Source organism: Vigna unguiculata, chromosome 8 (genome assembly GCF_037176805.1).
Source record: "Vigna unguiculata cultivar grain cowpea cultivar isolate G323 ecotype 2 chromosome 8, ASM3717680v1, whole genome shotgun sequence".
In the NCBI taxonomy this organism is placed as follows: Eukaryota; Viridiplantae; Streptophyta; class Magnoliopsida; order Fabales; family Fabaceae; genus Vigna; species Vigna unguiculata.
The window spans coordinates 3,276,192-3,348,280 of record NC_140799.1 but is presented as its reverse complement, the minus strand read 5'-3'; the positions used below and the strand labels follow the sequence as shown (position 1 = coordinate 3,348,280).

The following is a 72,089-nucleotide window of genomic DNA, read 5'->3' as shown; positions in this document are numbered from 1 at the left end:
GAATATTCTTTAAACTAAATTTGTTTAAAATAAACCTGTTTAAAATTTGACATTAAACTAAATGGAGGGTCACTAAAAATGACGTTTTAATTAAATTAAAGTCATTCTGGAGATAAGATTAACATAGAAGGTAAAATTAATTAGATTTGTTATATTTAGAGTTATAAAAGATATTTTTTTATATAGTTTTCTACAAAATTTCTCATAGAACTTTATATTATATTTTAAAACCAAAATAAGTAACTTTCTTGTTGTTTAAATTGTATTAAATTTTAATTTAATTCCCCAAGGTTTTTTTTTAACCATTTTCCTTATAATAATTCTACTCATATTTAATCCTTTGGAATTTCAACTTTATTTAAACAGTTGAGGTTTGATTTTTTTTTCAAACAGTTCAAGATTTAAAATGAATAGAAATTTAAAGGATTCAACAGAACGTAAGATACACTAGAGTTTGAAGAGGAAAATGAGTACTTTTATTGAATCAATTTAATATGTAGAATAAACTATAACAGTCTTCTCTGTGATTTTTTTTAATTATATTTATTTTTGTAATTATTATAATAACAAATTTTAAGTGTAGTATTTTAAAACTTAAAAACAAGGGACGTGTAATGTAAAAAAGTAACACTTTAGCGTTTTAAAACAAATAAGTTATAAAAAACTAAGTCTCAGTGTATAATTTAAGTTAATTTTACTCTAATATGTTTTTAGTAAATTTTGAAATATAAAAATTTGGAATATAAATTTCTTTGAACAAAAAAAAAAAAAGAATAACTTGTGGAATTTTAGTTGAATGGTATATTTAATTTAATCTTATTTTGTCACAACTATAATTTTTCAAAAATATTTTATATAACCAATCAAACTAGAGTCAATCTCTATACTCTTATCCTAGTGTTGAGTTAGATTAAAGCAATTTATATACTATTCCAATTGAATTTATAATGTGAGATTCCATCTTGAAGTACTTTTGAAGCTACTTATATATTTATTTTAGGGTATAAATTTTCAATGGAGAGATCCAATACATGATGTAGTGGTTGAATGCCACCCTACAATGATCCACTTACTAAGATGCCACTTGTACCATCACCAAAGACAATCAATGACATTTAAACATTATGTTATTATTAGTATATATTCATGTTTTAGGTTTATTTACGTGTATTTTATATGATTAGTTGTGTGTATATATAACATATTTTATAACATTTTACACAAATTTAATAATATACAATCAATTTTTTATATATTTTTTTGTTTTCTATATTTATATTACTACACATGTTTCATAGAGTTAGAGACACCCACCACATAACCTTATTATAAAAGTCACACTAGGTAATAACATATTCTAACAATCGTAGTGTTACTTAATTTTTTTCTTACCTTGAAAAGAACTTTTTTAACAATCAAATGTGGTTGTTTTTCCTTCATTTTTCTTCCTTTTTATTCTTTTTTCTTTGTCTCTTTATATAGTCACACTAAGTTTCTTTTAAAGGTGTTGTATAAAAAAGATTAATTATGAAAATGATTAAATTAAGACTCACATGAGAAATTAAATACCGGCAAAGAATTGCTATTACAATCTAAATTATTTATAATTTAATTGTAAATTTCTTTTTTAAATCCAAATTAGTTTGTATTCGGATTGACATTTCTTTCTCCAAAAAAGTACGAGAACTTGAAATCTTCTAGATACGATAATATCCATGCATTTATTTCATTTGTGTCATAAAATTTAGGGAATCACACTTTCTATTTAAAAAGCCTCTAGAGTCCACCAAAGTTTTTCTCAATTTATTTGAAAAGTGTGTTTGAATCACAAACATAATAACTATCTACAAGAAAAGCAAGAACAACTATAATTACTACAAGAAAATAAATAAATAAAAGTTAACAAATAATAAATTAAATAAATATAAATATTAAAAAAATAAAATTAGGCTAATGTTAACATTATTTATTTTTATTATTTATTTAGTTCATATCAACTAAATCTACCCTAATCAGACACAAACATAAATATTTCTAGTTATTAAAAATAATTAGCGTCAACCAATACAATAATTATTAGTTAACTAAGATTCACAAATATAATATAATATAATAGTATATAATCGTATGGTATAGTTATATATAGCTAACATATATCATGCGGGCATAGATTAAGATGTAGAATCCACTGTGAATGTGATTTTGTTTTATAATGGTTATATAATTGTTGACATGAGAATATGTAAAATGGTGGAGAGAGAGAGAGATGATGGGATACCACTTGAAAAGAAACAAAAGGAGTTGAGAGACAGCCCCACAAAGGGAGCAAGTCAGAATGAAAACTCCATATCCACACACAACCAAACATGTTTCTCAACCTTTCACATAACATTTTTCTAATCTTTCCTTTCTAAATTATCAGATTTCACTATTTTGCTCATAAACCCTAATATATATATGTATTATCTTTCGAGGCCACCAAGTTCTTTTTGTGATCTTTGAAGTTGATTTTGAAATGATGTTGTTATGGCAATCTAACACATAACAAACAATAGTTGATGGGTGATTCGAAAATGATTGGATAATACACTTAACAAACAACAAACTTTATTAGAATAAACTTTAATAGAATACATCAACGGTCAGTCAAAACATCATAATTTTGATCATTAATGTGAACATATAATAAAAATTGCTAAGACATTAGTGTTTTTGTTATTCAAGTTTAGACTTGTTTCTATGACATTAGAACTTGTTACATAAAGTGTGAATCCTAGAGTCGGAATTACAAGAATATTGTTTATTCGGTGTTTTTTACTTTGAATTGGATCATGAAACTCAATTTTAGTGAATTCTTTATCATATATTATTGCACATCATATGTTTAATAAAGTACAAAAAAGAGTTTTATTTTTATTTTTTTAGACTTTTATGCCGTCAACCCATATTTAACGGAAAGGGTAAACTTGAGACTTTTAAACTAAAAAAGGGACCAATTTGAGATTTTAAAAAATTTGGATACCAATTTGAGATTTCGAGTCCAAAATAGGGACTAAAGACATAATTAAACCTTTAATAAAGTAAAAAAAAGAGTTTTATTTTTATTTTTTTGAGATTTGTTATCTAATTTAGTTATATAAATTACAAAGAGTTGTAAAGTGTTTACAAATCCCTATTGAACTTTTAATTTTATTACTGATATAATTTGGTACATTGATCAATCTCGTAACAAAAACAAACACAAAAATGATGTATTTTGATAAAAATAATTAGAGTTGAAAAAATATTTTTTCATCATCAAGTTGATAGTGATTTACTTGAAACTGCAAAATCAAATGGTCACATAATTCCCATTGATGAGATAAACTCAATTGAATAATATAAATATTTTAAATATTCAATAAAACAAAATATTTTAATTAAAAATATTTAAATTTACGAAAAAAATTAAAAATCAATTCAATTTAATTTTTATTTTTATTATGATGACAAGAACTCAATTAAAAAATATAAAAATAAAATTATTTAATAAAAACTCAACTGAAAACTTTTAAGCAAGAAACTTAAAATTTAATTAAATATTTTTTTATTCTTCATATGAAAATATGTAAGCTATGATAATAAAGAGAGAATAATGTTCCTTAAAGATAAAATAACCACCAGAAACTTAATAAAAAAAATACAAATTTTGAATACTTAATATACGAAATAAAATTTCTCTAAACTTTATCAAATATCATTTCTCTTTAATATATTACAAGTTTATAATATCAATTTAATTAAAGATATCAAATATGAAGTTAAAATCTAATCAACCTTAAAGTTAGTAATTACACACAAAACAGTTAATGTAACATTCAAAACATAAATATATATATTTTTCATTTATTTTGGAAAAAAAAAAAGTCGCAATCCTAAGATGAGGATGCACTTGAACTATGAGGTAAATTCAGTGTGAAGCAAATTCTTTATCCTCTTATTATTTTGGAATATCTTGACATTAGTAGTGCGAATAAGGGAACTTGATTCTCTATTTTTGGGTGTAAAGAATATCAAATCATTGCTACTCTACGAATTACATCAACTTTTCCATCATTAGCTTTGCTTCTATATCCATGTATAAACCTAACATGAATAATAATTAATAGTAGAAAAAGTAAAAATAAAAATAAAAATCAAGTCATGCCATTGAATAGCTAAAAGTATTTTCCCTTATTTATGATATAAAAGTTATTGAGAAAAAAAATAGTTAAATCATACAAAAAGAAAAACACCTACCACTATGATTTCAAATGAATATTATTAGAATATATGACAAGTAGGTCCTACTTTATTTTTTGTACCTATTTTCAGCAATTATATCAAAACAAATTCACGGTTAGTATTAGTTTGGATCAATAATAAAGTGTGAAGCAACAAAAAGTGGTTTAGTTTTATTTTTTATTTTTCATTTTTTATTTTCTAGGACCAACAAAAAGTAGTAATGTAGCATAGTTAAAAAAACAAACCATTTAGGTGGAAAAAAAAATATACATGTTAGGACATGATTGATAAGCAAATCACCGACGAATCAATTGATTCAATGTATCATGATTGAGAAATTGAAATTGATGTGACGGATAACATCAAATTACATGAAGAAAAATTCCCCCTACTCAAGCATGGTTAAAAGTTTTACTTCAATATGTTCCATACCAATGGTTTTAGTATAGTGGTATCAAATAAGAATGTAATATGAAGGAATATTACAATTTGACGAAGGAAGTAAACCGAAAAAGAGTAAAAAAAATTGTTCTAAATCATTTTTTCAAGTCAATTCTGATTCTGAAATCTAATTGTAATTTTACAATAGTAGTGCTACAAAGTATGTGGGAGAAAAGCGTGGATTCATACTTGTGTTTTTTAGTAAGAATTTTAATATATTTTATCTTGTTCATGTATTTGTAAATGGATGGGAACAATCGATATCCAAGAAGAACGTTAGGAATTTTATTTAGGTAAGCGTGTCCTGTTAAGAATAACGGTGGTATAGAAAAGGTAGAAAAAGAAGTAATTGTGGTTGGGAATATTTTTGTTGGAAGGGGAATGTACTAATGTAGTTGAAGAGACTCACACTTAAAGAAGAAATTATTAGGAATTCAAGTGTAAGTTTAAGTCTCACATTGGCTAGAAATAAGAAAGTAGATCACTATATAAGAATAAAGACTCATAAACTCATTATCTTAATGTTTTGGGTTGAGAGTGTGGTCAATGCCTTATATGGTTAAGCTCAGATCTCATTGGTATTGTTCTCCCCAGTGAAACCCCCTCTATAAAACCTAATAACCTAACATTTGTTAGGTCATTATGTCATCCATTATCGAACACCATCTATTAATGTCCAGTCTTGTGCAAAATTGTGTTATAATTTCTCATCTTATAAACCAGTCTTATAAAATTGTGTTAAACTTAAAATCTATTTTTTAAAATTTGTTATGAATAAGAAAAAAAAAACATAAGCACTAACAAGTGATTCAGTGAAATTGAACTTTCAGCAACTACTGGTTTGTTGCACAATTAAATAGCATCTTGACTTTGTCACAGTGAACAATATTAAAGCATTGTTTAAACCAAAGGATGATTGGGAATAATTAGGATTAGACAACACAAGACTCTCTTGCACGAATACTAAATAAGACCAAGAAAGAAAGTAAGAAGATAGAAACTAAAGAAAGACGAAAAATAAGGTTAAAAGTTAATGGATGTCCCTTTCCATGACATATGCTACTTCACCAATTAGTTTTGATGTTTAGCCTCATTCCAATTAATCATATCAAATATAAAATGGTTTAGAGATAATCACATTATTAGGGTTATGATATAATAGTTTGCTTACTAAGTTTCTTATGAAATAATATACGTTGAAAAAGTTGTAAATTTTAGTATATTATTTTAGTATTTCTTTTAGAAGTTTTAGATCACACTTGATCTTTAGCATATTTTTCAAACCAAACATATGTTAAAGATAAAATTTGCATGACTAAAAACATTCCTACATGATTGGACAGTGGATGATTGATAAATCTTTCCAATAAACTTTAATATCATTAATCAGTGTAAGATTTCTATTGCAATTGATAAATCTTTCTATTAAACTTTAATATCATTAATTAGTGTAAGGTTTCTATTACAAGTAATGTCAAAAATACTTTAATATAAAATCTGTAGATCTAAAATTATATAGAGTATTCAATAATAAATTTGGTTTTTTTATCGATAAATGTTAATCGTTTAATATCGTCGTGAGGTTTTTTTAGTGGGGAGTTAAATCCACAATTTTTTCAACTTTTTTTTTTTAAATCTTTCAAACTAACATAAAATCTTTTCAATATTAATAGATAAGTTGAACCACGACCTTTTTAATCATTCTTTTTAATTTTTTTTATTAAGCCAATCTTATAACTTTATTGACAATAATAAATAAATCATATTTTAAATAATAATAAAATAAATTTTAATATTAATTTTGAGACAAATTCAACCTTATAAAACCACTTTTAAAATTTAAAATTGTAATTTTGAAAGGATTATAATGACAAGGAAAACCCCTAAATTAAAAAAAAAAAATTACAATAGGAGGTTGACAAGGGGAGACAAGAGATAGGGTTGGTGGGCCAAGAAATAATATGGCATGATTGGGCATTTGATTATTATTTTGATGAGGAATTAAAAAAAATATATATATAATTGGCATTTGATTATAAAAAAAAAGTAAGATTATGATGATAATGATGATGATGAAGATGATGAAGATAAGGTTTGAGAAGTGTTCCAGGCTTTAAGGCCACTTGGGCAGTGAGAGTTTGGGTTTGTGGTGTTTGTTTGGCCTTTCCACAACCTTTTTCTTTTCTTCTTCACCAACCATTCATGTCAACAAACAAATACACAACCTTAGTTTTTTATTGCCATCTACGTAATCATTTTACTACACTTTCACTCTTTTATAATATAAATTTTGATGTACAAGAAAAGGGTTTAGAATTTTTAGAGTTGTTCATATAGGTGTTTGTTTTATTTCAAATTAAAAAGAATATTTAGAAGTAAACCTAAAAAATAACGAAAACTTTTACATTATAACCGAAGATTGTGTTAACATTGACACGTGATATTGAGAATGATTATTTTCTTCAAGCCGTAAGCTTGACCTTTTTGTGCCTAAATAAGTTAATAAGTGAGAAAAATCATAACTTTTTGTTAAAAGAATATTAATCATAGTTTTAAGTTTGTATATACTATAAATATTCTTTTTATTTTAATGACTTTTGGATATTAACAAACATACAGACAAAGTCCACAATTACAACTATAGTTGGAGATTAATTGGATTAATCTTAAATAATGTTCTGTTTTGGTATTGATTGACACATAGATGAGTTTTAAGGGAAGAGATGAAAAGAAGAAGGTCTAGTCAGCAGTGCAGCAGCTGGACAAGCTCTTTATGAAAGGTAACCTTTTCTTTCTCACATACTTCACTTTATGTCTGATTAGACTAATCAATCACATTACATAATCACATTTCACATGCACTTTATATATACCATGTTTCTTTGAAAATTAAATAACACCCATTTAACATGGTTAAGTTGTGCAAATTGTGAGTTCACTATTTATACCCTATATTTGGATAAAATGAGTATCATTAGCTACAACTTTTCTTAATAATTTTATTCAAAATCAAACATTTTTATTGTGATTCCATCCGGTTAATTTACATCGTGGAATAATTGTGATCTTGACTCTAATATATATATATATATATATATATATTTATTAATTAAGATGAACGTTAAATTTAAAATTTAAAATTTAAAATCACATTTTTTACTCAAAAATATAATTATCCAAAAATCATAATTCGATTATACAATACTAAAAAAAACTCATATTTTCTATTAATTTTGTTTTGAATTTCTTTTTTTTTTTTTTCAGAAAGTGCTTACAAAAGTTGTTATGAAAAAGAATTACAAAAAATTGTTGTCAATTTTCTTTGTAAAATATTTTGTATAAAATAATTTTCGTAATAAATTTTATAAAAAATTCTTACGAATTTTATAATTTGTAGGAAATAATTATCCATAAAAAAAATATTCTTAGAAAAAATAACAGAAAAAAGTCTTGCAAATCTTTTTAACAAAATTTGTAAGAAAATAATCATGTAACATGATAATTTTTATTTTATTATAATATAGTCCTTTAAGTCTCTTATATTATATATAGTACCTTAGACAAGTGCTAATGCTATTAGTGCATATTTGATTTTATTTTGGTGACAAAACTTGAAGCGACTGGTGGTTTTGTATTGCTCTAAATTATATATAATCTTCCAACCTTTTGTTATTGATGTTTTTGACCAAGTTTTGTGTTACTTTGTTAATTAAACGGTGTATAATGAATAACCGAAAAGACAAATGGGATTATAGAAAAATGAAGACATAAATTCAATGTCCACAAAAATTTCAAATACCTGTGAGAAGCATATGCATTGCATATATGATGTTTTTAAATGTCAGTTTCTTTTTTTCTCGAACATGTAAACCTTTATGGTAAGATGATGTTCACTGTATTAAAAAAATTCAAGTTTAAGTTTTATGTGAAATATTTAAATAATATATAAAAAATTATAAATTTATTATGTTAAAATTTTAGGTCAGAAATTATGTTAATTTATATAAATTGAATTCATAGTTAAAAGTGTTGTGAATTTCCACACAAAGACATTCACTTATTGATGTATATAGTAAAATTAAAGATGTTTATGATATGCTGCGTTGCTATCAAACTTCTGCCTCATTATTGAAGGTCGGAAAATATCTTTCTAATCATTGTTATATTTCATTACCGGTGTGTGTGAAGGAGGAATTTTTTTAAAATATTATGTATTATAATTAAAAAAATGAAATAAAAATCTTGGTATTTATTTCAATCATTATGAAAATAAATTTAAGATGATAAAATAAATTAATTAATTTTTAATTGATTAATACTACCAGCATATTACATTTTTTGATGAATTTAATAAATTTAAGGGTGACAAAACAATTTATTCTGAACCGTTATGATCTAACATGTTGTTGGTCCACTCAAAAAATAATGAGATGAATTGCTCAGAAATGATAAGTGAGTGGGTTGAAAATCTTGAATTGTTTTATTAAAAGCTTAGTAACTTTTTAATGTTTCTTTCATTTTTTCTTTGTATATATAAAGAGATGGATATTTATTAAGGTATATTTAACTATATAAATATTTTCTATTTTTTAATTAATTAATATCTTTAATTAAATAAATTTAATTATTATTATTTTTACATATTAAATAAGTGTATTTAATTTATAAATATTAATGATATAAGTTATAATATTATATATTTAAATTTTTTGAATAATATAATAAAAAAAATTCTTAAACTATTTTTTATTTTAATTTATAAGAAAAAGCAAATTGAAGAGATTTAAATCAAGCTACACAAAACGAAATTTATAAATCAAGCAATGAATATATTTCTATCACACTAGCAACTTCATACCTTTGGTACAAGAATCAAGATAAAACACCAATAAAAGTTAAATTTCCTGTTATTTTTGTTTTAAAATTTGTTGGTAAAAAATATTTATAAATTTTGTTATAAAAAAATTGTAAATAATTACTATCAATTTTTTTATAAAAATATTTTGTATAAATACTTTTCACAAAATAAATTATCGAAAATACTTATAAATTTATAATTTTGTAAAAAATAATTATTTACGGAGGAATTATCTATCAATTAAAATTTTTAGATAAAATGATAAAAATTATCTTTTCTTATAATTATTTGTTAATAAATTTGTAAGAAAAATCTCGTATAAACATAAAATTTATTGATGTGTCTCTTCTTATCACAATTCAATCAAATTTATCAGTTATAGTTAAACAAAGAAAAATATGTAATTAGTTTATTGACCAAGAACAATAACCATAACAATTTTATATGAATAATAAAAAGCGCAATCACATGAGAGTGAAATCAATTATCTTTAATTTTAATAAATGAGAGAATGAGTTATGTATCGTCATTTGCGGAAAGATTACTTTCATAAAGAATAATTGAAAGAAAGAATGTTGAAATATAGATATTGGTAAGAGAAAAAAAATTCCTTTTTATTATAAAGTCCATATTTCCTGTAAACTCAATAGTCACCAAAAATATAGATATTGCATACCTTACACTCAATGGTCACCAAGTTTCATTGATTCTCTCTATTTTGATATTAATAAAAAGAGTTTAACTCTCTTCCACCTTTGATCATTCAAGCAAGCCTTTATTCAAAACTTAAAACAGGTATAAGAAAAAAAAAATAGCATAATACATGTATAATAATTATTTTTAAGCTACCAAATAGCCATTTATGATATAGGAGGCAATATATTTAATGCATTTGAGGAAAATAATGTTTTCTGGAAGATGAATATGAAACTGATTGTTTACTCCTTTCGATGATTTTGAAAATGATTATTTAAAATGAAAATTGCATTGAAATTCACTTTTCTTTTTTTACCTTCAATAGAGAAAGAATGAAAATTGATAAGAATGATCTAGATAAAAATTAGAATGGAGAGTATAAAGAATAAGGTTTACATAGATACATTTGATGATAAAAAAATAAATAAAAGAAAAATCTAGTGTAAATAGCAGTTCGGGTATGCAAATAGAAGGGCCTCCGATGAATCTGGGTCTTGGCCCACTCAAAATTAATTGCTGCAGTACATAAATTTAGCGTGCACTATCATGAATTTTTTATTTGAAAATGTATAATTTAAAATATAAAAACGTTGTATTTCAAATTCTATATTTTGGATTACATAATAAAAAAAATTGCATAATACAAAATACAAGTATATTAGAGATTGTACCATCTAAAATATATTTTTTATATTTTAAAATAAAAATATATATATTCCAAATTATATATTCTGAAATATAAAATAAAAAAATTAATTTTAGATTACATATTTCAGAATGTAAAGTTATATTTTACGTTGCACAATTTGAAATACAAAAGTTTATGAGGGTGCAGGGAGAAATTTATAGCGGTGCAGAAAGAAACGGCCTGCAATATGATCTGCATTCCATACTTATCGGATCTTTTGTACAGTATTTGGGTATTTGGGTATTTGGGTCATACTGTACTTAGTAAAATACATACACTAAGGGTAGGAACCATTAAGAGAAATACATACACAAATTAAAAATCCCAATTAGAAATTCATAGAATAAATATAAGTTACTCATTTTCAAATAATAAAAGTTCAAGTAAACTTATAAAATAAAAAATAACAAAAAGTAAATAAAAAAATGAAGAGAAAATTTTATAGATAATTGTAGATAAAGTTTAACTCTAATCTTTCTTATTTCTTATATGTATAATGTTCTAAGAAGAATACGAACCTAGAAAAAAGAAAACGAGAGCTTTTTAATTTTTTTTTTCTTAATCCTGTGTTTTTTCATCATTTCATGCGTGGGTAGGATAATTAATCATACTAAGGGACTATTGGTACTTATTTCTTCACTCATAATGACTATTTTTTTTTATTATCTAAAAAATAATAAGCGCAAAATATTAAATAAATATAAATTATTCTTTTCTAATGTTTTTAAACTTATATATTTGAAGACAGAATACATTGAAATTCAAAATAAATAACTTAGTATTAAAAAATATGAGATTGTTAGTTTTGTTAATTGATTAAATTTTACAAATATAGATTAAAATATTGTCCGTATAATTCAAATCATTGGATGAAAAGTAGTTACATAAATCAATGTACGCTGAGAAATCTCTAGGATTTTCTAAATCCATAGGAAAATAAGATCGAACTTGCACCATATAATCAGAATTAAATAATATAAAATAAAATTACATATTTTTATTAGTAGTGTGTAGGAATAGCTAAAGATTTAAAATTACAATTACTTAATTAAGATGAGTCACAACGTATAAAAAGCTGAACATACTATTAAATGGTAGATTATGTATCGGTGCACTAAAGAAAATTTAAGCATTAAATAGTAATGTAGTCTTTTAACTTTTTGATACAAAATTATGGAGTTTGATTTTTCTATCGAACGTTAAAAATACATTATTTTACTATTTTAAAAGTAATTATATATATTTTAAAATTATTGATCACCAATATATTTTGATATATTTTGAATACACATCAGATGAACAATAAAGGAAAATTACTAAAGAATTCAAACTTTAAAATTATAATTTTTTAACTCCTCCAATATTAAATTCTTTTTACTAATTAAACAGTACTTTAAATTGCTATTTAATTTAAAATAATTATGTGGCTTTCAAGAATTTTGCAACAAAATATGCATGAAAAGTCAAGCATCCCTATCCTTGAATCTTTAATTTTCATACCTATTTTCAATTATAAAGAGGAAGTACTTGCTATCATTCAAATTAATCCCCACTCAATTAATCACACTATTAATTAACCTTTTACCACAACACAATGCTTCTTTCATTTCATTCAATGAATATGACTCACTCTCCATTCTACTAAATTCAACTTCAATTCAATGCTCTTTGTAGCTTTAACTCATTAACTTTGACTCTCCTTGCTACTTCTATTTCAAAAAATTATGAAGTGTTTTCTTTTTAACTATATCATTTGCACGAAATATTTACCAATTTTACTAATGATTATTATTTTTCGAAAACCCTATTTTTTTAAGTGACGATTTTATAAATAGGACTTTTCTGGTTACTAATTTTTAGTTAAATTTTCATTTCAATTATGATTGTTATATTCATATATAACACCTCAACACCTTACTTTGTTTAAGGAGATTGAATCTCATACTATTTGAATCATCGAAAAAAAAAATTATTAGACATGTAAAAGAAATATCTTATTTGAAGTCGTGTTTTTCACCCGTAACATTTTAACTTAACCATCTTACTATAAGATATTTATTTAAATCTAGTTCTACATGAATAAAAATATGTTAGGATTAAGTGATCCTTTATATTATGATTTTCATTAATTTTATATAATATATAATTAAGTATATTATTTTTAATAGATAAAACTTAAATATGTATTATAGATTAATACTTATAGCAATTTTTTCAATTTTTTATATTTAAAATGGAAGGCAATATGGTTTTGTCACACAATTAGAATGTTAATATGAGTTCTAATACGAGAGTCAATCTAATTTACTATAAGTTTGAGTTGGTTTGAATTAAAAAAAAGAAGTTTAAAACTTGTTAAACATATACTAAAAACAACTTAATTTAGTTAAATTTTGAGTTAAATGGATTCAAGTTAAATTTGTGACGAGTTGATCTAACATTAAAATTGAATTTCTAAAAATTTATCCTTGATTTTTGTTTTCCAACTTTTTTTATCATATAACAATACATTAGTTTGTATTCACTCATTGATAAAGGATATGTCGTTTTATCAGTGTTAAACCAATTTTTTGATTTTCATATGTGTTTCTCAAAATTTCATATTTTCAACACTATGAGCTCTTCATGTTTTCAATCTAAAACCAAAGGGAGGGAAGAAATTCAAATTTTCACGTTTCTGAAACTGAGTTTGTAGTCAAAAAAGGAGGGATAAAATATTTTTAATATAAAAACTTTAATTTTTAATATATTTTAGACCATATTTCTATGGATTATCTCACACTGTTTACAAGCAACATTTATATAAATGTTGCTTAGGATAATTTTTAAGCCACACCTAAAAAAGTGTTACCTTTACTATGTTTATACCACATTTTTATACCTGTGATATTGTTTAGTGTTGTCTAAAGTCGTTTTTTTTTTGTAGTGCATGTACTACTAAAATAATTTATATTTTCTGTCAATTTTGTTTTGAAAAAAATTTCGTAGGAAATACATATAATTTTTGTTATAAAAAAATTGCAAGAAATTTCTACTAATTTTTTGCAAAATATTTTGTATAAAACACTTTTTGCAAAAAAAAATTGTATAAAATATTTACAAATTTTATATGTAAAAAAAAACTATCTACAAAGGAATTACATGTCAATTAAAATTCATATAAAAAATGGAGAAAAAAAAATTCTTTCTTGCAAATTTTTTTTTATTAATTTGCAAGAAAACTTTCATATAATATAAAAATTTTAACAATGAACCGAGTTGGACACAATAGAATTTTTTTATTATTGACATATATCGTTTATAAGTGAAATAATATTTTTTTTTCAATTCGGTTTTTGAATCGATTTGTGTTAAATTGAAATTGAATTGAATCACCTAATTCTTGAAAAATAAAATCCAAATCGATAAAAAGTTCGTTATTTTAATCTAGAATTTTTGGAGCTGATTCTGTTAAATTTTTAGATCAATTCAATTTTGAACCCTCTTACTAACCTTAACTTCATGCAGCAATTATATATGCTTTAATAAACAAACTTACGAAGTTATAGTTAGGTTGAGTTATAAAATTTTGTATGTGTAACTTGTAAATTGAATTAAATTTAAATCTATTTAGAGTTGAACTTAATTTTACACCTTTAAATACAACCCATTATATGCAAGCAGGGTTACTTATTAGGGTTTCTTAAACTATAGAAACATTCCTTTTATTCTTCTCTGAAGTTTATAGTTAAAACTTTTATTTAAAAATTTATTCTTGATTTCCTAAGCTATAAAATATCAATCAAATTAGTCTTTAAAGTGTCCCAAAGTTAAGTATGTTGGTCCCTCTTTATGAGTTAATGGGCCAAATTGTAGGTTATGTTTGACCTTTTTATTTATTTAAAACTTACTTGAAAACTTGAAACAATATCTTTGAAAATGAAATAGTTGTTTCATAATTATCTCATATTTTAAAGGCTTTTAAGTTAAAATTTATTTTTAAAAAAAACATTTCTTTAACTTATTGCCTCACCCAATAGAAAAGAGAAGTACATATAAAAATAAATAAAAAAACATGCGAAAATAAGTTAGTCAACATTAATTTAGTTTATTGATAGAAAAGGTACTTTAAATATTAACATATCCAACTTAAAAAAATATAGTTCCATGAATACGATAAAATAATTGATAACAAAATTAAAGGTGATTTACAAATAAGTTATTATGAAAAAATAATTAAATAAATGTTAGTACTAATGTATAATACATATAAAGACTAAATTACATATTAATTTTCTCCAAAATTTTCAAACCCAATGGTCAAAATCGAATTATTATAAGTTGACTGTCGTACTATTAGAAGAAAGAAAAGACTTTGGTCCTTACTCTTTAATTATTCAATTATTATTGCACAACTTGCTTACTAGCTTATATATATATATATATATATATATATATATATATATATATATATATATATATATATATATATATATATATATATATATATATATATATATATATATATATATATATGCTTCACCAACCACTTTTTTCCTTGTAATAATTTGTTTTTAACATATTTATTTTACCAAATTTTTGCTTCATGTTTCAAATGATTATTAATATTAATTTTGAATAAAACTTTCATTGCAGGTGAGATATATTAATAGTCCAATAAAACACCAAACATATACATTTAATAATAATGACAATTTCAATTTCATTCAACTGAATTTAATTTTAATTAATTTAACACTCATATTACTTTTCTGTTCATTTATTGAAAAAAAAAACAATACTTATGTTGAACTAGTTAGGATCAATATTATATAACCTTCAACTTTTGATTATGTTCATTAACAATATAGGACCAACTTTTTCATACAGAGACATTGAAAAATACAAATATTTTTAATGAGTTAAAATAATTAGTCTATTTATAAATTAATTTGTAAAAACAAATTTAGTTATTTTTTATTTTTATTTTACATGTAAGTTAATTTTAATTTATATAAATAACTATTTTAAAATAACATGAAAAAAAAATAATAAGAAAGGAATAATGAGGTCAGCTATTATTTTTCGGTGCTATAAATAGGATTACATTTAAGAAAAAGCTTAGTAGGAATCTGCTTTTCTACACAAACAAACAACAAACCAAAAAGCGATTAAATTTAAGTAAAACGCAGTTGTGGATTAAAATTAATATATATATTTAGTTTAAAAATAAAATACAATTCTTATAATTAATTTAGAGATAAAAAATATATTTAACTCTAAATTTATATTTTTCATGAATGTTTACTTGCAGATAAACAGTTTAAAATATTAAAAGTATGAATTAGTTTTTTTTCACTAATATGTTTAAAGTTTTATTAATCATTAAATTTTGACTGCACGGAGTCTACAATTTTTCATACTGGAGTAGGGAACATAATGAAAGTGTGCAGTGTAAAGTAGTAAAATGTAAAGGTGAGTTGTGGTCAAATAAGCAAAGCTTAAATGAGCATTAAATATGTTAAGTTTTAAGCTAATTTCTCCCTTTTGTGGCACAACGGTGTATGATTCTTTTGACTTAAACTTTTTTTTCAATTTTGTGGGGCTATCTATGGAATGGTAAAAACCTTAATTTGACCTCTTTAAAATATTGTAACTTTAGTTTCTCATCAATTTCTATTTTTTTATTTTAGCTTTTAGATTTTTAAGAAATTATGTTGTAGTACTATGAAGAGGCAATTTGGTTAATTAAAATGTACAATAAAAAACATGAGCACAAATTTGGATTGGATTAAAATTGTGGATTTTCAAAAATTAATAGGTAAATATTCAAAATAAAATTTTAGATTATCAGTTAAAAACCAAAAAAATTATCGATAACTTAATTTAATATATTTGAGTAAATTATAACTGAACTAACTGGGTTTTTTTCCTATAAATACTTAAATTAACTTATTTTAGAAGTTTATAACTTATAAACTACTAGCTATGCTATCTTATTTGTGTGATTTTATCTTAATATATGTACATGATCGAAACTGTTTTAGTATGGAACCAAACGATCTCAAGAACATTTTTTGTGAATCTTTTCTTCGCTCATCTTCGAATCTATCGCATTATTGGGCCGGGATATACAAGGCCAAAAGGGACGAGATATACCTAGCCTTCTTGTCTTGCCAATGGTGTTTTGTTGGACTATTGTGTTTATTTGGGTTGTTGTGCTTAATTGGATCGCACAGAAGATTTCCTTCAACATTCACCACCAGGCCGAGATGAGGTCGGCCCCTGCCTGTGCCGGGATGATGTCAGCCACATATAGGGATGTCAAAAAAATCTGTACCCGCGGGTATCTACGGGTATCCACGGGTAAAACCCGCAACAGTAAGAAACAAATATTAAAAATGGATACCCGCTACTCGCGGGTACGAGTATTTTTGATACCCGCATGTTAACGGTGCAGGTACGGGTATTAAGTATCTGTACCCGTGGATACCCATACCCACTAAACTTTTGTCTTCATTCTTCCAACTTCAAGTATTGATATGTTGTCTTCTTCCAAGTACTTCCCTTGACATTCTTCTCTCTCCTTTCTTTGAAATCGGGCATCTACATCAAACCCTACATAGATAGTGACATTTATGGTATGTTTGTTTTCAAAATGATGGAATCAAAATAAGAATACTTGGCACGTGACAACAGTTCAGGTTTATTATTTTTTTTATTTTTTTTTTATTTTTCAGGAATCAATTGGAGTAAATGGGCTTGTTGATCAAAGCATTAATTAAAGAATTTTTATTGTGTTGAACATCATTTTATATTTACTTTTATAATTATTTGGACTTGTATGAAATTGAGTTTATTTGAACTTTATTTAAAATTTATGACAGTGATGTATTTTATTTTATTTGAATCTAAGATTAAATATTTATTTTTTAAATAATTTGGTAAATATTTGCAGGTACCCATGGATATCCGCGGGTACCCATGATGGATATCCGCGAATATGAAAAAAAATAGGTAGGTACCCGCATAATGAATACCCGACGGATATGGATAGGGGTACGAGGTGAATATTTATCCAACGGGTAGGGTACGGGGGAGCTACTATCTGTACCCTACCCGCTCCGATGATATCCCTAATCGCATGTGTACCTTGGTTGGGCCGGGATGATGTCGGCCTACACCTATACTATACTTTTTTATTATGTATTTTTAATTTTATTGAAAAAATTAGTTACTGTATTACTTTTAATATTTGTTGGGTTTTTTTTATAACTTTTATATAGTTTAAATTAAAAAAATGTTCGCCATTAACCATGACTATATGTGAAAATAATAAACATTGTAAAAAAACTTAATGAAAATAGATTAAATTGATAAACAAATTTAGTTTTGAAAAATAAAATATGGTTAATACTTATTAAATGAACTTGTTAGAAAAAATGACTAATTCAAATTAAAAAAAAGCTTATACAATTTTTACAAAATCAATAAAATATTAAATGTTTTAATAATATATATATATATATATATATATATATATATATATAATTACGTAATACACTAAAATAAAACTTTTAAATAGTGAAATATTTTAGTGACCAATAATAATTAGTAGCTATAGTAATCAATTTATATACTAATTTACAAATATTAAAAATTATTGGTTACTAAAATAATCACTATTATGAATAAAAAATTATAATTGGTCATTAAATTAGTCTTTAAAATTAGCTATTATGGTTTTGATTACCAAAGGAATTTTGTCACTAAAAATTAGGTACTTGAGTTTTGGCTACCAAAATGACTTAGTTTCTAAATTGGTTTCTAATTAATTAGTGACCAATTATATTTATTTATAATTGTGACTATTTTAGAAATCAATAATTTTTAATTTTGTAAATTGGTATCTAAATTGATCACTATAGTGACTAACTATTTTTAATTTCTAAAATTATTTTCTAATTGAGAATTTTCTTGTAATGATAGTATACTTTTGTATAAAAAATGAAAATTTATTTATATAATAAAATTTATAAATTGATTTTCTTTTGTGTTGTTTCATATTTATCATTGAAAGAGACTTAAATTTTCTATAACAAATTTTAGCATTTTTTTTATATAGTTTTTCTTTTCTTTTTTATCATTTTGACTTCCTTTTCTATCACCTTTGTAAAGAAATAAATATATTTATAATTTTTGAAAATTTACAATGTTGTTTTAGATAAAGAACAAAAAATATTTTCTCAAATTAAATGATCTTTTTGTGTTTTGTTGTTTGGATTTCTAAATTGGTATGTAGACTTGCTAAGTTTTAGAGTGTATGATTCATTTTAAGGATAAATTCAAATGAGTAAAGTAAAATTAATTATGGTTAAAGTAGATTATGAAAAGGCTTATGATTCACTTAAGTGAGACTATCTTATTTATATGATGGATTGATTGAGGTTCCATAATAAATGGAGATAGATAGGTATTTTGAGTTAACTACAATCTTAATTTTAGTGAATGAGAGCCTAATCAAAGAAATTCATACCTACGAAAGAACTTAGACAAGGGGACTCAAAAGGCTTATCAGGGATGCTTAAAAGGGTCTTTTAGGAAAAGATTTTACAAGGGATGAAAGTAGGTGAGAATGGGGTCGAGGTGAGTTTGATACAATTCACTAATGACACGCTCTTTATTCGTAATGAAAACCAACAAAATATCTTAGTCATTAAGAGTAGGGATAGCAACGGGGCGGGGTAGGAATGAGTTTTGCTATCTCATACCCATCTCCGTAGAAAAAATCCATCCTCATCCCCATACTTAAACCCAACGGGTATCAAACTTTTGTCTCATCCTCATTGTTAAAACATATATGTCTAATATAACTCAACCAAAAAAGGGATTTAAACTGTTTATTGAGTCTTTCACTTATTTTAATTGAATCTTGAAAGTTTCTTTAACCCTAATGACCCAATTAACCAATTTTACAGCTTTGTGTTAATGGATTGTGTAAAGCAATCAAGAAAGGTGCAAAAGAAGAGAGAAACAAAGAACACAACAATTTATACTGGTTCGATTCAATATGATTCTACGTCCAGTCTTCTCCTAAGTAACCCACTTAGGAGGATTCCACTAAAACAATAGAGATACAAGAATTACAAGAACATCTATATAATTCAAGACCCTAAAGACTAAGGAGTTGATCTACAAATCAAGAACTACCCCTAGATGCAATGCATCCACACAATTGCACCTAGACCTTCACTTCACACAGTGAATCAACTGTAAATAGAAATACAATAGAAAAGAAACAAGGAACGAATACACCTAGTGGATGTGCAGATTTATCACTTGATCATAGATCCAATCTTGACCCACAAAGGTTGAATCCACCATCAATCTTCTTGATTGTCCAATTGAATGATCTCCCAAGCAAGCACAAGAACTATATGTATCTTGATCTCATAAAAAGAAGTCTCTTAGTTCGTTTCTCTGCAATTCAATTATTTTTCTCTTTGTTTTAAAACTGATTTCAAAACTGTTTTTATACCAGAGTTCTGCTGTAGTAATTAATGGATTAGGTATTTACTTAATAGATTATTGTGAGTGTATTTTCACTACATTAGTGCAGTGCCTTCATATAATCTATTAGTTAAGTATTTAATCCATTTACGAGTTTTGCTTTTGACACATTCAAAAGTTTGATAGCTGATTTAATCCAATTCAAGCTTGTTTTACATGTAATTCTTGATCTACAACATCTAATGCACAAGCTAAAAAAACAAGACTAATCCTAAACCAGTGATGCACATGATGCATAGCCTTGGACATCATCAAAACCATCTTCACTTGAGTTGAACAAGCTCCCCCTTTCAACACCCATCCATATCGGGTAACGGATATAATCTTGTACCCATACATGTACCCATTTTCTTACCCCTTTAATATCAATTTTAATTATTTTTTATAAAATAATAAAAAATTAAGGTAACATAAACATAATATTATCAAAAATTCAATATTAGGAGGATGATTGTTTCTTCGATATCAAATACTTTGAAATAAATTATAATTGTTTACATTTTATATTAGAATACCAAATAAAATTTCATGAAAACCAAAACATTTATTAAATATGCAAACATTAATGGAACTTAGTTGATAAAATTTAAAAATATATAAAAGGAAAACAAATATTCAAATTAAAATATATTTTAAATGTTTGTTTACTTCAATTTTTTAAATTCTAATGAATATCTTTTTTATACACTAATAAAAGTTATAATACATCAATTGATGAAAATGACGGAAAGAACAAATAATAAACATAATAATAAAATTTTAACATAGATCTTATATCTTTTGAAGTTTAATATATGTTGGATAGTGATAAAAAAATATTGACGACAATTACAATAAATTTTTATACTATAGTAAATAAAAGTTATTAATACAATTATAGTGAAAAAATTACAGTATGATTGATAACGAGTTATAAAATAAAAATAATTAGATAAAATATATTGAAATAATATTCTACATGATGAAAATAAACAACAAATAAAAATATTAAAAATTAAACACATGTGTGTCTTATAAACATTTTGAGAGACTATTGAAAGAAATTGCACAAAAGAAAAACAAATGTGTAATTAAGGGTATGATAAGAAGAAAAATACCTTAGAGATCTAAGAAAACTTTTCAAATATCAACATATATACTCAATGGTTGAGAAATACCAAAAATTATTTTAGCGAAATAAAAAAGTTCTTCAAATGAAACAACAATTAATAATAATAAGTAAATAATTATTTTATATTACCTACTAAATGAAAGGTTTATCCGTGACATATTTTATCTGTGAATACTTGCTGGCAAAAGTATTTTTACCATCCTTCCCTTTTTCCTAGTTTCTTAAGCGCCAAATTGGAGAAAAAAAAAGTTTCCATTTCATTCTTCTTTCCTTCCCTTTCCATTATTAAATTTCTTTATTCACTTAAATTAGTTCTATAACGTAATTTTTTATAAAAAATCTCAAACAAACAAATATGTAATATATTAAAATCCATTCTATAATATAATAGAAAAATGACCACAACACATGCTAAGTTGTTTACTAGAAAAAAGAATTTATCAACTAACAAAATTTGTCAGCAATTATTAATCCTCGTTAGTAATTCAAAATTACACATGACTTATCGATGATAAAGAATCTATTAGTCAAATGATCATTAGTAAATTTTATTGTCGAATAAGAAAAATTGTCGATAATTACAAACGTTCAAAATTTTTCAGTAATTACCCATTGATAATTATTGATGGCCAAAACTTGTCAATAATTATCCATTGATAATCATCAATAGTCAAAGTCCATATGTAATTATTGACAGTAAAAAGCTATCAATAATTATTTGTCGGTTAATATCCATTAGTAATTACTGACAAATTTTGGCCTTGATAAAATTTGTTAGTAAATATCGTTATTTGATCCTCCTTATTTTCCCTTTTTCAATTTTTTTTCTTCTTTTTTCTCCTCTTCCTCCATTGTTGTTGTCATTACTGGATCTGCCATTATCGTCGCAACCTCTAGTACTATCATAACTGTTGCAACCTTAGCTCCTCGTCCTTTTCTTTCTCTTTTTCCTTCTCCTTCTCTTCTTCCTCCTTCTCCTCTTCTTCTTCTCTTCTTCTTTACTAATCCAACATCATTTAATTTATTAAAAATATTTCATCAAATTTGGTAAAAATGTTTAGACCCATTTTATCGACAAATTTACAGACAAATTTTAAAAAGATTCAATTACTAACAGATTTAGCAACAAATTTTTAAAAATTTATTTATCAGCAAATATTTACCAACAATTTTTCAAAAAAATCAATTACCAAGAATTTACCAATGAATTTTATTATGAAATGGGCAAAGTCCAAAATAGGAACTTTGACGCTCATTTTATTGACATAAATATCTGTCAGTAATAAACATTATAAATTACCTATGATGCACAAATACAATGTGTATCGGATATGATACGTATCTGACACGTCAATATATTTATTTTGAAAATAATAGGATACGATACGTGATATATGAATATTAAAAAATGTATATTAATTCTTAAAAACATGATAAATATATGATTGTTATTGTGTGAATCCAAATTAAAACTATATGTACTAAAGTTGTTAACATAAAAAAATAAAAATTATTGTCATTGTAAAAATACCATTATAAGGAAACTTTCAAATAATAACCAATTTTAGTAAAAAAAATATGTTAAAGACCACTTTTCTAATTAAAGACCAATTATTTTAATAGTCAAAATATTTGTAGCTAATGTTAGGGACAAATTTAGAAACCAATTCATAATAAAAACTATTTTAATTATCAATTTAGACACCAATTATAATTTTTTTGAACTATTTTAGTTGCAAATAATTTTTAGTTTTTAAATTGGTACTTAAATTGGTCACTATATAATGATTAATTATTTTTTATTACTAAAATTTGTCTTTATTCAAAGATTTCTTTGTATTGTACTATGACTTTATAAATTAGATATTTCATTACTTCTCATAAAGTATCAGATATGGATATGTGTTCGACACGAACACGTGACCTAAGAAATTATTGACAAATATTACTGACAAATATTTCATTAGTAGTAAATGCTCGAATTTACTTTAGAGATATTTTTATTAATAATTCAAAATTTAAAATCTATGGATATTTTATCGATAATTTAGCATTTTGTAGATGTGATCAATGAATTATAAACATTTTATTATAAAACTCCAAAATAATAAATATGTGATTCTCCTCTTAAAACGTATTTCTATTAAACATGAAATCAAACTCACTTAAAACCCTAATATATATATATTTAGTGTGGGGATAGTGCTTGTACACACTAGTCAGCCTACTGCCTCGGTTCTCACGGCACTCTTATTATCTAGTAAGTCATTTTGTTCACCAACCAAAAATGGAAGAAAAAAACCCTCACAACTTTTCCACATAAATTCAATGCACGCTTTTCCTCTATTTCTTTTTCTTCTAGAATCTTTGTTAACCTTTCAATTTTGGACTAAAATCAATGAGATTGATTACACCTTATAGATATCAACATCCTTCAATTTTTAATTTCATTTCTCGGATATGAAGCTTGGTTGGTGAGTTACGGACCCCATAAGATGAAATTATCTTTATTATTTCTCACACTCAAATACTCATGAGGTCAGTTTTTGAATGTCACGGTCCTATTAAGATGAATATCTTGTACATAAATTTATTTTCACTATTAAAACTTTTTATATTACATGATTTTTTTTTTTAAATTTATTAAAAAAATTTACAAGAAAAGACTTTTTTCTACTATTTCTTCTAAGAATTTTAATTGACAGGTAATTCCTTCGTAGATAATTATTTTCTACAAAATTATAAAATTCACAAATATTTTCTACGAAATTTTTTACGAAAAGTGTTTTATACAAAACTTATAAGTATTTCTTAAAAAAAATTCAAAATAAAATTAACAAATATGAGATTTTTTTAGTATTGTTTTCAATAAATGCTACTTCGAACACATGGATTATAAAAACCAAATCACATCATCAACAACATCATTATATATTGAAAATATCACAAAACCATGTGTAGTTTTTTAAATTAGAATAAAATTCATAAAAAGTTCTTTCAAAGGGCTCTCTATATTGTGTGTTTTTCTTCTCTCATTGTAATTATGAGTTTTATTAAATTCTTCTATTTTTACACATCATCCTTCTCACCTCTCACTTTCCTGATTCATGCGCATTAAAACCTATTAAAAGATTATCCTTTAGAAACTATTTTTCTAAGAAAATCTGGTTTGAAAAAAAACTCTAAACATAGATTTTTGAAAGCACATGTGTCCTTCTCGAGTATTTCAGACTCTCTGTGCCCTAAAGTGATCATAAAACTGGTCAACTTAGAAGTTGGAAAGATATTAACTTTACATTAATATAAGACAGCCTTCACAGCCAAATTTCAAAGCATTGACAAAAGCTACATCACCATTAAACAATGTCCAACATTGTTGATAACTCCTAATTAACAAAAGAAAATGTAATAAAAACTTCAATATAGTACACTTCTCATAGTTTTATTTCCATGCTACAACTTTATTAATTAATAAGGTTTGAGAAGTCATCAACCAATTCTTTAAATAAAAAAAAAGTTTAATTATCAACAAAAACAAATATATTAAATAAGGATATTTGGATTTTATCACTAAATTGTAAAAAAAAAAGGTTTAGTGACATGTTTTATCATTAAATTGTCATATTTTTTGTTGCTCATTTTATGATTAAGTTTCAATTTTTAGTATATTTTTATCGTAACATCCTTCAATTTTTATACATTTTATTAGTAATAAAACGAAGTTATTTCATAAAAATGGTCATGATTAATAGACTTGTTTTATAGCAACATGTTACACATTCAACACATCAATAAAATGAGGGAAAACTATAAAAAAATGTCGGGTGGGGGAGAACTTTAATGATAACATTTAGAAAAAAAAAAAAGGTGATGAAAATGTGTTATTAAAAGTATATAAAAAAGAAAAGAAACAATTTTTTGTAATAAGAAAAAAGTTGAAAAATGAAGAAAGAGTGTGAGATTATGTGAGATGCATGCATAGACAGTGAAGTCGGAAAAGTTGGAAGGAAAATAAAAAATGTTAGAGCCCATAGTATATACAACTTAAAATTGATTCCAGTCTAAGAAAGACAAGAAGAACAAACCTTATTCTCCTATTCTGGCAATACTAAATTTCAGGAATTTTCTATACAAATAAACACATACCTTTCTTTTCTGCCACACACACTATATAAAAATAGTGGAATGGATTGTCTTGGAATCATGTTTATCCCCTCCAAGTTTTTTTATATTAATAATTCTCATTCTCTCTCTCTCTCTCTCTCTCCTATAATTCTGACTTGGGTTTGTAATTAAAGAGTGGAAGTTGCCCAATCAATCAAAAGATCAAAAAGCTCAAAGCAGACACCAAAACCAAAAAGAAGACAACATGGGCAGAGCTCCTTGCTGCGACAAAGCAAACGTGAAGAAAGGTCCATGGTCACCAGAAGAAGATGCTAAGCTCAAATCCTACATAGAAAAACATGGCACTGGTGGTAACTGGATTGCTTTGCCTCAAAAAATAGGTATATATTTTACCACTTTTTTCTAACCCTATTTCTAAATTTTTCTTTCCTTCATCATCATTTCATTCACTATCCATCTCTATACTTCAAATTTTTAAACCACACTGTCTAAATTATTATTATAAGATTATATATATTCCAATTTGGTTTCGGTAATTCTCATTAATTTAACAGACATCATGATCAGTATCAAGATTAGGTTTTTTTTGTGTGTGTGTGTGTGTGTCTGACAGTACTTACTATCTTTAATTTTGTGATGAATTAGGCCTTAAGCGATGCGGCAAGAGTTGCCGCCTTAGGTGGCTGAACTACCTTCGCCCTAATCTCAGGCACGGTGGTTTCTCCGAGGAAGAAGACAACATTATTTGCAGCCTTTACATCAGTATCGGGAGCAGGTATGTGTGTGTGTGTGTGTGTTCATTTCACTCCCAGGTTTTGCTTGCTACAATATATGCATGCTAATAATTAATTATAATGCGTGTTTGGTTTTTGGAGATATAACTTTTACTGAGTAGATAATGGTTGTTTGTTTCGTGAAACCCTTTGGTTTGTTGATCGCAGGTGGTCGGTGATTGCAGCACAATTGCCGGGAAGAACTGATAATGACATAAAGAACTACTGGAACACGAGGCTGAAAAAGAAGCTTCTAGGGAAGCATCGAAGAGAGCCACGTAATAGAGGCAATTACAACAGTGTTAAGCAAGAAATTAGTGATGCTAATAGGAGGAGTAGCGATGGTGATTCTTCTTCCTTATCCATGGTTCAGGAAAATAGTAACACTAGTCAACAACATCAACAACATCAACAACAACATCAACAACTATGTTGGCCACAGAACATTAACATGCCAGTGCTGCCACTACCGATAGTACCCTTGCCATACACAACAAACCAAGGTCCAGGTTTCAACGACCAAGATTCCATCAAGAAACTCCTCATCAAACTCGGAGGAAGATTTTCCGGTGATTATTACCAGCCTACCCTTGATGGGTTGAATAATCTGCAATTTCCATCAGAAGGGCAACAGGTTTATCAAGAACAAGTTCATGTTGGTTCTTCTTCTTCTTCGGCCTGCATTGTTGCCAACAACAACGAGGTACAATTTGCACACACTGGTCAATACTCTGGTGTTGACGACAACATGGTGCAAGGACAAGGTGGTAATTTCACCCCATCATTTGAGGAAATGGTGCCTTCTTCTCATTATTCAGATGGGTTAGAGTTCTTGTACAATGAGGGCATGATCCACCACAAGATAACAGATTCTACTATCACTACTACTTGTGACCAAAACACCACCGCCACCACCACCGCCGCCACAAATTGGGGTGAAACCACCATTTATCACCATGATTCACTTGCTTCCCATTTTGAAGGTGAAGAATGTGGTTTGCAAGAGTTTAACTACCCAGGGGCACAATAACATGATCTTATTTGTATATTGTTATTTTACTTTCATTACTATTATTAGCCATTTGTGACAAGGGGAGGGGGTAATTGACAAATAAAATAAGTTACATATATAGATATAGTATGTATAACTATCTATGTACTGTAGCTATATGTTAATTTGTGCTTAGTTAAGCTTTAGTGTTGAATGTTGATGATATCTGCTATAGGTAGTAGCAGTGTAGTTTCTCTGACTATTGTTTTTGTGTATTGATTTGGGTATGATTTAAATATGTTTCGTGTTCTAACTGATTTGTGGTATGATTTATGATTTATTGTGTGCATAGAGAAGACCAGTCAAAGTCTATGCAATCTCAGAAAAAGGCACTGAGTAGGGTACCCTTTAGTCTGCGCCCAACACTGAACAATGTGGTTTGTGTTTACGTGTACATTTCTCTTTCATCAAAACAAATAAAGAGATACAATCAATTCTTATGCTACCTTTTCACAAACTTAAGATAAAACATTACATGCATAAACTTCTTTATAATATAATATATATATATATAACTTTAAAGAAAACTTGTCTACAAATTTTAAAAGTTCTATATTAACTATAACTTTAAAGTGTGCAAGAATATCAAATTGATCAGAAATAAAATTAATTTATAATATAAAATAAAATTAAAATTTGAAGTTTACTTTTTTAACAAGAAGTTGAATACATGCATATATCAATATATAAAAAAACATTTACAAATTAGTTTAGATATATTACAAAATAAATATGACATTACTTCCTCTTTTAGTTTTTTTTTTTTTGTTTTTATAAGCGCTTAAGAAAACTAATCGATATTGGTGTTACTTTTTCATTATAATTATTAGATGTTATTTTGATATTTTGTATAATGTTTTGCTTTATTAAACGTGATATATTATGAATGCAAAACTGAATCTAATTCGAAAACAGAACTTGTACTATTCATTTATTATAGTGTTGTATCTAGGAAAATTTCTTGTGTCTTCTACTATTTAGCTTTGTTTTTAATCACAGTTTTCACCTCACTTTACATTTATCTCTCTCGTTTCTTGTTGTTTTTTTTTTCCTGCTATTGTAAAAGAATATTGCATAAAAGTGGTGTATAATATTATAGTTTTTCTTAAAAAAGAAGTGGCACCTGGCATGAGCAGTGATAGATGCCTAAAATATAGATAAAATATGTGTATTAATATGGTGAGAGAGTTGTCTTGTTGATGGAAGTGAACATTAATAGCATAAAATGAGATGTTTCAATAGGGTGCATTTTGTTTATATATAAGAAAGATACTTTAGCTAGGACCTCTTATGTATAGTTTCTTAATTACATATTAAAAAATATAGATTCTTTACGTGACTCAGTTAACAAGCTTTTGGAATATGTGGCTGTTCAATTCTTCCGTTGTTGTTGTCAAATTAAACTACATCCAACCACCAAAGAAAATTAACTACCTCCATACAAAACCTTTTAACTTTGAGTTTTAACACTTTCAATGAGATTTTATTTGTAAGATAAAGCTAAATTTATGTAAAGAATTCACATCAGTTTTAATGTTACGATAAATATTAAGACAATGAATTTATCGGTCTTTTAATTTGTTTGGTCTTTTGGGTTGGTAGAGCCATAATGTTAAGTTATTCCGTTTTTTTTACAAGTTCCATTTTTTGTATAAGGGCTAAAACACCTTCTCAAGTGTTTTTTTTTAATTCAATTTCATTTTTTATTGATAAAAATAATAAATTTATTGGTCTTTCTTTATATTATATTATTCAATTATCTTCTTTCTACTTAAAATAAAAATTAAACTTGCACTTAGATTCTTAACTAATTGTTTAGTTGTTATATGCATTTGTGTCTATAATTTATAAAATTTTATTAACTAAATATATTCATGTTGGACAAATTTCTTATCTAAAATTTTTAAAAATAGAAAAAATAAAATTAAGATTTATAAGAGTTAAAATTTGTTTATATATAATTTGTAAATTCTCTTGTATAATTTATCTAAATTTTTGTTTTTAATTTGTGTATAAGTTAATTTGAATTTTATAAAAAAAAAAATCTAAAATGTTTGAAACAAATCCCTCCAAAGTACTCTTAATATAGACTAAAATTGACTTATATAAGATTCAAAATCTGTGTAGTCTCAGAAAAAGAAAAAAGAAAGTTCAGTAATGTTGCTGACCAAATGATTCCTTTCCATTTTAGACAACAATTTAATATAGATGAGTTTTTATTTATTTTTTTTTTATCTAAAGAAAAATGATTGTATATAATCACTTGTCAGGATCACAGTAATACTTAGAATAGATTTAAGTTCCTCTTTCAACAGTATGCATCATACATCATAGTATATATAAAATGAAAGTGAAACATTAACATTGGAAAGCCATAGTTTAAATTTGATTTAAGATTTGTGTTACTTTTTACCCCTTTCACTCTTTCTAGGTGGGAATAAGGATCATAGGTCCTATATATTAATTTGTTGAAACCTTTAGATATGGGTTTTGTCAAAGCATCGAAAAGTCATGCTCCATAGTTCTTTTCTAAGAAACCATTTAATAATCTCATCCTGTGTACAATCATCACTTCAAGTACATTGTCTAGGTTTATTATATAAATATAAAGTTCATTTTCATCTTAATAACTGAAATTTATTAAATTCAATATTAAAAATTCGATTTATAAGGTAAAGTTTATTTTTATTTATATATCATAAATATGTTATTTTTGCTCGATATGAGATTTTTAATTTGAGATATATACATTTCAAGCGTGAGAGTAGTATGATAAACCTAACAAATAGCGAATCTCGTTGAAATAAACTTTCAATGACTTTAATATCATCTTAAAAAGTAAATTTTAAATCTGACTCAACTTTACAAAACCGACTTATAAAATAAAGTTTTCATGTATTTATAAATCTACCTTATCTCTAGTTGACGTGAAATCTTCAAACAATTCACTTTCTCCTCTATCTCATATTATAATATATATATTCAATCTATCCTAAATATAATGGATGATTACTATTTATTTTAGCCTTAGTTTTCTGTACGTTTTGAACTTTAATTTTGATTATATATGCATCTAATTTAACATATTTATTTTGAAGAAAAAGTGGATATAAAAGAGGAGAGCAAGAGTCGTCTTTTTTTATTTTTAAATTAAACAAGATTAGGTATAGAAACTTAAATTTAAAAGTAATATATAGTATCCTTTATATTTACGTATATGTACGTATATGTACTTATCGTAAGTATTGAAGAAAATAAGAGACGTTATAACTCTTCTACGAAGTTAAGTTATTGCGACCTTTAATATTGAGCGATTTCAAGAGAAACATCCAAAATATAAAAAGCAGTGTTAAGATCTGACATTAATTAAAGTCTAAGGTAGCAATGGGATCATATTTACTTTCATTAAATAGTATACCATTTCTCAACAACTATAAAGACTAAATAATATAGGTTGTTAAATTAAAAAAGAAATTTTCCTCAATCTTTAAGCAACACATAAAAGAAACAAATTTCATACAAAATTCTTAACCTAATCCATCTAAGGTTGTTGGAAAGATTTAAAACCTACAGCGAAATGACTATGATGTTTCTAATCATAAGATCGTTTTATTCCTACTAGAATTAGAACAACTCATGACATCTACTTGGAATAATTCGATAATAATTTTTTTTCTCTTTAGCTAGTAGAAAAATAATTGGCAACCCTTGTATAAAAGAAATTTCCATTATTACATATTTAATTTACTCTTATTTATTAAATCAGAGATATAAAAAGCATATAAAAAATTGGCCTTAAACAAGTCCTTCATACTCCTTTTTTCTCTTGTCTTCACCAAAAAAATAAAGTTATATATGTATAACTAAATTCAAATTTACATATCTAATGCAATTATATAGAACGTTACTAGTAAATATCAAAAGATTTAAATTTAGTGCTGGTTGTGTCTTTTCGAATATTAAGTTTGAATCGTACGTTTTATATACATTTGAATTCATATTCTATATATATATATATATATATATAGTATCGCTATATTTGACATATTATTTATTTAACATGATTTACGATTTTGTTGTTGTTGTCGTCGTCTATCAATTAAATTTGATATTTTATCTTAGTTATTCATATGTATATATTATCAAAGTTAAACTTTAGATATGACTGAAAATATATAACTAGTATAGTAATTTTTTCTTCATTACATAAATGTGGTATATATTGAATTATTATTTGCAAAAATTCTAAGCCAGTTTAAAATTAAAGTAATATATAATAATTATATATTCAAGTTATGTATCAACAATAGAAATAAAATCAAAGAAGGTAATCTTAGTTTTACAAAAATAAGTTAGAAATTTGAAATCATTTTCCAATATTATATTAGAGAATTTTAAACGAACATTTGGTTTCCATCAATATCACACATAAACGAAAGCCAGCTTTCAATTCCTTAAAATATTGTTGTTACCCTTAACTTTAACACTGGTCAAAACGAACAGCCATAAACCATTATGAAAAATGTTAATTGAACAATAAGATATATAGTATAATATTCCAATAATATTGCTTTGAAATTGAAATAGGGTTTACAATTTTGGTCAAATGTAGTTGGCATGAATCATAACGACAAGTTTGATTAAATCTCAGTTGCACCCAATGTATGTCATGCTATGTTAATTGCTTAAATTAATTTGAAATTAATTAATATGGACCAAAGTCCTCTTACGGTCTTCAATGCTAGAATTTTTATTTAGAATGGAATCCAATGTGTTAGGGCTTGGATCTATGCTCATCATTTATTAATATTACTTATCTCTCACCAAATTATTTTTGTCATGATCCAAGAAATCCTCACAAATTGGTTTCTATTTTTTTAAAATATATAATATAACATAATAAATGACCATATATATATATATTTATGGTAGTTTTACATTTTTTCTAATTTTCAAAGGAGATTATACGTTATGTATCGCTATGAACTTTGACATCTCAGTTATGTTGACACTCCAAAATCATGTTGTGGGTGACAACAATTGTCCTGTGACGAAGGCCGGATGGGCCGAGTCACAATCGAATAATGGTGTTTGGATTCATACGCTCTTAAGTAGAAAGAGTTGTGTCCTGACTAATAACTTATATAATCCAATTAACTTTGATTTGTAAAAAGTTATTTCTTTTTTTATATTTTATTCCCTTGCAAATGTTTATAAAAAAAAAATCCAAATAAACCTTAACATGAAGAACACTAATGTGAACAACAAAGAAAAAAAAAAGATCATTATTTAGGTTTTGATAATCACATCCAAGTTTCCAAACCTACAAAAAAATGTGTAATATAGACCTCTCTTTTTTGACTTGCTTGTTAGATAAACTTAATTAGTCATTGTTATTATAAGATAATATGTTGACTGTGTATGTGTAATTGATCATAGCTGTAATATTTTAGATGAATTTTGGTTGACTATGATGATATTCTGGTAAGCCATGGTCATTATTTGTTAGGGTTTTGTTGACACTTGACATAATTTGACACTCACTATTAATATAATATTATTTTTCTTTTCTGTAGTTTCAAACTTTGGCCGTTATAGCTGATTACACCACTATCTAATTGCCTCAAATATGTATATAATATATTATAATATATTTGGGGTCCATATAATAGACTTAGGCACCTTAATTATATAGTATTAGTTAACAAATAAAACTATGTTGGCCTCATAGTTATAGTTAACTTGGAACATAATTTTATGGTTTTGTTTTTATCACTTGCCAAGATATAAACCTCTAAAGAAAAGGAAGGGATTTGCTTTAGGGAAATGTTGATAATCCTTTTCAATAAATTAATATATAATAAATATTTGAATTTGGAAGTTTCATCTTGTAGTATAATATCTTTTTTATCTTAAATATTGCAATTTAAGTATAGTGAGAGTTTTACCTATGTTTAATGTCTATAGGTAAAACCATTTTAACTTTTACCTGTAAAAGTTAACGAAGATACATGTATTTTTGTTGTAGTAAAGTGGTTAATAAGAAAAACTCAAAATATTGTTGATGGAGAAAAAAATGAACTTTATTTATCAGATTTTAAGTTGAAATGTTATCGGTGAGAAAATAATATTCAGAGGAAAAGATTTCACTCAAAACAATTTAATTATCAATATAATAATAAAAAATATTGACTTATATATAGTTGAATTTTTCGAGAAAGGATCACTACCAAAATATAATACAACGAGACATGAGTTTAATTCACATATAAGAAATTGACATCACTCATAATTAAAAATCTTAAGATAACAAATTTATGGGTCTTCATCTTTATATGATGCTCAATTTTTTCATTTTTACTTGATGTGAGACTTAGACTCACACTTAAATTTTTAATATATAATTTAAACATAAAATTAATATTTATTTATGATTAGGAAGTTTGTTTAAGCTTAACCAATTACAAAATTGATCAGTAAGATTGATCTTACTGGGTGTAAATTTGTTTTTGTTATTAACAAGCATGCATATGTAATGTGAATGGTTAATTATGTTAATTAATTAAAGTGATAAAGCATGCTACATAGCAGAAACTGAAAGAAGCCAGAAGGAGGAAAACAAAAATTTGTTAGGTTAATCCATAATTATATATTGTATTAAGGAAAAAGTAGGGTAAAGTATTAAAGTTAATGCATGTGTGAATATGTTGAGTCTGTAAAGGGAAAGGGAATATCCCGAAAGCAGAAGAAACGAGAGAGAAAAATCCTACGACATAAAACCAAAGACTTCAAAACTTAACTTAAAGAAAATGATAATTAACATTCAAAATAATATATTAATTTGGTCAGTGATTCAAGCCATGACAACAGCCAAACGACACCTTCTCTCATGCTTTTTTTTTTTTTTAATTTATTTATATATTTATTTTTGGATAAGAGGTTTAAGCACATGGGTGTAGAAAATCGCCTTATTACACATCGGGTATTTATTTGATTTTTTTTATTTTTAAAATTTTAAAAGTAAAATTATTTAAATTATCAACTCAAATAAAAGTTTGATCTTAAAAGTGTAATTCTAATAAAATTATACCATAAAACATTATTGCAAATAAAGCAAGTTGGTCATTTTCATATTATGAGAATGAAAGAAGAAAGTGCGAAGGCAAAGGAAGAAAAATCCCAAACTAAGGGAGAGTTTGTTTGTATAATTTTTTATTCTCTTTGCACCTCTTTTTTTTTTTTTTCTTCATGCTTCTTATTTTTTATATTTTAAAATCTATTTTTTTGAAATATATAAATACATTGAAAAAGGTTATATACTGATAGTTAAAATAGTTTTACACCGTAATTCAATAAGAAATCGCTGTATACAATAAATTTGCTTATTTTTAAGGTCATTTGTGGTGAAGTGCAAAACTAATCAACATAAATATTTAAGTAACTTCACAAAACCAAAACAAGCATGTGAGGAAAAGAAAAAAGATGAAAACAAAGTGATGTAAGTTTAATTACGGGCTCGAAGATGGGCCTTGCAACAAGTAAGTTGGGCCAGGCCCAAACCTCTCCGAACGCAAAACCCTAGAGAAACACGAAAGGTTAATGAATAATTGCACTAGAAACTGGATTGGGTTGTTGCAGCTGAAGCAGAGAAGCATGGCGATTTTGCCTTCGCTTGCAGTTCCATCAACTCCCATGTTTCGGGTATGCTTTTATTACATTCCTTGATTTCAACTAAAACATCGTCTCACGGGTAAATTACATTAAATGATGTCTTAAATATGAATCAATATTCAGTTTCCTTTTTATTCTTAATTCGATCGAAATGATCCACACGTTTGTACTGAAGTCACCTTTAGTTTGTTGCATTGTGATGTTCTTTGTGTATGAGGAAATTTGTGTGCTATCTATTTGAATGCGATTAAACAGGAAATGATGTTTTTGGCACTGTGTTTTAGGACTACTATTATAGAAAGAGCAATTAGGACAAAGATTTTCTATGACTGAAATTTTTTTGATACTAGGGAGATACCTGAGTTTTTTTCTTGGTAAATGATTGGTTTCAGAGGAAGAGTGTCAACATAAAACGGTTCAGAAGAGAAAGAAATAGTGAAAGACCAATTAAGTTGAGAAACTACATAGGGGTGAGAAACTTTTAAGATTTGGCTTAAGGTGAACAATGGGTCCTGCTTTGATATGATGAGTAAACTTAACTGAAACGTGATGGATGGAATTTGTTAAGCGTTTAATTTTGATACATTCGCAGTGCAAAGTTTTTCGAAGAAGGTTACTCAATATTTTGTCTAAATTGGTTCTTATTAGTGTAAAAATGTTTGCTCTATATTTGTCACGATTCATGAGTAGCCTTCCAATTTTATATGGGGGGATTCCATTACAGTGAAGTTGCAGTCATTAAAATTTATGAAGTATGATATATAACGTAAGTGGCTGAAAGTTTCATTCATTTGTAGTAATTAGTTTCCCTTCTTTTGTGTAGGTAAAGCTGTTTCAATGCCAACCCTGCCATTTCCACAGATGCTCAGAAATATACTTTCCCCGTCTAAGAAGTTATAATCGAACTAGATCATTCAAAGAATCAATGGCAGAGCATAATGAACCCAATGAGGTTAAGATGAAGATTGGAATCATGAGGGAGAAACTGAAAGGAACAATACCAGTCTTTGTTCAAGAATTTCCTTGGAAAAAGGCTGAGCATATATTTCTAGATAAACTGCTTAATCTCTCACAAGAGGCAGTGAAGTGGTCTCTTGTTTTGTTTTTCATTTATAGCTTTGTATCAGACGTTGTATATACGTTGTCCATAAACCGTGAACTGATAATTCCTGTTGGCCTCTTTGCTGGCTGTCTTGTGGCTGATTTCTTGAAGGAGATATCACAAGAATTGTTTCATAGATGTGAGGTATTATATTTTGAATTTGTTGTGTATTTCATCATCAGCTCTGTGCTCAGTTGTTTTTCTACTTTTTCTCATGGATTTGTACTTGACAGGAGAAGGTTTTGAAATGGCGTCTTCTGGGAATGTACTTCATCTTTGTGTTTGTCAAGATCATGTCCTCATGGTTTGCAACAGTGCCTCGTGTATTTCTATTGCATGTCGCAAGTGGGGGACTGATGCAGGTTTTGTGGCATTGGAGAAATTTGATTGAAGATGCAAAGAACCAACAAGAAACGAGTAACTTCTCTAATTTGGAGACTTCGTGATAGATGATGGATGGAAAAGTTAACTGCCACATCTGCAGATTTCCTTTTCTACGTGATAACTCCAGTTTTTGGTTTCTGCTGTTCTTCATGAATATAATTCAAGTAATGCAATGCAACCAGCAGAGGAGCAAGTTATACTTGTGCATCACCATTTATAGATGTTTTTATTTACTTTTAAATTAATAAAAAATCTATCAATAAAATAGGCGCACAAATTTCACTGAGACTAATTCTAATTTAATTTGGAAGCTCCTTTTCTTAATGCAAATTAAATCCTTTAAAGATATATACATGTTGCCGTATCTCAATTTCACCGTTTTCTGAAATTTACTTCACTTTTGATGACAATGTTGTATTATTACATGTCTATTTACATTTAATTGAACTCATTTTAAAAGAAAACTATTTACAACTAAAAAATTAATGAACAACATATATGTGTATATCTCAAGTGATTCTCATCTTCATCTATATTTTGAACAATTGTTCATGCACAGGCACCTTTAGTGCACGTCATGATATTTCTTATACAATGTACAGCATTTTCGGAGTACTCATAGGTTTAAACCAAGTACAGATTTATCCGAGTTCAAACTCACTGAGCGTTGTACTGGGCGTGGTCTATCCTTTTGAGAAAGCTCCTTGCCTGAGTGAAAAACAAACAGGGCCAAGGGTCAGTTTGTGAGAAAAGGAAACAAAATTATAAGTAGCAAATAGGAAGGATAAAAATAAGAAATAAAGTAAAAATATAAGTGTTTTAATTTAAGATAGATAAAAGAAATAGATAAATAGTAAATAGGTGAACGGAAATGGATAAGAAATTGAGGAAATATAATGAGTTAATATCACCTTTTTATTTCTCTCCTTTTTTATTTATTCTCAAATAAACTCATTTTATTTTCCATCTATTTCTTTCCTCTCCACCTTATTTACCTTCTACCAAGAAAAGTTAAGTTAATAAACATCATTCAAAGAGGGAAATCACAATATCAGTGAATTACACTGACATTCCACAAGAGTTTTTCAGATTGTACATGATCTTCTTTACTTCTTTATAACATTTACTCTTAATGGAAGTACACGGTGTAATGTTTTTTAAGCAATGAAGAGAAATTAGTTTAATAAAAAAGGAAAAAGGAATGTGAATGTTTTTAAAACAGTTAATACATAGATTCCAAGATGAGGAATATGGTTTGCAATTTGAGCTATCACAGTATAATTTACTCTTAATATTAAAACAAACCTTTTTCCATATCTTGCGATGAAGATTGACCTCTGTCCATGTCCCCGTGACGTTTGACGCATTGGGGTTGGCTTGAGTCATCTTCCATTAAACTGGGCTGGTTGTAGGCTACAGGTAAATGCTCATAAATCTCTTCCATCCTCCCGCTGTGCTCATCTCTCAGATCCATGTCAGTTACAATCTAAAGCAAGCCTGATTAATTCAAAAGGGTTGGACGAAAGACAAGGGCGATGGTGAGGACTGGGGCAGGGAGAAAGGGAGTTTTACCTGTGCTGAATTGCTCTTGAATATTGGGAGAAACCGTTGCCTACAATACTGATGAAATAGAAGCGTACCAATCAACAATGGAATGGTGAATCCAGATGCAACTGATGAGCGTTTAAGTCCAAACACCCCCAGCGCGATAAGTTGAGAAAATATCAACGAAAACACGGTGGTGTTGTGAGCAATAGGCCAGAACTGTCCCCCACTATCATATTTTGTAATGTACACGTTGATAATCTGAACAGAAAAATTATGTTTAGTGGAAGGTTTTTGCGCTGGTTAAGAAAAAATCAAAGAATCATTGACAGGTTTTAACGGGAAGGAACGTAAAATAAGCATCATTTGACGTCATAAAATGAACTGCATCATTTATTTTGGTTAGGATCTTAGAAACAAATTAAATACAGTTGAATGTAAAGATGTAGTGATACACAAGTAATTTCCTTTCTTTTCTCCATCGGGGTACTTGTAGTTAAACAAAATTGACTGTAGGTGGATTTGAGTATAAGGTTGGTCCGACAAAAGTTGGAACGAAGGTGGAAAAGTCGTGGGTTTAATATCAATATTAATAATATTTGGAAGATATAAAATTAATTTGAAGGGTTTGGAAGAAAGAGTTGGAGAGATTGTGAGTTCAATTTCTTTTCTAAGTAAACTAACAACGATGATAAAATACACACAATAGTTAAATCATGGCTTTATGGTTAAAAATTTGAAAAATATCAGTTTTTTAAGAAACCATGATGCCATTAACTAGTTTTTAATTTTATATGAAAATAATATATCATGATCAAAATTTTCAATATAATTTACATCGTTCGGTCATATCTCTTCATTTGAAAGAGAATATTTTACTAATAAAATTTATTTCGAGCAATAATCATTAAGTTATAATAACTCTCGGCTTCCTTAGTCAATTCATTTTTATTATATTTGTTTCATATGAGAAACTAGACTAAGCTGACTCTCGCCCTGTTTTTCCCCAAAACAAAAAAAAAAAATCTCTGTTGCAACTAATTAACTTCTCACATATTCTTCGATAACTAATCACTCAAATCATATAAATTGTTAGGAAACAATCACTACCCAAATCTAGTAATAATGTATGGCTAAGTTTGTTAGATAAAACGTAAAAAAACTAAAAACGTTCCTATTAGTTGAGTTTTTATGCGAACCAAATAATTAAATGCAATAAACTTAATAATGAGCAAAAGATTAGATGAACTCGTGATAGATGTACTACTAACCTGATTTCGGTAAACAAGGTAAGCAAGGAAAAAGTAGAACAACAAGAAGGGCAACATCAGGGGTGCCAGAATAGAACAAGTGAAGCCGAGGAATCCAAACAATAATACTCTTGGAACTTCTGTATGGTACGGAAAAGATAGGCTGCTATCGAGTGCATCTTCCTTAAGTCTGAGTACGAGTCTCTGGAAAATATTGCATAGAAGAGGGAAAATTTGCATAACTTCACATGCCAAACTCGCCCAACCAGACGATAAAACGTAAGTTGTGAAGAAAGTAGCCTGTACACCATGACAAGGCCAAAACAAAATGAATTACTAATTACAGAAGAGTTACTTATTTATTTCTTCCACAAATGGGTAGAGATGGGAATCAAGATAACAAGTGTGTACATTATTCAGCGTTGCTAAAATCCCTAATATGTCCAAGTGCATATAAATCATTTCTAATACAATATAATATAAGAATACTTTAACATATGAGAATAAATCTAAATAAAGTTTGAGATTAAAAATCAGACTATTTTTGTAGGAACTAAGATATATCACCTGCGATGGCACTGCCTTGGCAAGTTGGGCAGGCAGATCTGTTACGCTAGAAAAAACCGAGAGCTGACTGATAACAGAACCAGTAAATACATTAACAAAAAACACGTTCCAAATTGTGAAGTACAAGACTTTACAACATGCACTCTTCTTCCTTTCACTACGAGAAATAGACCCCTCCACAGAAGAAAATAGCATCATCATAGGTGGAACTGTGCACAAAAATAAAACCAATATCACGCTTGGTAGGTAACCAGTCACCACCTGCCTCACAAGTTTCCTGCAAAAATGAGTCAATTTATAGTGAACTTCATAGCATTTTAGATAATAAATAAACACCTACAAATTCCATGTAAGTCTCTCTCTGTACTAGTTTGTGATCATTTCAATTTTGAAAAGGAAGCATGGCATATGTAAATACAAAATTTTAGACTTTGCTTCTGTGGGAAATTATAAGCTAAGAATAGGCGGAGTAGAAGAACCATCAATGACCAACTTTAAATTGTAGTTGTGTGTGAATAATTTACGCTATCACTTCAAACAAGCAGCTGACATGATAATAACCTAGAGGCTAAACCCTGATAAAATATCGTATTTAAAAGCTTGGTAGAATTCCAAACAACTTTTATTTTTCGAAAAAAATAGTTCATGAATAATTTATCTCTCAAGTGGTTACATATCCCAACATAGTTTACTAGTTGAGTGGCTACTTGTTCTTAAACTACAGATATATTTATCAATTTCTTTTTTGTACTTTTTATTACTAAAAGTTGTATTGCTTATCAAAATGAAGTTGTACATTCATCAAGTAAATTAAAGCAGTATGATTCATGTGAAAGAAAAAGAGTCATTATAAGAGTATAGGAGTCCATGACATTAGTCACTTTATAGATGCCGCAACATCTTACTCTTTAAGCATCCCTCTCAGAAAAGGGAACATTTTCTGAAGTTTGTCTAGTTGAGTCAATCCTTGTACAAATGTAACAGGGATAAGGAACACGAGCATGAAGCCAATAGAGGCCACAAGTGTAGCTATCTTACGGATCCAAAGTTGCCTATATGGTACGCAAATATTGGACCAATAAATATCATGTGGTTCGGGAGCTACGTCTGTCACCCATAACATAGGATTTGGTGTCTGCAGTACCTTTGCAGCCATAAGAGCAGCATACCGACTTTTAAAGAATACAAAAGCAGCGGCACATTCCTGTATCAAAGGTCCAACATGAATCACAAACTAGTGGACACAAAACATTTGTTGACATATCACAATCTGAAATACTTCTACAGCTACTAAATGAAAATAGAAAATCAATGGGGCATGGATTTCATCCCTTAATATAACAAACAACGATAAAATATAAGCACCCAAAAGAACCGGACAATAAATATAATGACAACATATTTTTTTTCAACTAATACGTCGCTAACATACAAGTAGGAAACATCACACCTATTTTGAATCTCCCAAGAAGTTAAATGAGATAAATTCAAAACAAAAATAATAAGATTGAAAGAGTCGCAAATCAATCCAAAATATAAAGTGAACTTTCACTCCCAAAAAAAACATTTCAGATATTTTTCACCGAGTAGGCATGTATCATCAATTGGCCCAGAAGTATACTTGTTCTTCTCGAAATTTTCATTTTTCGCGCTATTAAGTAGCAACAGCAATAGTATCTGTAGCACACTCATTCACAGAGGAGTCATTTAGATAAGAAACATGAACAATGCTAAGACTAAGTCTACCATGCAATCATATTTATTTACTGAATCACTATTGCAATTTTCACGTAATAAGATTTATTTGCTTACTAAATTTCGTATGTCATATTGGATATTAGGTACAAATAATGGGTGTTGGAAAGACCTTGTTGACAACAAGTATTCATGGATAAACACTATGATATTATGACTTGTTGTATGAAACTTTGAGTACTACATGCAGTATTTATAGGCTCTTTAACTTAACTCTTCAGCAACATACATTTAATACAACTACTACCAAAATACAAATAATACAGCTACCCAACTACTACCAAAATACTATCAATAAACTTCTAGTATTAATGAACTTCTAGTCCTAAAGACATATACCCAACTACTACCAAAATACAATTTAATGAACTCCATAATTATTACTTAAAAACACTTCTATCTTTCGTATTTCCACCACTATCCTCATTTAAGTTTATCTAACAAAACTCCTCCCCGTAAACTTAAATGGATCTTCTATCCTTTATTTCGTCTTGCCACAAGCACTAGCCCATTTTTCAATTGTTGATTGGTTACTCTTTGACCATCTGAAAATACCTCCATTTTCCATGGCACACATAAATCACTATAGTTGTCGATCCTGCTGCTACCGCTGGCCATGACAACTTCAACTGTTTTTTTATTTGTTTCTTCTTCCTTACCTTGATTGTCCTCACACTCGTTGCACATCTTTCTTACCACAACACCACCGTTTTGGTTTATGTTTCCACTCACTTCATTCTCTTTCACCTCCTCTGATCCTCGGTTGTTACTTCCAATATTCTACTTGGCGGGGACAACCATGTCGTGATGGCAATTCTTCTTGTTAACATGGCAAGTTCCTGTTTTAGATTGTTCTGTGCAAACTCCCTTTATATCTTATTCTCTGCTCTGAGACTCTTTACTTTGTCTTGAAGCACCCAATTGAGCTTCCCCAGGTGTTGAATCTCCTTATCTTTTTCTTTGAGTTTCTTCTCCACAACCTTTTGTATCACCTTCATAAACATTCTTGATTGTCTCACTCATTTCACATTGAGTTCCATCCACACTCTCTCCATGTGTTGCACGATGAAACGATTGATCTCCAATATCATATCATGATTAGCCTAGCCACATTTGTCTCCAGATTTGCCACCCTTGATGTTATAACCTCACCCACATTTACCGCCTCGCACGACTGCACACCCTCCAGATTCGCAAACTATCAAGCTCTACTTTCAACTTGTTGATCTCTTCCTTTCTTACCATGTTCTCTTTCACCAATTCATCATGCTCTCGTTGCAACACCGCAATCTTTGTCGTTTCCCTTACAGTATTGGTCATCTAAGCTTCCAATTTCAGTATGAACAGTCCCTGAACTTAGACCGATTTCAAACCTTTCCATCATCAACAACACTTCAACATCTTCTATGAGAAGGTTGATCATCTCTTCCCTCTTGTTTTCGGATCGGTAATCCCTTGCATAGTGTCTGACCTTACCATAACTAAAACACTTATTTGAGTAGCACTCCTTTGCACAATGGCCATAATTTGCCACACTTAAAACACTCAACTTTTGAGTTGCATTACTGACATCCTCTCCATGGACCTTATCCTCTTCTACACCAATTTTGTTGGTCGTACTGTTCTTTGTCTTCTTCTTGTCTTCCGACTTTTATCACCAGGATCACTTTTTATACCACTTGGCCTCGAGTGTTCTGAGTATAAGTATAAGATGCCTTCTTCTCCTCTATGTTGTCTTCACTTGAAGTGCTTGTTCGAGAGACTCTCCTTCTTCTTCCTTCTTCGTTGCTCATACGCCTTGAGTGATCCAGCAAGCTCTTCCACCGAGAGTGTTGAAAAGTCCTTGGAATCCACGATAGTGCATACAATATTCTCAAAGTCATCAATTAATGACCTTAAGATTTTCTCCACCACTAGGCAAGTGGGCAACGTTTTTCCATTCCCTCCAAGTTGGTTCACTATTGTCTCAACACGACAAATATACTAGGCAACTCTTTCAACTTCTTTCATCCTCATGCTTTCAAGCTTGCCTTTGAAAGTTTGAAGTTTGGCCTACTTTACACGATGATCTCCTTGATAAGCCTTCTTCGATATATCCCATGCATCTTTTCAAAATTTAGCATTTGTTATTTTCTCAAAGTCGGACTCATCAACAGCTCAGTACAACGCATACAAAGGTGCTTTGTGCTTTACTCGTGTTGCTCTCAGCACAACAAGTTGGACAATTGTATGTTCTTCAATGTCTGTTGGTTCTTGGGGTCCATTTTCAACTACTTCCCATACTTCTTGGGAACCAAGGAGAGCCTTCATTTGCAAACTCCAGTTGTCATAGCTGACGTCCTTTGTTAACTTTGGCAAGGGCATACTGTTTGCTAGGTTGACCATCTCGCTCAAACTCCCTAGCTCTCAAACACTCTTTCTTAAGTACTCAGACGCTCAGGCTCTCAAGCTCTGATGCCAATTAGGTGACAACAAGTCATTTTGGATAAACACTTTTTGAGATTATGACTTGCTATATGAAACTTTTATAGGCCCTTTTAACTTGTCTCTTCAACAACATACATTTAATATAACCACTACCAAAATACAATTAATACATCTACTCAACTACTACCAGAGTACTATTAATGAACTCCTAGTCCCAAAGGTAGCTATCCATCTACTACCAAAGTACAATTTAAGGAACTCCATAATTATTACTAAGAAACATTCCTATGTTTTGCATTTCCCTAACTATCCTCATTTATGTTTACCTAACAGACCTTACTCTAGATCAAACAAAAAGGTTCAAATAGCATGTCAAGAACCAATTAATCCACCAAAGATCATTCCTATGTCTAGCTTCATAAATGGCTTATATATCTCGAATTGACGACCTAAAAGAATGCAGCTACATCAATGATTATTTGTTCGTCCATGTCACTAGGAACTTCCTTTTCAACATTCTCGTTGAAAAGGCAACCATACATTACTTTTGATTTCATGGCTTGGACAAACATCTGTACGCAATTAGTTTCGATTAAAATTTTCCCTGTCTAAATTGGTTACAGGTCACGTACAACAATGAACCAGAGTTGTTTATCACTAAAAATCAAAATAGAAAAAATAAAGAATTATAGCAATGTTAATGGATCTTGATCACATTGTCAATTTCCAAACATGGTATTTTAACGTCAAATAATGAAAAAGAAAGTTTATGACATAAGAACATAAACCACGGAAGTAAACCAGTCCAGCCAAAAAAGTTACCTTTTTCGTTGTTTCTAAATTCATGTCAGTATTGTCCGCTCCACCATTAGCACTATCCATTCCGATAGCAAACTTCTTGAAAGAATGTGTTGATGCTGCAGAACAACAATGCCTAAAACTAGGCTTACAAGTCTTGTCCAGTGAAGCATTTTTAAGTACCTTACATACATGTTCAGCATCATCCTGGTGGAAGAAGATTAGAATAAATTATAAATAGTTGTTCTGTCAACAAGAGTACTACAAGTTTATATTTTTGAAAATAAAAATGACGCTAAAGATCATAAAATAAAATAATAACTACATACTTTAATAGTTGAATTTCACAACAATATCTCCCTATATAAAACATCTTTCTTTTCTTGTGTGACTGACCACACATCATCTTAACATCTTATTTTGGCTACACCAACTTTTTCTTATCCCTTTAAAGCCTAACATTCATTTTCATCGAGTATAACTAGTAATATAATGGTATGAGAAAACTAAATGTAAATTCAAGAATGTCAAAAAGGAGAAAGTAACTTCCATTTCTACTTGACAGAATTACCACAAATTTCAAGTTCACTACAAACAGAAGGACAAATAACTTCCCACTGCATAGAGTTAGAGAATGAAAAACATGTAGGTTATAATTTTCATACAAACATTTATTCTGTTCTCCTACCTTGAACATGTTGACAAACAAGTCTTCTGGATAAAACACTTTGTATATTATAACTTGCTATAATTTACAATGAGCAGTACATGGTCTATATATTGGCCTTTAGACATGACCCTTCAACCACAACTAATGAACTTTATTGCATACCACAATCATTACTAGATGCACTCCTAACTTTTTCACTTTCCTAAGATACTTTAATTCTACCAACACTATTAAATGCAACAACTCACATTTAAGCTTACCCAACAAAACCAAATAACCATCTTAAACTGATAGATTACTGGAAAAAACACGTATTGACAGTTATGACTTCACAAAGTGATGGTGATCTAAGCAATGAACTTTACATAAATATAAAATTGGCAAGCAGTATGACGCTCAAATGAAAACGAAAATATTTAAAGGAATTAGGAAGCCCACCTTCAGTTTTTGAACTTTACCAGACTTATAAATCATTTGATGTGACAAATATGCTGATGCATGGTAATGTGAAAAGAACCTTTTCACGGTTTCACAGTATGATTCTTCAGAAGAGCAGGGAACTGATCGGACAAGAATTGTGAAATGACTTGGATTTGGAGGTGATCCAACAATATGCAGTAGCCTCAAATTAGTAATGCTCTTATATTCCTAAATATAAACACTGACAAATCAATATTTAAGACATGGAAAAGTAAAACTAAAAATGGTAGAGGTGCTTATGTTGTAGATAAGTTCAGATCCTTACAATGTACAGAAGAGTGCAAGCCGAGAATGTTATGATGTATAGCGCAACACAATGAGCCCAAAGCCTGACGACATGCAAGAGAATAAAAACAGACTATAAGTAACCAGTTTAGGGGTGCATTTCTGCATAAGATCACTAATTATCACTCTATTGACATCTTAAAATGAAAAAGGAAAAAAAAAAAACACAATACATTAAGGTCTGGATCAATCGAAACTCAAAATATCGCATTTTCTTGCACTCACTTCATGTTTATTGTTTTGGAAGAGAAAAAACAACACAAATAAACTTCCCAGTAAAGAAAAGTTGAGTAGTTTATTCATCCATGAGGAGGAAAAGTCAAATGATGATGCAGATCCACATTATTCTTTGAGAGCGTAGTTCATTACTGGTTATGAAACTTCAAGTAATTTAATATATATTTTCTATTGTATTTCTCAACTTGTATGCATCATTAGACATTCTAATTGAATTAACATAATTAAAACTTTAATTGAGAAGTAATATATAACTCTGAAGTCTTACCACGTTGAACCTTCTTTGACATTCTCAATGGTAAATACTTCCAGCGACTCAAAAGGTATATGCTTATGCGTTCTGTCCATACCATGATAATTTATAGGAAGCACCAGAGCAAGGCAAATGACAGCAGCAATGGAAAACACTCGGATACTGTTGGAGACAACGTCAACATTACAGTTAGTAAAGTTACAAGATGGACAATCAAATTTGCTTTAGACTTAATTTTTTTATTTGATACGCTTTTTAAATATAATTGGTAGGTTAAAATTTGGTAGATTTCAGATTAAAAAATTAACAAATAATAAAGCAATTCACCCTATCACAACGTTCGTTAAAATAACAATTTTTTTTTCAGCTTCATAAAAATAACATAAGGCACACAAATAAAGCTATTCGATCTTTGAAGAACTGAACAACCTGAACACAAGCATCCTCACAAAAACCACACCATCCAAGCCACCAATAGCTAGTATCTCTTCCTCAGACGTTTCCCATGCTTTCAGTATCCAGCTAGGGGAGGGAACAAATCTTTCTAAGCAGAGATCAACGCGTCTTGAATGCTGAGAGGCTAGTCTCCTTCCAAAGTACACGTTAACATTGCTGGGTTGTTTTCTTAATACGGAATAAAATGAAAAGAGCACCACACACAGACCAATATTAATTCCAGCAGAAGTTAGAAGAGCATTGATGTCCATCCCTCCTCACTGTACTTCAAAAGTAGACGCATCTCATCACCCCGTAAGAAAGACATTAGAAATCCAAATCATGCCCATCACCTGAAATAGTATATATTCCGACCAATATCTCGGTAAGAATGAATTTCTTTGAGCAGGTTCAACAATGCAAAATTGAAAGATCTCTTTTACTAATTTGTTAAGGTGCAGTATGATATCTGTCAATAACTATGAGAATTTTTACTGTTCCACAATATGCAACAGTACATAGACACGGAAGATCGAAATGAAAAAAATAAAAATAAAAAAGGATATATCATTTGAAAGTTCTATAAAAAAAGACACACTCTCTGGGAGCTAAAGAAGTGAACCTTAAATAACTGTAAGCAAGATTTATTTACTTTGAGAACATTTCTACTTTGGCACATTGACTAACGAAGATACATGCCTTAAATTCATATCACACCGTATAATATCTTAGGAAAAAAATCCACTATGCAACTTGCAATTTGAGAGGAATTAAAAATAACAATAATACGAATTAGTGATGAATGACATTCAAGCTCCATAACCTTATCCGCTTGCAAGTTATGAAGGATTTGACAAGAGCACTACGCATGAGTGTGCAAAGTTACTTAGTGAAGCCTCATAGACTTCTCAATACCTTTTCCAACTTACTATCAGGTACTAATAAAAAGCTAATTTAAAAGTTGAGTTTAGAACCACTAAACAACGTAACTCGTATTATTGAATTTATTTACAAATAAAATTCCATTGTTCTTCAGAAAATAATGCACCATAACGGCAATTTGAATTGATCAAACATCAGTTTTTTTACTTGATCACCCATACTTACAATAAGTACTCGACTTAACATTTAAGGGGTGGAGAATAAGTCAATTGTAACAACTAAAACTAAGTTAGAGAAATTCACAAAATATTTTATCTCAAACACACTTCCGAATGCTCAATTTCACTACTTTGTTAATCCGATATGAAATTCGCAAAACCATATTTAGTTCCCATGCTAGAGGAAATAAAAATGAATAGTAAACAAACTAAAACGCAGGGTGCAAAAGACAGAAAAAAAAGACAAGAAGCACAACCAGTTCAGTAAATCACTATCAGTTTCGCTAATTAGTAAAATAAAACAAACTATAAACCCTACAGTTATTATCCGTCTAACCAACAATACTAGATTCAGAATTTCACACGCATCGCCGAAACAGATTCAAACTAACACAGCTTTCAAACCAAACACTAACAGGCACACAACTCTGAATTAAACAAAACTCCATAGCAACAAAAAAAACAAAAACGAAAACGGTTAACTCTAAATGAATCGATGAAAGAGAACAAATCGAAACGATTCTAGAAGGAAGCAACATTCCGAATCCGAATCAGAATCCGAAGAAGAAAAGAAGAAAGAGGCATAATGTACCTGCACAGCGATGCGCATTTGCAACACGTCAATGAAGATCAATCAGCGATGCACAGTGGTGGAATACCAGAAGATTAGAGAAAATGCTGAATTGCTAAAAACCAAAATGAAGAAGATGGAGAAGAAGAAGAAGGTTAGGTGACGCTTAAAAGTCAAAACTCGCAGAGCAATGCCGCGAGCCTTGCTTTTGCTTCCACTTCACAAGAACGCACGTTTATAATAATACAGCGAAGGGTTTGATTCAAAGGCAACGAACAAAAATGAATCCCTGAGTTTTGGGGTGTGTTTGTTTGTTTTTCTTTTTCCCTTTTTTCTCTTCCTTTCTTTTTTTCCTTTTTCGTTTTTCAGTCCCACTGCATAATTGGTTCCTTATCTCTCTTCTATTTTCTCTGAGCAGCCAGCCAACACGCAAACAACTTAAGCGTAGAAGTAATAATCAGAAAAAGCCACGTTACGAAATCGCGTTTCGGAAGCGTATAATATGATTGATCGATATATTAGAATGAAATTCGAAAGCGGGAGTAACGGCTTCGCCACGTGGCGGACACCGAGACGCCAACCTCATGTGCGTGATGCGAGTGTGTAACTAACCCACTCGAACATGCTACAGAGGAGAACGTGTTCTATACGCTGCATCGCAGACCATGACACAACCATGTACCCGCTCGATCGGTGATTTCCCACGTGGATCTTGATGACGTTATTGGTTCCTTGCTTCTGGCCTTGTTTAAAATTGTTGTGCCTTGTCGTAGCATAGTCTTTCTTGTTTTTCAACTTGAATGGCTAAGTTGTGGGCTCAAAACACGTGTTGGTATGCGCGCCATAAAAGCTTCCATGGGCCCACTATTGAACAAATTGCAGGAAATGGGCTTTCGTGTTCATTTAGAACTCATTCCCCTCCTTAATAATTAGGCATTTCTAAACTATTCATAAAAATCACGGAACACAAAATTACTCTATTTTATTATAGAATTATCTACTGCAAATTTAAAATATTTAAATTATTTATCATTTCAAAAAATTAAATATACGGAGGACAATATTTGACGGAAAAAAAAATTATTCTGACCCAAATTGGTGATAAATTATCAGGAAAAATCACCGTATTTTTATATTTTTAAAGTATTGTATGTTTTGGAGCTTTTGAATTTAATTACCATTTTGTTTTTAAAATTTTTTTAAAGAAATAAAAAAAAAACAGGTAAAAATATTTAAACTTAATTTCTAAGAAATATGAGATTTATCGTATGAACCGAAAACTAACCTTGTTTATAGAAAAGATATATTTGGATGGAAAATTTAAGGAACCTTCGAGCAAAAACCTTTTTATTGTTAGGTTGTTGCAAATCTAATCTGAAAATAGTGGTGGCATTAAGTCAAATATAATCAACCCATCTGTCTCAAATGCTTTTAAAATTCTTATGTCCAAAATCACACACCGCTTTGAAGTCAAATAAATCAACACATGATAGCATGTGCTTCCATAAGACGCAGCCCCTTTTTCCATAATGCGATGAATGTCAAAGAAGTTTCGAGAAATGTATTCAAATAAAAAATAAATATATAGAAAATGGCTTCTCTTTTTCTTGTCGTGGTACATTTTGACTTTAGGTAAAGTTGTAAGTTCTGGAGTTTATCCGTTTACAAAGAATATAAATATATACTTTTTACCTGTAAATCACACAAGTATATATAAAAAGAAAAAAAAAAGTTACATTACTTTTGTAACAATATACGACATTAGTACTGCCTCGTATAAGAAATAAATACAAAAAAAGGTGAGATCATGCTGAAAAGTTTATTCTATCTCTATCTCTTATCAATAAAATAAATAACATTACAATAAATAAACATACATCAATATCATCATAAGTCCTTTTGACTTTAGTATCATGTTCTTCTTCTAACAATTTCAACTTTCGGTAACTACTGTGTATCAAGAGAATAGTATATACAATACAATATACAATATATAATACAAATTTGAGAAGAATATATTTAAGATAAATTTTATTATAATAAAAATGTAATCCAAATAATATAGTAAACTATTTTATTAACTAAATAATTAAATATGCATTACAATAAAGAGAAAATTAATTATATAATGGACAATTGGTTAAATAGGTAGGTATGTTCTGAAAGATAATTGATTTTTAATATGTATATTTCATTACTTAATTAATGATAATTTATTATCATAAATGATAATCAATTAGGATGTTTTGAAAACTCTTTTAAATATTTTAAAAGTTATAAAAATACAAGATAAACAAAAATTTGAATTTTCAATTTTCTTCACCGACACTTTGATTTCTTTTATTGTCTTGGAATTTGTTACTCAAAATTTAATCGTGAGTTAATCTCGTAATAGTTAAGTAAAGAGGAGACTCATCTAATTCAGGTTATTTTGTTTTAATATATTCACCAAAATTACATAACTTCTGTATTTGAATAGAAATATTTGTAATTTATATACATTTATTTCAATTACTATTATTTTAACTTGTTTAATTCTTTTAAATATTTTATTTAGATAACGATTGAAATTTATTAAATTTTTATTTCCGTTAGTAAGATAAAGTATTTCAATTACTACTTAATATAAAAAAAAATTAAATTTCAACCTTGCAAACAATGGCAAAAAATCATTTCTACAAACTTTAACTGAAAAAGAAAATCTTATTAACATTCATTGAGAGAAATTTACTACATTGATTGAAAGAACTCTTGAAACATCAATATATATTGACAGATAAATAATTCTGAAAATATTAATTGGAGAGTAACTCATATCATGTTAGGTGATTAAGAAACTCCCGTATATATATCAAAAAAAATAGTTTGATTGTCATAGTTCTCATTCAATAAAAGGGTTAAAGTATATTTTTATTCCATGAACTTTGATAAATTTTAATCCTTAAACTTTAAAAATGAATGAATATAGTCATTTTAACCAATTTTGTTAACTTTTTTGTTTAGGTTTCGAACACATTTCTCAGTAAATATTAAGTCAAAAATGTGTCAAACGACATAAACAACTTCAATATTAAAATGAATGAAACACATTTAACACGTTAAAAAAAAGTCAACGTAATTGATTAAAAGGACTATATTTATTAATTTTTAAAGTTTGGGAACTAAATTTTATCAAATTTTCTATCAAGAACGAGTTTCAATTTTTTGCCAAAATTCAGGAAGTAAATATAGACTTTCTCTGAAGATTTTGATCCAAAATAGGATGAATGGTGAAAATTTGGTATCTGGATTCGTAATATTGATGTGTGTTTTTCGAAAATATTTTTTCAGAACTGATTTAGTGTATTTCAGAAAACAAAACCTAGAAATTCACATATTTAATGAACTGCGGAAACAATTTCGATGGGATGGAGGAAGAAACAACAAAAAATAATCATGTTAACATTGATTAGAAAAAAATCTTAATTAACACTGGTTGAAAAGTAATTTCAACTCATGCTTTAATTGATATCGGTTAAAAATAACCTCATTAACATTAAATGTAAATAGGAAATATATGTTAACTTTTAACAAAAACAAATTATGTTTATCATTGGTAAAAAAATAATGTTAATGATCAGAGTTTAAGATTTAAAGTTTAAAGTTTAAAATATAACTTGTCAGAAATTACAAAAAAATAAAATAATTATAACCACTTCAGTTTGAAATAAATATTTTCTGACATCCTAACTAAAGTGGAGACGAGGATTCTGAAAATCAAGGTAAAATAAAAAAGAAAATATAAAAATAACATAAATTTAAGATGTTTCTAGCTTCTAGTTGAATTTTTAATTTATTTAATTTTTAATTAATTAATCCATAAATTTTGAATTTTTTAATTATTTTTAAAATTTAGTGTCTAAACAATATATATTACTATAAAACAACTTAAATATTTAGAAAATAAATTATCCGACAAAAAATTTCATCCTAAAACACAGTAAAGATCTGATAAATTATAATAGTAAGAGGTTAATATTACATACTTCCATTCCCTCAATAATTCATTTCACTTAACATCCACGTAGTTTCATGTCGGCCAATAGTCCATTTCAGACACTTTATCTGCATTTATTTCGAATATATCATAAATTACAATATAGTTTGATTTCTTATAATTAGGATAAAGTGACTATTACTTCTTTTAATTGTATGTATAGTGTTACAGTAATTTTTAAATGTAATAAAATGACAATTTTCATTTATAAAACTTCTTTAGGTCAATCAGTTCGTACATATCTATTTTAATGCAATTAAACTGTTACATATAGGTTCCTTTAGGGTAGATAAAATTTAGTTTAAGAAAAATGAACATGATTGATTAAGTAACTTATTTAAGTAGGTTTTTAAAATTCAACTCTTAAGTAATCTGATTTGATGATTCCTTCAGTTCTTCATATTCAGTTTCGAAGAGAGAAAAAAAAAGAAGAAATAATTATAATACACAAAAGTTATAGACGTATCAAAGTATTTAGTTAATCATAAAATAAAAATAGCATATAAATATGTCCATATATTTATTCTTTTACATTTTAAGTTACTTTAGCATATATTTATTATTTAATAAACTAGCACTAACAACTTTTTGCTTACAACTAATTTTTCAACATTCAGCTAGAAGTTGATTTTACAAACATACCTAAAGTTATCAAAAGAATTTCATATTTCACATGTTTCATTCCATATAAATCTATATATATTATCATTAAAAGTTAGATTTTATATACTATTAAAATAAAATCCAGTTCATATTTAAAAAATAAATTGCCTTTCAACGATAACCTAAAAATATATATTTAAAATTAAAAAAATTATGAAAGAAAAAAAAAAACTATATTCAGATCAAATAAACTGTTGTACAAAACAATAACCTTGCATCGACACACGCCATCATTAGTTACCAGCAAACTAGTATTTTAAAATTGTCATTTAATATTATGCTATTTGTTTATTGTCATTTAATATTATGCTATTTGTTTTAGCCATTGCGTGATTTATTTTAATTTTTAACAAAAATAAAACATTGGTATAGATGTTATTCAATTTTATTTTTCTACAAAATAAAACATTTTAAGCTTTAGAGATTTAATATTATGCTGTTTGTTTTAGTCATTGCACTGTATTTTAATTAGTTAACAAAATAAAGCATTTTATTTAAAGAAATGCTATTTAAAAAACTAAAGAAAATTGTCTCTTTATTGAAAAGGAAGAAACATTTTGTGAAAGCAAATAAACAAAATCACAACATGCATTTGTTTCAAAAAATATTTCTATAAACTAATTGTACAAGCTATTCCATATAAAATGTAAAACTAAATTTAATTTTTAACGCATGAAAAAAATAATGTCATTATTTTCTTGTATTTTTCTAACCTATGCTTACAAATAAATTTTCTCCAAACATAACCAAACAATCAAACTATATTCGTTCAACTAGTTCGACTAAGAATATTAAAAAAAAAAGTGTATTATATTTCTTACTGCTTACAACAGTGATGGTGTGGAGATTGAAGTAAACTAAAGCGAAACAATGTGGTTTATCCAACCTTTTGACATATTACTCAAGAACATATGATGACATCTATTTAATTTGTATCTCAACAAAAGAAGGAATATTTGCAACTTACTTATAGATAGCCTAATTCAACTACCAATTTAGTTAAATATTTAACTATTTGTCTTTTGCAGCCAGGGGCTGGAATTCAAAGAATAAAAATCTATTAATAGAATTGATGCACTCCATCTAAGGCGAGTATATTTTAAAGAATTAAATTACCTTTATAGAAGGAATTGTTTCAAATGAAAATAGAGAAGCAACATTAAGAGATCTCCAATGCTGTACCATCCCATACATCAATGAAGTGATTTCAAGTGGAATATTTGGCACTTTGGAATATACGAACTCTTGGTGGAAGCCTGTTCAAACTTCTTAGAAGCAGCTTCGTTCTCCTCTAAGTTAATCTGGAGGAAAAACTTGTCCCACCAGGATGAACTTCTCATCTTGGCCTGAAGCAAGACGAATCCGTTAACTTTTCCCCAATTTTCTAAATATGTATAAAAAATGAAAGGTATATATATGTAGGTCTAGGACCAAGGACCTCCATGCACCCAGCCCCAGTAATTGACATCAATATATCTAAAAAAAATATGGATAACATTTTATTCTTCATGCAAAATCTACTCACCGCTCTTCCAAATTTAGAAACATCCGCTACCTTCGCCTTTTGAGCGGTAGGAAAACCTTCAATATAGATTTCATCAGAAGTCAGTGACAGAACCAAGAGATTATTTGACTATTGCTAAGATAGTCTATTAAGGAACATAAAAAGCAGTATATTTAAAGCGCAAGCTCCCAACAACTCATCAACATTAACACCGGTAAAAGCAAATCATACTTCTAAGTCAAATAAAAGGGAGTTCAAGTGTTCACATAAGCACAAAGACACTACCTCAAACAACATTTATGCTCGACATATTAATACCATAGTGGATGATTCACTCCAACAATAACAACCAAAATTTTGGACTCAATAACAGCTAGATCAGAGTGGGATCAGTTACATGAATCAACTGACACCATTTACTATTTAGGTCTATCAAAACCTATAATGCTAAGTTTCACATAAATTCTTCAGACAGAAGAATAAATTTAATTCATTGATGGGAACCTACATTAAATTCCATGGAATGCTCTTACCAGTAAATATTACAATACCATCGGATGATACCCTCACCAAATCTGGTAGAGTTTTATTGAGGTATCTTGGAGAAAGGTAATCCAGAGCATCTGAAACAATTACAAGAGAGAAAGATTTCGGCCTGTATGGAAGAGGAAACTTGATATCAGCCACACGCACGCTGCCTCTATGGATAAGTGCTTTGCAACTACTATCAGCTTCCTCTATATCATATGGTTCTATTCCCCAGGCTTCAGTTTCCTCCTCCTTCAGCAATTTAGAGACCACATAGCAAGTATCAGGACCAACATGCAAAACTTTATGCATGCTATCTCCATATGCTTTCTGTAAAATGGGAATCGCTTGTTGGACCTCTCCACTGCACAAATAATCACCTGCACTTGGAAGTAATGTAGATTATTACAGAAAATCTAGAAGTGAATTCAAGGTAAGGATAACTGGATGAAACATATGATAGATACCACTAGGTCACGGTTTTTCGGTTATATTTGGATCAAGGAGAAAAGGGATTAACATGTGATCCTCTAACCAATATATTCAATTTTTATGAACATTTCAAAGGTTTCCCCCAACTTGGGAGGATTTTAATCATCCAAACAAAAGGAAGGAAAATCAAAAACTATCTATCATGCTCTTCACCTCCTTCTCTTCTTCCTTTGATCTAATCCCATCTCCTTATCTCCAAATATCCAAACACTGAACCCAAATACTAACAAAATTCATCACTGTTCGAGAATATGCAAGTATTGTAAACAGCAAATTAGAATAGCAAAGAAAACTGGAGTAATATGAAAATAACTTCCATGAAACCTATTCTACCTATCATCAAATCTTTAGAATAATGCCGTTACAAAAAACAGGGAAACCACAGATAAGATGTAAATCATTGATAAACACTGTTTACTACACGGTAGGACAAATGCATAGAACACTCATTACGAAAGATCCAGTTAGTGTCAGCAACTTCAAGTATTTTAATCTTGTATATATGTTCGGACTGTTTTGCATTAACTGTATGAAGATGGTCATCATAAGTTATACGCAGTCAGTCTGAACCCAACTGGAAGTGTCACAGCAATAATATACAACTCAAAGGATGACAACTGACACAAGAAAAAAATATCATATTATCACTATCCTCAACAAGAAGACTAGATAAAACAACTCACTAGAATAAAAAGACACCTACAGCCAAACGAACATTTTTTCTGTTTAATGCAATAAAAAACAGTGAAAAGGACAGTAGAAAATGCATTTCGAGAAAGAAATATGGACTTTATATTATGGAATAAGTTGCTATCTTTCAAGAATCTCAATTCAACAAAATGCATACTATCACAAGAAAAAAAGGATGTACAAGTGCAGATTTTCAACCTTTGGGACATGAATAAAAGTCAATAAGATTTCAATAAAGAGAAATAACTCAACACCTTTAATCTGTTAGTCTAACAAAAAATGAATTATTGACCAATTTGTTCTTTTCTCTTTTTTTTTCCCCAAAAAGAACCACATATGTCTAGTTATATCACAACAAATCAGAGAAGAAACTCCTACAGTGAAGAAAGTAGCCACGCAGTTGTATGCTATGGATTCAAATGCAGCACTAAGCATCTAATGGACAACTCAGTAAGAGAAAAGCATCATGAAACTTAACACCATAAAAATTTTATCATTACAGAAACACCTCTGATTCCAAAGAGTAGAAAGTCTTCTTGAAGTCTTCTTGATCACTTCAAAAAAACACAACAACAAAAAAATCATATTTGATGCAGCAAGTCATCAGTCGAGCATAGACCTCAAACGAAATGAGAAAACAATCACTTGTGACAAAGCTCCACCATGCACGTCCAATTAAATGACAAAACCTTGCTTTGTTGCTTAAGACATCAACTTAAACGAAATTCATCAAGTGTGTCAAAAACCTTCTCTGCTAACTAGGAATTAACCTCACATAGTCATCAACGAACTTATCCGCTCTACACACTTATAGCAAACCAACTAAAATATCAGCATAATTCTACTTACATCATACCATATAATTCACATAATAAAGGTTTGCGCTAAAGTATTACGCAAACTGTCAAGGTAAAACTCCCATTCCAATTAAGATATCAGCACAATTAGTACTTAAGAGACTGTACACAAGTTCTATTCGTATCTTAAATAGACAAAGAAATTGACGGTGAAACAAATCACAGTCTAGGAGAATTTATTACACGATCCAAGATTATTACCTGTCATGGTCCCGACCAATTTCAAAGTAATAGGTAGCCAAAATTTTAAATTTGAAAGTGCCTCTCACATGTAAATTGGTCAAGATCGTAGTGATCTAGGACCATGTAATAAATTCTCACAGCAAAGAGAGGTAAAAAATTAGAAACTACCTTCAAGCCTGCTAACAGAATCTAAACGGCTGCCAAATCCACCTGTTAAATAAAAACGTGACATTGAATTGCATAGATAAACAAAGCAAGCCAAAAGCACATCTAAGTAACAAAACAAAAAATGTAGAACAAACCTGAGCCCCGGTAAAAATAACCAATGACAAGCAAACCTCCCTGTAGAATTACCAAAAACAAATCAATCAGAAACAAAAAACACCGAAAGTAAAAGCACCTTATTAAGTCAATCCAAAAAAAAAAAATCACCATAACTACGAGTGCAATCGACAAAACGGGCGGCGACCTAGATTTCGAGGAGAACAATCCACCGCCATTGTCACCGAACCTTCTAGCAGGATTCCCCGGTCTCCTGGACATAACTTTTCAATTCTCGAATCTTCTTACAGCACAAACGCGTTGCTTTAGTTGCATTAATCTGCAACACACGAATCAGAAAAACGTGAATGAAAAACGCTTTCACCACAATGCCGATGAGAAAACACGACGAAAGCTACATCAGTGCACTGAAAACGCGTAAGGAACCAAAACTCAGGAATTACCGATAAACGAAACAATCCTACAGAACTTGCATTCTGCAAACGCTAGATCTGAGTTGCACGCAATACAAATAGAAAGAAGAGAGAGAATCATAACAAAAAAAAAGTGTTATTTTTTTTTTTCTCGTCGCAATGGCAATGATGAAAAAAAAAAGTGAAGAGGATGTTGGAGTGTCGGTTGGTGGAATCCAACGGTGTCGAACCGGTGATTCAGAATGGGCCAGGCCTTATTGAATATGGCCCATTGTGGCCCAATAAGTGAAAAGGTTGATTTGAACCGGATGATTGGTGCCACGTCATAGTGATGATTCGGATTAATATTAGCAGGACCGGACCGGACCGGATCGATTCTGGTGATTTAGTTGAACAGGAACCGGAGGAGGGCGAGGAGGAGAAATAGATGGCAATCGCTGCTGTGAGAGAAAAAAAGAATTTGGATTGTGGAACAATTGGAGATTGGAATCGTTGAATTGTGCTATTGTTTGTCTTTGATTCAGAAATGAACAAAGACGAAAGCGATCGGAACGAAAAGAAAGCGCACGATATCAAGCTTTGGGGAGTTTTCCTCTTCGGATTACTCGGCGCCGCCGTCACTGCCTTCTCCGTTAGTTTCCGCATTAGTTTGTTTGTTTCCTTTTCAAATTGTTCTTCAAATCGTATGCATCTTCCTTTTTTTTTTAGAAAAACTTACATGCAGTTCCTTAACCGCTGCTGCCGTTGTTTTCCAATTATTGTTGAAATTTAACTTTGATGACGTATAATATATGCCGATTTGCATGCAAACTTTTGTCAGAGATTAGTTGAAACTTCAATTCTAGTATATTTTTATTACTTTTTTTGTTACAGAATAATGATCTTAGTGCTATTCTCAATTGCACTTTGTTGTGTCATTCTCACACGAACCATGTTTTTGAAGAAACTGTTACATGGTCTGGTTTACCTCGTGCTTATCATTCTAATCAATCCTTAAGTGACTTACTCATTAGAATTTTCAACTTTTGAAATTGAGATGATAAAACTCGATTACGTGTTTCATGAAAATTGGTTGGAACCATGGTGATCCTCCACTGTGAAATAATTTACAGTGTTTTCGTGATGGTTGCCTTTGGCAACGTGTGAAGAAGTTGATCGGATGAGTCATTCACCAGAATCGCTTTGATTTTTAGGTGGCAGATTTTTTTAGTAATGTTATTATTCTATGAACATATATTTTCCTCTTACGTTGTTGGAGATTATGCTGTATGAAAAGCCCTTTTTTTCTTTTTTCTTTTTGTGTTTGAAATGCAAGCTAGAGATGCACAGGAATAAACTGATGGTTCATGAATCATGCTATTGTTGAACTCTTTGTAGCTGTCCAGGTCGCAGTCAAGAGGAGCGAGTGGCAGTTCTTTTCGATCATCATTTCAAGAAGAAGCATGGAAGAGGTACAATAAACGACTGCAAGAGGAGTATGAGGAGGAGGTGGAGAGGGTGGTGAGTTTTCGAGAAGTAGAGTTTAATTTCTATGTATGGTCATTGTAAAACTCATAAATCATGGTACTGATGACTTTGAAAATAGTTAGATTAAAAATCAACAAATTTAGCATACAAAACAATTTGTTATTAGATGTGTCTCTGCAAAGACTATTTATTCTTTCTAGTATCAATTACTTTCATTTTTGTTTTATTATTATTATTTAGTTAAACATTTACTTTTAAAATAAAATGGGAGATGTAATGCGATCCTTCTGATGGGCGATCCTGAGTCACAGTACTTTGTTATGAAAGCAGATTTGACTGTAGTGTGTATTTTTTATTTTATTTTATTCTCTATAGTAAATCAAAGAAATTGTGTTTTTTTCTTTGCTTGCTTAGATGTTTAATTGGTTGGTTGAGGCTAGGCAGTGTGTCTTGATTCTAGGTTGCTTTTGTAGGAACGTATAAAGCGCATGCAAAGTGTGTTTAATCGGGAAAGGGATAAGCGTAGAAGAAGCTACGAGAGCTGGAAGGGAAATGGTAGTGGTGCACATCATCAACATTTTCAAAGAGATGATTGGTATTGGAAGGCCGAAGAATCCTTCAGAGAGCAATGGGCCAATTATCAACACACTCCAGGAGAGAGCAGAAACTATTCACTATCACATCACTACTCAGTTTTGGGTCTTGACAGGTACTTACAGAAATAGTGTTATTTTATTCAGTGAGACCTGACACAACATTAAAGTTTTGTCTTGGTGGTGATCATTTAATCATGTGTTTTAATCCGAATATTCTCTTTGCAAATGAAAAGGTAATGCCGTGCACAGTGGCCCTCCCTTGTACATTTGCATTGTGAGGAGCCTTGGATACTGGGAGTCTAGGATAGTATAACTTTTAATGGTATTCAACGCCCTGTATTAGAAGGAGATGGATACATCAGAATGTGATAGGTATTTATTTATTGAATTGGAAAATGGAACCAAGCTCCTTACAGCCAGTAGCTATTTTGAAGTTCTGGGGCTTTAGAAAGAAAAAACAGCAAGAAATATAATGTCAGAGGAAAACCAAGACAATCCCAGTCTTAGGAACGCCACTTCACATCTTTAGGAATGGCATACCCCACTGTGGTGATCCCGTTTATGACATGACACCACCCATTCTGTTGGGATTTCCTACATTTTGTCTTTGTTCCAGCTCAATGTCGTCATTATTTGACTCATGTTTCCCTCCGTGGCTCCTAATTAACCACCCTCTCCCCGTTATATATCATCCAAGCTCCTTTCGTGTCTTTCTAGTAAAAATCAAGATATGAGCCTAACCGCATGTTGTAATTATAGAATAAATTCCATATTTTGAACTGTTCGACATTCACAATATTGATTAAACTTTAATCTTATTTAAACAATCAACAGACCATGTTGTTGCACTTGTTTGAAAAAATTATTCAAGCTAGAATAATCAAGCGCTTGTTTGCTCTTTAGTTTATATCAGAATTAAATTCTTTATTTAATATTCTATAATTTATCACATAATTCTTAAGCATTGTAAGCATTGTAAGCTTTTGTAGGAACGTATAAAGCGCTTGTTTTCCTTCCCTGATTTATCACAATATAGTGTTAAGCATTGTAACTTTGCCTTTGTAATATCAGATACGAGATTGTGTAAGGTTGATTTGGTAGAAATACGAACCTTACTTTGCCTTTGTAATATTAGATACTAGATTGTATAAGGTGTGATTTGGTAGAAATATGACAGAGCACAAGATGGCGCAGTTCTTGCTAGAATATGAGAATCATGTTGACAGGAAGAAAATGGCTATAACTAGAATATTTGAAGATATTATATGATATAATAGGACGGTTAGAGTAATGTCTCGTTTGGAGCAATATGTAATTATTACCCTATAAAAAAATATGTGATTTTGGTATTTGTTGATAGCTTATTGAACATTATTTGTTAACTGAAAACCATACATGAACGTGTACTGTAACATGTTTGTTTTGCATTCACGTTGTTGTTAATGGTTCCTTTTATGGATCTCAGGTTTAGAACAACACCCTATACAGATGCTGAGATTAAGGTAAATTTTCATTTATTTTTGTTTGTTATTATTATTATTATTATTTATTATTATTGCTATTATCATTATCTATTTTCATATTGCTTTATGCTTTATAAACTTTATGCACTACATATGTATTGATAAAGAGATTGATTTATGAATTATGGTGAATTCTTTATTTTGGTTATCAAGATATGTAAGAAAGAAAAGGACTAAGATTGACCCTTTGCTTGATATTATTTGACGGGTGGTTGGTTTTGCACCCTTCTTATTTATTAAAACCGTTGGTTTGGTTATCAATTTGTTGGAAATTAGTGAATCCATGCGAAAAATAAGATTATTACTGTTTGTGCTCATGTTATAAGGCTGCCTTAATTTTCATTTGCAATTTTTATATTCAGTATTTTGATTGTCCTCCCTATAGAGATTGTAATATATTTTTCTTGAGATGATGGATATTGGTCTAGCAAAATCCATTGTTAGTTGCCAAAATTCTTATGGAAAGTTCTATAATAAAGGAGTTTGTATCACGCATAAATTATATGTATAATGGGCCAAGAACTAACTATAAACTTTAGTATAACACTTTCTATAACATCTAGTTTGCAGCAAAGATGTACTTAGCGTTCATATCTTTTTACCTTGGTTTTGGACATCTTAATATAAATTCCTTATTCTACTATATATATATTGCTCTATCAGGTCTTAGTTTCATTTTATAAATTTTATCTTATCTCTTCTATAGACAGCATTTAGAACCAAGGCAATGCAGTATCATCCTGACCAGAACCAAGATAATAGAGGTATGCCTTTACTAGTCATTAATAGGATCTTGTTAACTCCAACCATAGCATTATTGATTCTTGGATGTTAAAATGTGATAGAGGCTTCTGAGGCCAAGTTCAAAGAAGTAATTTGCTCATATGAAGCCATACAAAAGGAAAGGAAGAACCAAAATCTGTAATTGCCCAACTCTGTACAACAACCCAGATGAGGTATTCAAGTTAATCACCAAAGGTCCTCTTAAGCTTTCCCATAATAGAATTATCATCCCGCTAAATTATGATTCTGCTGCTACTAAATTTTTGGTAATTATTGCATCATAAATTAATAATGATGGTGTTGGTCTGTTTTATTGTAAAGTTGTTGTCCTTGGATGCATTGAATTTTTTTCTGTGGGATTGATTATCCAGGGACATATTTAATTGATAAGCATTCCAATCAGACGTCAATGGCCTCTTTAAAATCTTTTAAATTATTTTGTACCCAATTAGTTCATTTACTGAACACTATTGGGACTTCTCGGAGACTTCTATAAATTTGTTCTACACAACTTTGTAAATATTTTTATCAATGTATACTGAGACTTTCCAATAATCATCTGCATTTGGAAGTAATATATATTATTACAGAATTTCTAGAAGTGAATTCAAGGTAAGGGTCACTACATGAAACATGTGATAGATACTACTTTTCGGTTATATTTGGAACGAGGAGAAAGGGATTAACATGTGATCCTCTATCCACTATATTTAATTTTTATGAACATTTCAAAGGTTTCCCCCAACTTGGGGGGATTTTAATCATCCGAACAAAAGGAAGGAAAATCAAAACTATATGGCATGCTCTACAAAATGCACTGCAGACCACGTTGCATATGTGTTTCTGTGTGTCTTTATTAGTGTCGTTAAGTTATTGTTATTTATTATTACAAAATTTATGTCTTGGATACTTATAGGGATATAGATGAAGTTTTTTTCTTAGACTACCCATGCATTGGAATACTGGTCATATTGGTCCACAGTGTGGTGAAAGGGGCTTCTTGCTCCAACAATGGAAGAATAGACAATTTTTTTATATTGTATTTTTTAATCTTTCTTTCAATTTAATTGTGGCAGTTGTAGTAATTTATTTTACTGGGAAACATGGAAAATGGAAAAGGATATTTATTTATAGTTATAATTGTTATATTGTATTATTTGATAATGCTTTAAAGTATATTTCATTTGCTATATGTTTATTTAATGGTTGTATTTTTTGTGTTGGTACTTTTCTTTTTACTTGGTATAGGTGGAACTTCCTGAGTTTTGATTGAATTTTGTGACCAAAACCACGAGGTGGAAATGCTTTTGTTGGTTCAAACTTCCTCTTTTATATGTTGCTAAATAATGAAATCATGTATGGTTCTTTCAAGTTGTATATCATGTTATCATTGTTGTATTGTATTAGTCAATTATTAGATTTTTATTTGTATTAAAATTTATTTTCATATTTATTGTTTTAACTTAAATGGATAACATACCAAATGGAAATATTAGTGTTCAAAAATCAACATTAGAATAATAAAGAGAAAGATGGAGACTACACATTGTAAATAGAAGATGTAGAATGACCACGTAACAAAGACATAGAACAATTAAAAAAAGAAGAAAACATAAAGGATAATCAACACCATTCAAATGGCAAACAATTCTCCACGAGTGACAATGATATCTATTGGATAGGTGGCTTGGTCAGTAAACGATGCAGGTAACTTTCAAATGTCAATTAACATATCAAACATTTTTTTCCTATACAAATAGACATATATTACCTTCAAATTTTTAGCATATAATTTATTTATTTTATTTAACATGACAGGTTATAATTGTGCACCACAGAAGTTTGAATGATGTAATAGAAATAAAGCAGGACCAAGTAATTACATGTCAGCAACATGCAACGTGGTTAGTACATTCTTACCATCAAAATTAAACTTGTGGTATTTCAATATTTTTCTTATATTTTTTTAAGTGTGTAATGTAAAGATTGTTACATTTGAAACAATTATGGTTAACATTACACCTTATAATGTCTTGCATTCTTTCTAACTCATTCTATTTAAAAGTTTAAATTTTGTTTAAATATAATTTATTTACCTTTAAACATTACAAGTTATGGTTTTATACTACAATGATTTGAAGGACGTAATGATAATGAAGCATAATCATATAATACACATATTATTAACATCGAATGTCATGAGTGCTACTTAAAAATGTTACACTAAATTTTAGTCAATTATTTGTAATTTTTTATATGCAAAAAAAATTATTTTTCTTTTAAATATAATTTATTATTTCCTTTTACCATTTTATCATATAATTTTATTTATTTATTTATTTAACATGATAGTTGTTAATTTATGTTATTGAACCTAGTAAGTATATTCTTCTTATAAGTTATGTTGTAGTTTAGTAATATACTACTTCTTCAATTTATAATAAGTTATGTTGTAGTTAAATAATATACTCGAAAATTTTCAAATATCGTTCAATTGTCTATTTTAATTACATGTCAACATTGTCATACATGATTGTTTTACCATGACACATCATATGTGTTGCTTTGACAGAAAAATGTTACTTAAAATATTTGTATATGGTTTGTTTGAAAGTAAACATTGTTTATAGCATATAAGTAGTCGTACAATCATGTGCTTTCATTCAATTTATTGGGTGTTCATAAATGATGACATTATAGTTGCAAATGATTGGGGTACATATAGTTTTTATGTTCAAGGTGTAATATATCACAAAATAGGAAGATTTTATCCAAATGACGCGTCTAAACCTTGTTACATTTATGACATTGAACGTTGAACATGAATTACAAAATAAAATATGGGAAAGTCCTCAACTTCATCAGACCATTGTTAATAACTTGCAATAAATATTATATTAGTGCAATTCTTTTGTGCATGTACTTATATAACTTGCTCAATAACCAAATATTCTTGAATGTTCTTTATTCATATAAAGAGGGTTTTGGTAATGAAACACAATACAATCTTTCGATTTCATCTAAAGTAGCAACAATTATTATTAGTGGAGACACAAAATCAATGACACGTGGGTAAGACATTCAAGTTGTAAATCATGATGAAAATTTAATAAACATACAAGAAATTGTCGGATATTACTACCCTTTACAAAACTCTCTATTATTTTCTTTTGGTACATATGATTAGGACATCAACACAAAAAATGATAATGGTTGAAGTATCTCATGCCGAAAATATTATAGTTACACCGCTCATGTAAATTTTATCATGATGACATATTTTTGAACAATTTACTTATGAGTACATTTTTTTAATACATTATTACAAATACATGATTACCTCAATGTAGATTCATCCAAATGATCAAATATGTAATAATACAAGCGAGATGACTATTACAACAATATGTCGTAGATAATTACATCAAGATTGAGGTAAAGAAATTGTGATGGATTTAGAATCATCAAAATAATACTCGTGTAGAAGTGTACAAAGGTTTACAAGATTCTTTGCATGGAGGTCAAACTCACATAGGTACTTAGTGTAAGTAACATACAAAATTCATTACATTTAAATATATTAACACTCATATTTTAATATCTTTGAGGATAATGTTTGCAAAAAGATAATATTACCAACATCATTTATTGGTAGTCGTCGATATTTGACACACCACTTTAAAGATGGTATGACAATTGTTGCTCATGACAATAAACTAAATATTTTCCTTACATTGACATGCAATCTGTCTTGGAATGAAATTCCTTTAAAATTACAGAATCTACAAGACTATCTTGACTTACTCACAAGAACCTTTAAAAAAAATTGAGCAATTAAATGAATATGTCATTAATTAATGGAGTCATTGAAAATTTTATAAGTTACATGTATTTCACTAAATTTCAAAAACTTGGTCTATCCCATGTAGATATGTTATTGATCTTAGACAATAATGATAAATTATGTGAATCAAAAGACTATGATAACATTGTCAAGGCATAAATACCCAAAAAGGAAGAAGAACCACAATTTCTTGAAGTTATACTAAAACATTTGATACATGGTCCTTGTGAAACTCTTAATCTTAAATCACCATGTATGAAACACAACCAATGCAAAAAGTGATTTTCCAAAAATTTCTTGAAAAAAAATGTGTCAAGGATTCATATACTCAATACAAAATATGTTTTGATGAACCAATTTCTATAAATATAAATGTGATTGTTGACAACATATGGGTGGTTCCTTATAACCCTTCGTTAATGTTAAAATGTGTTGTTATATAAATGTTAAGGTGTGCAACAACATCAAAAGTATAAATATTTGTATAAGTGTGTTCGCAAAGGTTTAGATCGAGTAACAATGGAAGTTCATAGAGAATTTATTATAGATGAAGTCCAATAATATCTTGATGTTAGATGAATTTGTGCTTTAGAGGATTTATGGAATATCTTTAGATCTACAATGTATTGAATGAATCCATGTGTTAAAACACTACAAATTTACTTTTCACATCAATATCAAGTGCAATTTTATAAGCATCAAAACATCAGTGACACATTAAATGATGATAACCACTCCAAAACCATGCTCACATGATCTTTCTGCCTAAATGGAAGAGACCCATAATCTAAAAGATTTTTGTATTGAGAAATTTCATAACATTATTGTTGAAATAATAGAAAAACGAATGGTACTAAAGAAAACCAAGCAAGAAAGTTATTGGTGAATTTATACTATATCCCTTTTGAAGGATATACATTATAAATTCGTCAATAACTTTCTTGTTTGACCTTCTTTAGTAACATTCATTTTGTTTGTTATCACAACATTAATGCTCTGAAATTTCTCTATACAAAAATCTTTTAGATTGTGGTTCTTTTCCACTTAGGGCGAAGAATGGTGTGAGTACAGTTTTAGAGTTGTTATTATCTATATCATTAATATTTTTATGCTTATAAAATCATATTTGATGTTGATTTGGTAAATGAATTTGTAATCTTTCAACATATGGATTCATTCAGTACATGATACATCTCAAGATATTCATAAAGTCTTTAGAGCACAATTTCATCTAGCATCAAGATATTGTATGACCTCATTTGTAGTAAATCTTCTATGAACCTCCAATATTACTTAATTTGGACATTTGTAAACATACTTATACAAATATTTAAAACTTTTGATTTTGTTACGTACCTCAACATTTATATGACAGACATATTTTAAGAGTAACCAAGGGTTATAAGGAACCACCTATATGTTTTCAACAATTAGATTTCTATTTGTAGAAATTGGTTCATCGAAACGTCTTTTGTACTGAGGATATGAATCATTACCTTGACGTGTTTCTTTCAAGAAATTTTTGGGAAATCTCTTCTTGCATTGATTGTGCTTCATACATGATGATTTAGGATTAAGAGTTTCACAAAAATCATGTATCAAATGTTTTGGTACAACATCATGAAATTGTGGTTCTTCTTCCTTTTTGGATATTTCTGTCTTGACAATGCTATCATAATCTTTTGAATCACTTAATTTATTATTATTGTGTAAGATCAATAGCATATGTATATGGGGTAGACCAAGTTTCTGGAATTTAGTGACATACATGTAACTTATAACTTTTTTCAATGACTCTTTTATATTAATGACATCTTCCTTTAATTGCTCAAATTTTTCTAAAGATTCTTGTGAACTAGCTAAGACGATCTCATGGAGTTTGTTGTTTTGAAGAAATTTTACTCTAAGACAAATTACATGTCACTGTAATAAAATTATTTCGTTTATCATCATGAACAATAGTTATCATATTTTCTTAACGTTGTGTCAAGTCTCAATGACTACCAATATCGTAAGCAATAACTGTTATATCATCTTCTTGTCAACATTATCTTCAAAGACATTATGAGTGTTAATATATTTAGATGTAATAGATTTTGTATGTTACTTACATTAAGTATTTGTATGAGTTTGAACTTTATGCAAAACATCTAGCAAACCTTGGTACACTTCAGGACGAATATTATTTTGATGATTACGAATTCAAGGTAACCTCCCTAGTTTAAGCTTGACATAGTTGTGTACAAAATATTGTTGTAATAGTACTCTCATTTGTAATACTATAGATTGATTGTTTAAACGAATATACATTGAAGTAAGCATGTATGTTTAAAAAATTTCATTCATAAGTAAATTGTTGATAAATAGGTGATTATGGTAGAATTTACCTGAACCATGTAATTATAGCATTCTCTACATGAGATACTTTGGCCATTATGACTTTTGTTGTTAATGTCTCAATCAATGTGTCAAAAGGAAATAATAGAGGAAATTATAAAGGGTTATAATATTCGACAATTTCTTGCATGTTTATTAAATTTTTATCATGATTTACAACGTTAATGTTTCATCCAAGTGTCATTGATTATGTGTCTCCAATAATAATAATTGTTGCTACTTGAGATATAGTTGGAAGATTGTATTGTTGTTGATTGGAAAAACTCTTTAATGAGTAAATAAAATTCATTAAAATTTGGTTTTTGAGCAAGTTATATAAGTACATGCACAAAAGGACTACATCAATGTAGTATTTGTTGCAAGTTATTAACAATGGTTTGATAAAGTTAAGAAGTTTCCAACATCCTATTTTGTAATTCATGTTCAGTGTCATAAATGTATAGCTATAAAAAAAATAAGGTTTAGATCCGTTATTTGGATAAATCCTACTATCTTGTGATTTATTGCACCTTGAGCATGAAAACTTTATATACCACAATTATTTATGCAACTATATTTTTGTCCATATGAATACCGAGTGAAGTGAATGAAAGCATATATGTTGTTTAAAATACTTACTTTTAAATGAACGATCTAGAGGAGTAACATGTGGAAGTAATATTTTTCCACTATAGCAACACATATCATATGATTCATGATAAACAATTGTGCATGACAATGTCGATATATAGTTGGAGTAGGCATTTGAAATTTGACCATTGGAACAATATTTGAAAATTATTCAGCATTATCATGCATATTTGTGGGAATCTATGTTGCATTGCTACATTTTTTGATGTATATTATTATAAATTGAAGAAAAAGTAAAAGTACATTATTAAACTATAACATAACTTAATTATTGTAAGAAAAATATATTAAGCAGGTTCAATAACTCTTAAACGTGTATTACTTTGTCCTAATGCATTGGAATTTGTTTCTTGAAATATTTGTGACATACAATTAACAATTGTCATGTTAAATAACTAAATAAAATTGTATTATAAATGGTTAAAAGTAATAAATTATACTTAAAAGAAAATAATTTTTTTTGCATATAAAAAATTACAACAAATTAACTAAAATTTAGTGTATTTTTTTTACATGAAGTAGATGTAAATTATTAAAATAACCTAAATTAAAATAAAAGTGCACTTTCGGTGTTAGTGACATGTTAGTGACATGTGTATTACTTGGTCATGCTTTACTATTATTATATCTTTCAAACTTTTGTGGTGCAAAACCATAATCTATCATGTTTTCAAAATAAACTAATTATATTTAAACAAAATTTAAACTTTTATATAAAAAGAGTTAGAAATAATGTAAGCATATTAAACAATCTTTACATTATAAAGAATTTAAAATAATATAAGGTGTAATGTTGACAATAATCTTTTCGATTATAAAAATCTTTACATTACACACTATATATAAAGTATTGAAATGTCATAGGTTTGATTTTGGTGGTAAGAGTGTATTAACCATGTTGCATGTTACTCACATTTGAATTGTTTGGTCCTGCTTATTATCATTACATCCTTCAAACTTTTGTGGTGTAAAATTATAACCTATCATGTTAAATAAAAATAAATAAATTACAAGAGAAATGTTTGAGGGTAATATATGTGTTTATGTGTGTGTATATTAGTATTTTAAAAAATATATATATGTATAGGAAAGAAAGGTTTGATATGTTAATTGAGATTGAATATTACTTACATTATTTATGGATCAAGCCAACTGTCAAATAGATGTCACTCTCATTCTTGAAGAATTGTTTGTCATCTGAATAATGTTGATTGTCCTCACTTTACTATTTTTTCTTCTTTTAGACCGTTTTATATGTCTTTGTTCTATAGTCATTATATATCTTTTATTTGTAGTATTTAGTCTTCATTTTTGTCTTTGTTATTCTGGTATTAATTTTTTAGAACTAATATTTTCCATTTGATATGTTATCTATTAAAGTAAAACAATAAATATGAAAATAAAATTTAAAACAAAGAAAAATTTAATGACTTTGAATATAGAATTACATACTCCTTCAACCATATAAAAGGACTATGACAATACAACAATGATAACATGATATATAACTTGAAAGAGTCATACATGATTACTTCATTATTTAGTGGCATATAAAAGAGCAAGTCTAAACTAACCAAAATATTTCCACCTAGTGGTTTAGGCCACAAAATACAATCAAAGACTTGGGAAATTTCATTTATACCAAGTAAAATGAAAAGTGCCAAAATACAACCATTAAATAAACGTATGACAAATGGAATATTTTAAAACATTATCAACTATACAATATGGATTGTATGATCTCGAAGGAGACTTGACGGTCACCACAACCATTTGGAATTCTACATCTAAATTGATCGGTCAGTACCAACTGGATGGGTGACCGACCGGTCAATTTAGATGTAGTCAATTTTATAATAATAAATATCAATAACTTAATCACACTAATAAAGACATACAAAAGCTTAGACATTCTCTAGAAGCATGTTTCCTTATAGAATGAAAATTTTGTGGATATTTTTGAAGGATTCTGTCATGTGTCTGTCAATTATATGTTTGTTAAAGTCCAATCGTAGTAATAAAAAATAAATATTGCTTCAGTGCTATAAAATCAAAGATTGATGAGAGTTTGACTAATGAAAGCTTTATTGCAGCTGTGAGGGTTGTTGATTCCTTG

General features: G+C 28.6%; 5 protein-coding genes across 9 annotated transcripts; 3 read left to right on the top strand and 2 right to left on the bottom strand.

The window, feature by feature from the left end:
* The first annotated feature begins 25,832 nt into the window (after positions 1 to 25,832).
* Positions 25,833 to 27,808, top strand: LOC114193873 (transcription factor MYB36-like). The gene is made up of 3 exons (XM_028083839.2): positions 25,833 to 26,111; positions 26,377 to 26,506; positions 26,673 to 27,808. The coding sequence occupies exons 1-3, from the start codon at positions 25,976 to 25,978 to the stop codon at positions 27,532 to 27,534; spliced, it is 1,128 nt and encodes a 375-aa protein (XP_027939640.1). The 5' UTR covers positions 25,833 to 25,975; the 3' UTR covers positions 27,535 to 27,808.
* A 7,305-nt stretch (positions 27,809 to 35,113) lies between these two features.
* Positions 35,114 to 36,925, top strand: LOC114193973 (uncharacterized). The gene is made up of 3 exons (XM_028083985.2): positions 35,114 to 35,256; positions 36,050 to 36,472; positions 36,562 to 36,925. Exons 1-3 carry the CDS (start codon positions 35,155 to 35,157, stop codon positions 36,772 to 36,774), a joined length of 738 nt encoding a protein of 245 aa, XP_027939786.1. The 5' UTR covers positions 35,114 to 35,154; the 3' UTR covers positions 36,775 to 36,925.
* Positions 36,926 to 37,194: 269 nt separating this feature from the next.
* Positions 37,195 to 49,576, bottom strand: LOC114193972 (hyperosmolality-gated Ca2+ permeable channel 2.1-like). 2 transcript variants are annotated; one of them, XM_028083984.2, is made up of 12 exons: positions 49,107 to 49,573; positions 47,409 to 47,767; positions 46,995 to 47,141; positions 46,470 to 46,533; positions 46,163 to 46,372; positions 45,079 to 45,261; positions 40,980 to 41,278; positions 40,075 to 40,351; positions 39,529 to 39,807; positions 38,285 to 38,518; positions 38,018 to 38,198; positions 37,195 to 37,420 (listed from the first exon to the last, which is right to left on the bottom strand). In XM_028083984.2, exons 2-12 carry the CDS (start codon positions 47,684 to 47,686, stop codon positions 37,329 to 37,331), a joined length of 2,244 nt encoding a protein of 747 aa, XP_027939785.2. In that variant the 5' UTR covers positions 47,687 to 47,767; positions 49,107 to 49,573; the 3' UTR covers positions 37,195 to 37,328. The 2 variants fall into 2 exon arrangements, with proteins under 2 accessions (XP_027939785.2, XP_085521509.1); XM_085665383.1 differs by lacking the exon at positions 37,195 to 37,420 and having other exon boundaries at positions 38,017 to 38,209; positions 49,107 to 49,576.
* Positions 49,577 to 54,637: 5,061 nt separating this feature from the next.
* On the bottom strand, positions 54,638 to 58,904 carry LOC114193224 (putative pectin methylesterase CGR3). The gene is made up of 7 exons (XM_028082947.2): positions 58,764 to 58,904; positions 58,471 to 58,639; positions 58,341 to 58,380; positions 58,207 to 58,248; positions 55,822 to 56,196; positions 55,310 to 55,365; positions 54,638 to 55,130 (listed from the first exon to the last, which is right to left on the bottom strand). The coding sequence occupies exons 2-7, from the start codon at positions 58,579 to 58,581 to the stop codon at positions 54,978 to 54,980; spliced, it is 777 nt and encodes a 258-aa protein (XP_027938748.1). The 5' UTR covers positions 58,582 to 58,639; positions 58,764 to 58,904; the 3' UTR covers positions 54,638 to 54,977.
* A 100-nt stretch (positions 58,905 to 59,004) lies between these two features.
* Positions 59,005 to 65,117, top strand: LOC114193225 (uncharacterized). 4 transcript variants are annotated; one of them, XM_085665284.1, is made up of 7 exons: positions 59,005 to 59,364; positions 60,111 to 60,233; positions 60,674 to 60,909; positions 62,262 to 62,298; positions 63,026 to 63,083; positions 63,165 to 63,275; positions 64,921 to 65,117. In XM_085665284.1, exons 1-6 carry the CDS (start codon positions 59,260 to 59,262, stop codon positions 63,242 to 63,244), a joined length of 639 nt encoding a protein of 212 aa, XP_085521410.1. In that variant the 5' UTR covers positions 59,005 to 59,259; the 3' UTR covers positions 63,245 to 63,275; positions 64,921 to 65,117. The 4 variants fall into 4 exon arrangements, with proteins under 4 accessions (XP_085521410.1, XP_027938749.1, XP_027938750.1 ...); XM_028082948.2 differs by lacking the exon at positions 64,921 to 65,117 and adding an exon at positions 64,351 to 64,570; XM_028082949.2 differs by lacking the exon at positions 64,921 to 65,117 and adding an exon at positions 64,019 to 64,305.
* Positions 65,118 to 72,089: the final 6,972 nt, after the last annotated feature.

What these genes read in the sequence shown, in the direction of transcription:
- LOC114193224 (XM_028082947.2), bottom strand. Translation starts at nt 58,581, where the DNA reads ATGTCCAGGAGACCGGGGAATCCTGCTAGAAGGTTCGGTGACAATGGC. An exon ending in TTCTGTTAGCAGGCTTGAAG is followed by an intron (nt 56,197 to 58,206) that starts GTAGTTTCTAAT and finishes TTCCAAGTGCAG; the next exon opens with GTGATTATTTGTGCAGTGGA. An exon ending in TGGTATTGTAATATTTACTG is followed by an intron (nt 55,366 to 55,821) that starts GTAAGAGCATTC and finishes TCTATATTGAAG; the next exon opens with GTTTTCCTACCGCTCAAAAG.
- LOC114193873 (XM_028083839.2), top strand. Translation starts at nt 25,976, where the DNA reads ATGGGCAGAGCTCCTTGCTGCGACAAAGCAAACGTGAAGAAAGGTCCA. An exon ending in TGCTTTGCCTCAAAAAATAG is followed by an intron (nt 26,112 to 26,376) that starts GTATATATTTTA and finishes GTGATGAATTAG; the next exon opens with GCCTTAAGCGATGCGGCAAG. An exon ending in TACATCAGTATCGGGAGCAG is followed by an intron (nt 26,507 to 26,672) that starts GTATGTGTGTGT and finishes TGTTGATCGCAG; the next exon opens with GTGGTCGGTGATTGCAGCAC.
- LOC114193972 (XM_028083984.2), bottom strand. Translation starts at nt 47,686, where the DNA reads ATGGACATCAATGCTCTTCTAACTTCTGCTGGAATTAATATTGGTCTG. An exon ending in GTGAGGATGCTTGTGTTCAG is followed by an intron (nt 47,142 to 47,408) that starts GTTGTTCAGTTC and finishes TGTCTCCAACAG; the next exon opens with TATCCGAGTGTTTTCCATTG. An exon ending in CCAAGGCAGTGCCATCGCAG is followed by an intron (nt 39,808 to 40,074) that starts GTGATATATCTT and finishes CATGGTGTACAG; the next exon opens with GCTACTTTCTTCACAACTTA.
- LOC114193973 (XM_028083985.2), top strand. Translation starts at nt 35,155, where the DNA reads ATGAATAATTGCACTAGAAACTGGATTGGGTTGTTGCAGCTGAAGCAG. An exon ending in CATCAACTCCCATGTTTCGG is followed by an intron (nt 35,257 to 36,049) that starts GTATGCTTTTAT and finishes TCTTTTGTGTAG; the next exon opens with GTAAAGCTGTTTCAATGCCA. An exon ending in AATTGTTTCATAGATGTGAG is followed by an intron (nt 36,473 to 36,561) that starts GTATTATATTTT and finishes TGTACTTGACAG; the next exon opens with GAGAAGGTTTTGAAATGGCG.
- LOC114193225 (XM_085665284.1), top strand. Translation starts at nt 59,260, where the DNA reads ATGAACAAAGACGAAAGCGATCGGAACGAAAAGAAAGCGCACGATATC. An exon ending in AGGAGGAGGTGGAGAGGGTG is followed by an intron (nt 60,234 to 60,673) that starts GTGAGTTTTCGA and finishes TTGCTTTTGTAG; the next exon opens with GAACGTATAAAGCGCATGCA. An exon ending in CCAGAACCAAGATAATAGAG is followed by an intron (nt 63,084 to 63,164) that starts GTATGCCTTTAC and finishes AAAATGTGATAG; the next exon opens with AGGCTTCTGAGGCCAAGTTC.